General features: G+C 41.9%; 3 protein-coding genes and 1 pseudogene across 3 annotated transcripts in view; all 4 read right to left on the minus strand.

Moving 5' to 3' along the window:
* Positions 1-1,594: 1,594 nt before the first annotated feature.
* On the minus strand, positions 1,595-11,166 carry LOC4345200 (threonine--tRNA ligase, mitochondrial 1). The gene is made up of 20 exons (XM_015795221.2): positions 10,785-11,166; positions 10,007-10,244; positions 9,782-9,841; positions 9,601-9,690; positions 9,316-9,390; positions 8,862-8,990; positions 8,690-8,779; positions 8,102-8,190; positions 7,912-8,008; positions 7,711-7,797; positions 7,523-7,607; positions 6,024-6,118; positions 5,891-5,923; positions 5,479-5,565; positions 4,442-4,534; positions 3,782-3,874; positions 3,482-3,703; positions 2,404-2,475; positions 2,083-2,154; positions 1,595-1,869 (listed from the first exon to the last, which is right to left on the minus strand). Exons 1-20 carry the CDS (start codon positions 11,117-11,119, stop codon positions 1,774-1,776), a joined length of 2,238 nt encoding a protein of 745 aa, XP_015650707.1. The 5' UTR covers positions 11,120-11,166; the 3' UTR covers positions 1,595-1,773.
* Positions 11,167-18,021: 6,855 nt separating this feature from the next.
* Positions 18,022-20,483, minus strand: LOC136351540 (uncharacterized). Its single transcript, XM_066303720.1, has 4 exons — positions 20,082-20,483; positions 19,688-19,992; positions 19,322-19,577; positions 18,022-19,083 (listed from the first exon to the last, which is right to left on the minus strand). Exons 1-4 carry the CDS (start codon positions 20,481-20,483, stop codon positions 18,022-18,024), a joined length of 2,025 nt encoding a protein of 674 aa, XP_066159817.1.
* Positions 20,484-53,709: 33,226 nt separating this feature from the next.
* On the minus strand, positions 53,710-56,612 carry LOC136351376 (uncharacterized; annotated as a pseudogene).
* A 13,747-nt stretch (positions 56,613-70,359) lies between these two features.
* The window catches only part of LOC4345201 (disease resistance protein RGA2), a 9,165-nt gene continuing 7,435 nt past the window's right edge, over positions 70,360-72,089 (minus strand). The window contains exon 3 of the mRNA XM_015795636.2: positions 70,360-70,710. The gene's annotated coding sequence lies outside the window, so the exon portion shown is untranslated. The remainder of the gene's footprint in view (positions 70,711-72,089) is intronic.

Here is a 72,089-nt window from a genome sequence, read left to right on the forward strand (position 1 = left end):
AAAGAAAAGCAAAAAGAGGAGAAAAATATGGTTTTCGTTGTAAATAAAAAAGCAAAAAAAAACATGTTAGAAAAAAAAACTTTAGAATGAAATGCGCCATTTCTGAATGGTTTGAGAAAATCGCGCAAGAAAAAAACATTGTTTATAAAAAAACAAGCTGCTCTTTAAAATACAAACATTGTCATTGAAATGATTATTCATGAAAAATGTATATTATCATTATAATTTTTTCACCCATGGCAACGCGCGGGCATTTTTGCTAGTAAGACAAAAGATCAAAAGTTACAAAAAAAAACCACAAAGCTACAAGTATTCTGGGACGGAGGTAGTACCTTTGTTTTTTTTGGTGTTGAACTTAGTTTATTTTGAGTGATCGAGAACTGTTGCTTTTGTTTAGGACTTCTCTATTGGAGGTCTACCCCTTATTAGCTTGCTTGTGGATTGGATAGCCAAGCTTTGGTGGATCTGATTATATCTGGCTAGTCGGCCTATGTAACTATATCTAGTTATAATATGAAATTTTATTTAAGTTACACCTTTTTTTATTTGTGTAATATTAGTATAGATGAAAGTGCGGGACTAATACTTAGACCCTGTTTGTTTCAGCTTAAGATTATTATAACCTAGATTACTAAATCAGATTACTCTAAGCTAAATTATAATAAGCTAACATAAAATAAGCTGCGAGTTGTTTGTTTCTCTGGATTATTGAAGACATCTGAGAGTAGTGGGTCTTTAGCCACTCAATAATGTGAAAAAAGCTTCTCTAGAGGAGATTATTAGATTATAGTAATCTGGCTTGCAGATTATAATAACCTATTATAATGATCTATTTGTTTGTTTTAGCTTACTCCTTATAATCCAAATTATAATAATCTTAAGCTGAATCAAACGAGGCCTTAGCTTAGGAACTAGTCATACATGAGAATGAGTTTAGCGCATTTAAGATGTTGTATAACTAGCAATTTTTGTTAAGTCTCCTAAGATGTGTAATATACAAAGGCTGCGTTCATTTCACGGGTTGGGAACGCTACTCTCTAGCACGAAAAACGAAACGGTCCATTAGCGCTTGATTAAGTATTATTAATTTTTGTTTTAAAAAATAGATCGATTTTTTAAGCAACTTTCGTATATAAACTTTTTACAAAAATGCACCGTTTATCCGATTGAAAAACACACACGCAGAAAACAAGGAAGAGGGGTTAAGAACCGGCTTGAACAAAGGCAGCCAAAGTAAACTGCTCAACTAGTTCTTAGACTTAACTTATGACGGATGCATCATCTATATCCCCAAACTCATAAAATACACAAAACTTATTAAATTAAATTGTATCGTTTCGTTCCCAAACTACCACGAGCGCACTAGCGCTCTAGGATCCTACATTGCATGCCACCTGGACGCTTATGTGGCATCATTACCAAACCATACACCAATTGACAAGTCATACCCACCTAGATGACACAACTAGACAGGTTGTGTCCTTTACTCCAAAACATAACATTATGAGAAAATAAGATCTGCAAATGGTTTAAGTGGAAATATACGCTAAGTTGGGGTAAATCCAATTAGAGACGCAGTTCATGTTAGCAAGAGTTGATCAAACACCCATCCCTATATATGTCGCTGATGAAGAATAGCACACTTTCGTTATTAAGAAAAGACAATCAGATGTACTTTTGTCAAGAAATAAAATAGCAAGATTACACTGCCCGCTACACCATCAAAATCACAAATTTGGAGTAAATTCTTAGCAAAAGGGTGTGAAATCAAAATCATTTGTAAGCTGCTACTTCCTCCTTAAAACGTGTGATGATGTCATCAATGCTCACTGTGGCTAGTTCAGCTTTGTCCCTTACCCTGACGCTGACCTGCAATAGCGTAAGCCATAATGATAAGGCAACCGTATAAATAATATAGGACTACACATTTCATATGAACCAGTGGGCTGTTTTTTTTAGTTATCTGAGGATGACTACTTCATCTCTTGAATTTAATTGTCTAGTTCACCTGTACATATGGATGGCAGAAAGAAATAATTATTCCACATCTCTAGTGAAAACAGGGGTGCAAAGGGTAAAAACCTGTCCAGTCTCTGCTTCTTGTGCACCAACGACAAGAATGTAGTTGAATTGGGCTAATTGAGCCTCCCGTACCTGCAAAGATGAAAAATGGTCGTGACCAATTCACAGATTACATTGTTGAGAACCGTGTAAACTAAATTACTAAAATAATAGAACTTTCTTGCAGCATGGGCAAAACCAAAATGGAACAGTCCCTGCAACAAAAAATCAGAACAATGCATACCACATATTGTTGCATACCTCCGTTTTGCTATTCAAAGAGTTGAAAGCAAACAATAATAAAGGACAAACATAAATTACACTATGACATGATGGAACTACCTTCTTCTGTATTGTCCTGTCTGTCTCATCGATGGCTACATGAAAACCAGCTTCATGTATCCTAGCACGGACCTGAGTACAGAAGAGAACTGATTAGTTACCAAAATTCTTACTCCACTGTAAGCAAGGTTTCATTTGACCATGCGTGGAATTAGTGGGCGAACTTCAAAATGTATTATGTTTATAAAAAGTACATTACTAATACACCCAAGTGTCATCTGGAATCCATTTAAGATAAATTGAGCCAATTAAAATAATAATGGACTAGACAGACTTCCAATGCTGTGTGATGAAATCCACTCAATACAAAAACGAAGCCTAATTAATAAGGAATAAACATTTCCAGCACTGCATGGATGTTTATATCCATCAAGAAATCGAGGAAGTATATATGATCAAATAAGAAACCAAAGACAATCTTGTACTGTTGTTATCATTTCATCATGAGACTTTTTAAAAGCCATCCTCACCTTGCAAAAAGAAAGCTAATGTTGTCTGGGACTTAAATTAACAATTAGCTGAATAGTTACTCATGCAAACATATCAAAAAACTTATGTCAGACAAATGTGTGAGATCTGATAAATCAAAAAGAAGCCCTTAGCTGTGGATAATCTGTATCAAATTGGACTTGCATTCGAACGACATCAGGCTATAATTTAAAATAAAAACCTGCATCATGCATACTACAGTCTAATGACACGTGTAAATTGTTTGGCATTTAGTTCGGTACATAAGTATTCTATGAAATAAGTTGACACAGTGCATCATGCAGTACAAAAAGTTTAAAAATATTTCACAGCTGGGGGTTGTAGCGATAGGTTCACCAGACAAATTCCACGTCAAAATAATAGTAACATATAAAAAAATTATACATGTTTAAAACCCATCAGGCAACTCAAATTTAACAAGTAGTTTTTATTGAACTAAAAGAAATATAGTTTGGACCACCACGGAAAACTAAGACAAAGCACCACCTATCGAATCAGAAGGTACTAGAAGATTTTCACACTTTGATCAATGGAGAAGAGCTACTAATTAATAGTAATTAGTAAATTCTATGACACAAGGACCTTTTACCTGTTTAGCGTATTCCACTGAATTGGAAGATATGGAGCAAACAATGGCTTGGCGAGGACTCAACCACAAGGGCCATTTACCATTGTAATGCTCCAAAAGAATAGCAAACATCCTTTCAACAGAACCTAGGATTGCCCTGTGAATCATCACAGGCCTCTCAAGTTTGGCTTCATCCTCTGCAGAGTAAGTCAGCTTGAAGCGTAGGGGCAGCTGAAAATCGAGCTGTAACAGGAAATGAAGTTTAGATAAATAACCTTCTATTCTGTCTACAATTAAAAACAAAATGACATTCAATATAACCTGTAGAGTTGCACACTGAAATTTCCTCTTGAGGGCATCAAACACACCAATATCAATTTTTGGACCATAGAAGGCACCATCACCTTCATTGATCTGCATGTAGACATCTAAATAAGTACACCAATAAGGGATAAAAAAACTGCTAGGAAACAACCAGTAATCACAACTTGCGAGCCAGACTTCAAGATTGGGTATTCCGCCAGTATTACATCCAAACTTCAGATTGAGAATATGAAATTATTTGAAATTTAAAAATGACAGGAACCAGCCAATTGAGTCAAAGAAGAATAATCTCTCCTAAGATGTTTACTGAAAACATTACCACTAAATTATATTTCTATCAATATTATCCGGCATAAAGAAATATATTTGTATCAATAGAAATCAGTATTAAAAAAATATATTTCTATCAATAGTAATCAACATACAGTACATGTTGTTACCAAAACGACATTAGAGTTAAGCCAAAACTAAATAAAGCATAATACCTTTTGACAAAGGACTCTAGTGATAATGCTGAGTGCAGGTAAAATTAAAAATAGTGGAAGAAATTAGTGCAAACTCTCGTTAACCATATTGTGAAAATAATGAATGTTGGAAATGCACTTCTAATAGCATAGACTGAAACAAACATTCTGAGGGGAGTGACTGTCATAGTACCTGCCATGGCTTTCCAAACTCATTTAAGGCTTCTGTCAGCTGTTGCTCTGCTTTGTTCCAGGTTTCAATATCACCTAAGTACTTTTCTGGTCTCTGCAAAAAAAAAAAAAAGAGAAAGATATGCAACATTACAACCATGCTGAGGATCAAGCCATAACCATCAGTTATTCACATATTGTTCCGTAGGATGCTGAGAATTTCCCAAACATTAGCAGTTCACAATAGTGATAGGAAAATGGGAAAACAACTACCTCTGTCCACAAATATAAGCATTTCTAGGTTGTTCAGCAGATATTAAGGTTGAGGAGAAAGACTTTGGTGCCCCTCATTAAAGGAGGAATGGAACAATTAGTACTGTGGAATGCCTTATATTTGTGAACAAATATCAAACACATGGAATGCTTATATTTGTGGACAGAGGGAGTACATAGATGCAAAATACAAGTAACATGTTCAACATCTGGCATGCTTATTTTCTCAGCACATGTCCAAAGCCCACATACAATGATAAATTATGATTCGCCTACAACGATTGAAATTAAACAAAAAGTATGAAATGATCTACGATGCCAAAACAGAGACTAGCAGGTTCATAGGCCTTTCATAAACCTCACCAACCTCAGGTTCACAATACACAGTGCAAAAATGGATTGTATCGTACCAACATAGTTATACTTCATAGCCAGTTCGATTTTCCTTCTACGTTGTTCAAGAAATGTGCACAGGAATTCCAGTAGGACCATAGGAGATGAAATGACTTGTTAACCTTTAAAAATTTGTATAGAGATAACCTTTTTTTCTCTTAAATGCAATCATCACAAAGTTACCTGGTATGTTGGGATTTAGGCAGGAGTAGACATGGGAAGCAGAAATGGTAAAAAGATACTTAACCAACTTCATCCAGATTATAACAGCAACCTAACACTTGCTAAGCATCTATTTATGTGACTTCTCGAATACATATTGAAGTTCCAAGAATCCTAGTTCCTGTGAATTTCTAGATGCTATTAATCATACAGCAACAACGAGATGATTACCGTTGATAGCTCCAATTCATATTTAAATCCAAATATCTCGTAAACATAATTGATGAAGTCCAAAACAGCCTTAACTTCGTCCTTGATCTGCAACAAAGAAAGAACTCTTAAGAAAAGTAGGCCCTTATACAATCAGGGGACACTATTTAAAATTATCCGAAGCACAGTGCAGCTGTTAAAAGGAGGTTGTGATTAACACCATCTGAAACATTGTGAAAACAAATGGGAATACAAACTAGCATCCATACAGTATGCAAGTCATGAACATCTAAATATTATGAGCTTCTGGTGCCTAAACTAATTTATGTCACACAGTGTAAATACACTGTTCAGTAGCATGTCATTATGATTGCAATGGCACCCCTTCCCTACTAAAAACAGATATACAGAATGGTGCAGAATTCAAACTTACTTGGCTTTCTCTGCAAAAAATATGGGCATCATCCTACAGGGAAAATGCATCAGAAGTGGTTAAAACAAGGAGATTACTAACTGGATTGAATTAGTATAGAAATTAACAACCCACAAAACAACATTAGCATTACCTGCTGGAATCTTCTAACACGTGTCAAACCTGTAAGTGCACCACTAAGCTCATTCCTGTGAAGGACTCCAAAATCAGCCATCCGGAGAGGCAATTCTGCAGCATTTTAATTAAGTTGTTAGTGTTAAGAAAAAGGTTGTCAAAACACAAAAACACAACACATCATATATAAAATTCCCCTTGCTATAATATTAGAAAAGGGAAGTTCATCATTTATATCAATAGCAAAAGCCAATAGTTCAAAATGTACATGTGGACAACAATTTCAGTACTACATCATTCACCAAAAAACAATTCACTAAGTAATTCTAGAGCCGTTACTTTTGCCGAATTAGGAATTTAATTTAGGGGTGGGCATTCGGTTCAGTTCGTCGGTGTTTTGAAAAGTTCGGTCATCTGAAAATAGAGACCGAAACACATTGGAAAAAAAAATGAATACTGACGAATTCGGTTTCGGCTAGTTCAGTTCGGTCTCCGGTTGTGACCAAACTAACCAAGATATTACAACTGCTGTTTTACACATCCAAAAAGAAATCATAGAATACTCAAATCAGCCACAGAATCAACTCATATAATCCCAAAATCAGCCACAGAATCAACAGAAATCAACACAAATTAGATCTATGCACAATACCCTACATAGATGAAGTTCAAATCAACACAATTTGGAGCAAAGAGCACGAGATGTAGCCAGCGGGCATAGACGTGTCCACCAATCCGCTGCCATCAGGGGACCATGGGCAGGGAACCGCATGTTCACAACGGTGGCGACACCAGTGTTCCCCAGCAACCGCCGCCTTGAGCTCTCCGGCGTGGCAGAGCACCGAGAGCCTCCTTGAGATCTCTGGTGAAGGTGGTCCCCACTGTTGATGGCGTGGAATTGCGGCAACGGAGGCAGAGTGTTGCAGAGACAGCAGCATGCTGTGGGGGCACAGGCGGGAGCCAGGGCGGGGCGGCAACAGCAGCGTTTGCCGTGTGTGGGAGGAGTCGGGGTAGTGGTAGGAGAAGTGGGGACTGGGGAGTTAAGAGTGGGGAGGTGAGGGGAAGTTAGGGTTTTCTCTCTTGGGCTGAACTGGACAAGGCTTATTGATATGTTTCGATTTCTCAATTACCCGAGCCTAATAACCAAAATAACAGGACTAAATTCAGTTATTGAGAGCTGAAGCCCGATATTTTTACTGGATTCCAGTTTGGGTCATTTCGGGTTCAGTTCTTCGTCACGGTTAATTATGCCCACCCCTAGTTTAATTGCCAGACAACTAAGGAACTGTTTTTGCTGCCTACATTTTCAGTTTATGAAAATTTTAATGAGAAAGCACAAGCCACTAGATAATAAATGTGCATGCACAATATCAAAGAAATAGAGGGAGAATTAAATCATAGAAGAAAAACAGTTCATACAGGCAGAAGGTTGAAGCGATTACTTTGACAGCAGGAATTTTCACTTGATAAAAGAGATACATTTTGTGATACAACTATGCCATTATGAAGGAGATTTACCTCTGTATGAACGAACCCTGTGCTCAAACATTAGGCAATGGCCAGGACAATTCATTGGCTTGAGACCAAATTCCTGTTTCTCAATCTGCAAGAATAAGACCAACAAGCACCCAGTAATAAAGATCGTAATTCATCCAAAATGTAATCTATAATATGTACAGAGCAAATCCTCTGCACACTAGACTTACCTCAAAAACAAACATATTCTCCTTGTAGTTTGCAGCATGTCCAGAGGTTTCCCAGAGTTGCATATTGTAAATATTTGGGCTCAAAACCTGAAAATACAGACATCATGAACAGAGAGAAACAGTGGAAATGCATGCCCATGATCTAGTAATCTAATCATAATCTGAACAAAAGATTGACCAGCCAATCAAATTAATGCCCACCTCTTGATATCCTCTATCTCTGTATTGCTGTCGCAAAAAATCCATCAATTTGTTGTATATTATAGCACCATGTGGAAGGAAGAAGCAGCTTCCTGGACTGCACAGTCAAAGTGAATCAAACATCCTGAGGCAGAATAGAAGCCAAGGTAAATTAAGATATGAAAAAGTCAAACCGAAAACCTTGAGTTACCTAAGTTGATGGAAAAAGAAGAGATCCTGGGTCTGTCCTAATAGCCTATGATCACGCTTCTTAGCCTCTTCTAGCAGATGTTTATATTCCTATGGATTATTGAGCAGGAAACATATATGAAAACCATAGTGTACCAGTGATAAAACAAATGGATAAAAAAGAACTTAGGAATTAGTAACTTGTAAAATAGCTGACAAGGGTTGCACTGTCTGAACCTAACCATGTATTAATTGAAGAAATTCGTAATAACTGACTAATAAAAAGAAACCATATACTTCTGTAATGACAATTGTTGTTCAGTTGGGCAAATCAACCCCAACCTCCACCAAAGCACAGAGCCCATAGATACACTTTTGAGATATAGTTGTATATTTTGTGCAATTTACATGCCATGTAGTGCACGCTAAACTTCCTGCCAAATCAACTCCAATCTTATCACAATGAAATATTAATACTCTAGTGTCTAAAATGCAAACATAGAGGGTACATTATTGTGTCCAGTAGCACAGACATGATAGCACAAAAACAGACTCCACATTAATTAATGAACGCCCATATCTGAACAATAGCCAAAATCATATGCTATACCTTGAGACGTTTAGAATCAGGAAAAGAAATTCCATATACTCTCTGCAGGCTCTCTCGATCTGCTTTCCCTCTCCAATACGACGATGATGCCTACATATTTACATGCAAGTACAAATTGGATAGTTCCATAAAAATATTGGCAAGCAAAAGCTTAAGACAACCAAAGAATTACCTTAAGACAAGCAAAAGCTTTAACAAAGGAAGTATTGGGGATGTGTGGCCCACGGCAAAGGTCAACTAGAGGACCACATCTGTATACTGTAATGGTCTTGTCTTCAGGCAACTCATTAATGATTTCAACCTAGAAACACAATTCAAACAAATAAAAAATTTAATAAAATCTCAAATGTGATATAAGCAGAAATAGATATTTAGGGCCTCATTAATTCGCTTATGCTTATGCTTATAAGTCAAGTTTTGAAATTTAGAACTTAATTTAATTTAATTTTTTTCTTGTTTCTTTCATTATAGTTTATTTTACAGCATTTTCTTTTGAGTCGTTTTAGTCACAAATGATTTTTTTTGTTTGTTAATAAGCAATTCGGATAAGCATATGAATAAGCGAAACAATGGGACTGTTAGAGTACAAGAAAAGATCAAGAACAAGCATAAATCAGGAATTTTGCCTTAAATTTATTTTCTGCGAACATTTCAAGGGCCTCTGCCCTGGAGACCTCAATTCGTTCAAATGGTTGTTTTTCCTGCACCATGTTGGGTTAAAAACCAAGAGTTAGCAGATAGATGATTCCAATTACGTTACAAAGAAAACATGGCATAATCATGGAATCCAATAACGATATCACACTTCATGACAGATTAATATCAAATAAGTCAAAGAGTAAAACTGCTAAGTAGCGTCCACAAAAAAGGGTAAACACAAACTTTAAAATGAGTTCAAAATAAGAGCATACCGCAACAGCTTTCTGTGCTTGGGCATCAATGATACCAAAATGTGTCTCATTCAATGTCAGATCATTGTAGTAGGCATCATAATAGAAACCCTTAACAGGTAAAAGTAGAAACATTATGTTAATCACTAAGAGGGCTTATTATCTTTCTTGCACTGAACACGATTTTTGATTAATTCAATACCTCCCCTCTTGTAGTACATGGCCCAATACACAGCTTGCAGCCATATGCCCTCTCAAGAGACTGCAAAAGTGCATCTTCAATTAGAAAATACTGAATTCAAAAGGACTTATAGCAGAGAGACATGCAAAATCACTCGATGTGTAAACAAAAAAGAAAAAGAGACAACCATACAACTTGCTTAAAGAAAAAAACATGATACAAGGAAATTATGAAGCTTTAACTCACTTCTCCAAGAATATGAGCACTTGAGTGCCAGAAGGTGTCACGCCCTTCATTGCTATCAAACTTGAACAACTTCAATTCACAATCACCTTCCAGTGGCCTCGTCATATCCCACAGTGTTCCATTCACTTGAGCTATCAAGCAGCTATTTGCTAATCCACTTGATATCTCCTTAGCAATATCCATAGGGGTTGAGATCCATTTCTTTCCGTCCTTGACTGCACCATCTGGCAAAGTTATCCTGAAGAAAGTTGCAGGGAAAAAAATCACATGAGAAGAATTAATTGCCATTGCCATTGTGCTGCACATTGCAGGTCACAGTGTGCCACATTTGTATTGTAACTAGCAAAGGTACATTGAGAAAAGGAAACCTAAGCACCATATAATCAAGGGTTTTCTATATTAGAATATTTAGGCAGAAGAAATGCTTGCCGTCTCTATTTTCTTATTAAAGACAGATGGATGTTAAAGTTGAATAACATTATGGCATTATTATGCAGTTTGCGCAGCGCCCATTTTGTCGTCGCATCGACATTCAAATATTCCCAACACTCAAAATCCGACTCCAAATTATGCAGCACAAAGCATGGCTATCGAGGATATTCCCTTGGTGTGCTATATGCCTATATCTACATCTCAATGCCTGAGACATCTGCCATCCATGTAGTATCTAACTCCATTTTCATCTATAACGCGCCGCAAGCATTACGGTTTCCGAATCAAAGCCCTCCCAGTTTCTTAACTACATCAAATTCACAACGAATCGCAGAACGGGGCTCACCTGATGGGCTCGCCTCCGATGTTGAGGCGCTCGAGGGCCTGCTTGGCCTGGATCTCCTCGAACTGCCGGATCCGCTTCTGCGTCACCGCCTCAAGGTAGGCCACGTCGGGCTCGACGTTCGGTGCCGAGGCCGAGGCCGAGGTCGTCGCCTTCCCCTTCGCTTCCTTCCCCTTCCCGGCGGCGGCGGCGGAGTTCTCCCCCATCGCCGCGGCGGAGAGGGGGCGGAGGGAGGCGACGCGGGGTGGGCTGCTGCGCGGGCGCGGGAGAGGGGGGAAGGGGCGGGGCGGGCGCTGCCGGAGGAGCGAGAGGCCTCGTCGCCGGAGGCAGACGAGCATAAAGTGGCGGCGGCGGCGGCGGCGGCGGCGGATGGATTAGGGTAGATAGGGGTTTGGGCCGAGCCGAAGAGGGTTTTGATGGTTTTGGGCGTTTGACTCCCCTCGGTGGGATGACGACAGCATGGGCAGGTACGGTAGAATTACCGTGGGTGCCAAGGCTGCAATTGGCTAATCGCCGTGGGTGCCAAGGTTGTTTGCAGTCTAATTTGTTTTTTTAGAAGCTTGGGCGCTTGGCACTGCCGCTGGTCAAGTTTGCGTTTGGCACCTCACTCTGATTTGAAAATTGTATTTGGGATTTTTGTTATGCTTTAATATTTTTCTTACACTCGCAAAGAGATAGGAATATCTATAAGTGTAATTCTTAAAAAAAATGTTTGAATACATGATTATGTGTATGATAATTTTTCAAAGGCACAAATGGATAAATTAACTACTTCCTCCGTTTCATATTATAAGATTTTTTAGCATTACCTACATTCATATAATGTTAATGAATCTATATATATGTGCGTTAAGATTCAATAAAATCTATATGAATGTGAGTAATGCTAGAAAGTCTTATAATATAAAATGGATGGAGTATTACAGAGTTTAAAAATATTGTTTTGAAAAAGTATTGGAAGAAATACTAATGAAGAAAGATTTTTTGCAAAAAAAAAAATCGGAGCACTATGGGCTTTTGGAAAGTGTGCTTACTAGTCCAAATTCCTAAGAATGGAACCTTACGATTCTTTCTCATAATTTTGTATTAACGCTATAGCTTTTTTTCGCTAAGACCTGTAAAAGTTGAATTTTAACTTACGTGTTTAAAGAGTGATATATCACATATTAATATATCTTTCTATTTTTTTAAAAAAATAATATAACTATTTGGGATATCTTCTCGAGAGTTTAGAATCCACTTCTTTATCTTAGATAAATGCATCCCCTTCCTTACTCGGCAATATAGTGCGCGTGTATACTATCTCTCTCTAAAAACATAATCTCTAAGAACTTCTAAAAGAAGGCCTTGTTTAGTTCCTTTTTAAAATTTTTTTAAGTATATGAACACACATTTGAAGTATTAAACATAGACAAATAACAAAATAAATTACAGATTCCGCCTGTAAACTGCGAGACGAATCTATTAAGCCTAATTAATTTGTCATTAGTAAATATTTACCGTAGCACCATATTGTCAAATCATGGCGTAATTAGGCTCAAAAGATTCGTCTCGCAATTTACATGTAAACTGTGCAATTAGTTTTTTTCGTTCACATTTAATGCTTCATACATATGTACAAATATTTGATGTGACGGAATTTTTGAAAGTTTGAAGGGGACTAAACACAACCAAAGATATATTTTCTCTTTGTAAATAATATCCCTATGATATCAGTACGTTGTTTAAAGTATAAACATAATCCCCATCACTATCTAAATAACAAAGGAGCAGTAGCTGCATCAAGTATCTAAAATCACCACTACTATACTGTTTGACTGGGTATATTTTAATCTTCTTTAGTCGCTTCCACCGTCTTGTTCCTCCGCATCAACGCCAAAAATCCGCACAACGATTGATGGAGGCGCCAACACTGTCCCTGCTCCATCTCCATGTTTAGCCACCTCCGTTTCTGTCTCAGCCAGTGGCAATGCCACCGCCGCGGCGATGGCCGCCGAAGCTGGAGCAAGTGTAGGCGGCGCCGCAAGTTGTCCGCGTGGCGCGAGGAGAGGGTAAGGTCAAGGTACTTATTGTAGTGCTCCCTCTTGTGGCCGCCAAGTGCCACTCCTGTCAGTTACTATTTCCCGCACACATTGCACGGGTGCTTGCCCTCCGTCTTGCCGGCACCGGCGCCGCCACTGCCGCCGGCGGCAGCCAGCTTGTCCCTGTTTGATGTGGCCAGCCACGTGGCCACCCATCCCCTGGTGTGTCTTATACTCCATGCCGCAACCCTCGTACTTGCACCTGTACGGTCCACCTGATCGTGATACTCTAGGTAACCGAGCCAGGGGATGAACCCACGCTGCCGCCGCAGGCAGCGGCAGCGGTGGCTCTCCTTTCTCGTTCTCGTTGATGTGAAAATACGAGGCCTGGGAGATCTGCTTAACTCCAGTGCAGGTCAAAAACTTGTCTTTAGGTATGCTAGCGTACCAGTTAATTTGATCCTGCAATCAACAAGAAACAAAGACAAAAAAAAACCGCGGTTAAATCCATAAACGATAGCCGATCGGCTAAGTGCCGATGACATATCATTTATCTTTGAGCCGATGTCATAAATGCATCGATCGACAGTCATTAATAAGAACTAGATCTGCTCAATCGGCTGTAGATATTAACGGTATATAGTCCTTATATCGATATATACTTAAATCAAGTGATTGAGATAGATCGGTCACCGTGCCGAGACAGTATAAATCACTTAGATCGAAATATATATTAATAACAAGACTATATGTGTTTATAGCAAAGCCGATCAGATAGATCTAGCGTATATCGGCTAATACTCCGATACCACTCTATATTAAGATATTAAAGTAAGTAAGATATACCAAACAAAAAGCCTAATATACTTAGATGTAACAAGATCTTAACATAAAGGGCAGATTTAACATGTCAATAAGGCAAATAAGATAAATGTAGTTAAATCAGGTAAGATCGGCTGAAACCTCGATACTACCCTAATCGGCAACCAAAGACAGGCTAGAGATTGAGATTCTAATCACGACTCATAAGATCAAACTCAACTGATGCAGCTATAAGTATGAAAAGAAAGAAAATATCTAGACAATCAAGCCGTTGGAAATTTCATAGAGTGGTGGATATCATATATAATCTAAGTCAACGTCGGTATTTAACCTAATCGGCTACCCTCTTCTGACAGATGTTAGCCGATTGTAGGTTAGATAACGATATCGTCGAAGATTATGTAGGATATATGATAACTCGACGAGTTACATAAACAAGATTAGAGTATCATAAAGATGGAAGCACTAATCCCGAGAACGCAAGCCGCCATAGCAAGTTTTACCTCTTGTTGAAGATCGAAACCGATACAGCTTAACCCGAAAACAAGAACTCGTAGTAAAAAGGGTGGCGATGCGCCGAGATTGTATTGAACGTGTGTTAGTTTGATTACATGGGGCTCAGGGTCTATTTACACCTGAGAATTACAAAATATGTCCATATCGGACATGACTCTTATCTCTAACAAACTCTAAAATACCATAAGTCTTTGCGGCAGACTTTTGCCCAAACATATCTCTAAGGAAATTACATAAAATATCCTAATTAATAGATACAATTGCCTTCTTAGGACTCTATCCATCTGTGGCAATCATCTTGAAGCACGTCAACCTAAACCAACAACATATGTTGCGTCATATTGTCGGATGGCTCAATCGACTAACCCAGTCCGACTCGAACTCTGCCGATTTTAGTTGTAGCCGATTCGGACTTCAGCCGATCCTCACTCTGTTTCCGGGACGATTTCCATCTCGAATTCCATCTCGGTTTCTTCTTCATCTCCGATCCTTGGATTACCAAATTTGGTCGTTAACACATGCCCCCCAAGTTCGGAATATTAGATAATGTTTCGGATTTGCCATACGTCGACTCCGAGAGAAATCCTCTCGTGCCGTTTTCTGACCGTTAGTCAGTGCTTTAAATACTAACCGTTGTCCCCGAGAAATCTCACACCGTTTCCTCCGTTTTCACCACCGAAGCAAGCTCCGTCTTCTCTCTCCCCGGCGATCCCCTCGGTGCACGAAGCGATTTCTAGGCGATCTCATCTCCGGCCAGATCTCCGCCTGCGGCGATGTCATCCTCCGCCAGCCCGCCTGCCGCGCCATCAGCCGAGTACGCTGAGGTAAGTTCTCATCGGCTAGATCTCCTTTTCTCGCAACAGATTGATTTTCCTACTCCTTATCCCGCTTTCCCCTTCTCGGTTCTTTTGGATTTGTAGCATCTCTCCAACCTAGTTGCAATTACAAGCCTATCGCACGGAAATTATTACTTCCTCGGCCCAGTCGGCAACCCTGATCCTACCGAGTTTATCATCGGCGAAACCAATAGGATTCCTTTCAGATTGGCCAACCCAGATCTAGGTCACTAGAAGAACACCTTTAAATCTTGGCCATCCCTCGAGAAAACTTCACCCGAGAAGAGTTGGATTACATGGTTCAAGCGTATGTCGGCTAGCAAGAGGGTTCATTGGGACGAAATCGGAATCGGCCAAGCGCTTGACCTTACCATAGCTAATTCTGACAAGGATGAACCTTTAATGGCTGTCGCCTCCTATTTTTGGTCCAACACCATCAATGCTTTCTTGTTCAACCAAGGGCCGATGACCCCAACTCTAATAGATATCACCATGATTACCGGTCTAGATGTCACCTCATCGGCCAACTCTATGAGTCTGAACATGAAGAATCAGTATGATTTTAGGACCAAGAGCATAGACGGCTGGTCAGGTTATGTGGCAGCATATGTGGGCCAAGGTTCTGTCACTCCTCGAGAGCATGTAGCCTTTCTGTTGATGTGGCTGGAGGAATTTCTCTTCTGTGGATTAAGCTGCGGCCCTACAACCAACTGGCAGTTTGTAGCCGAGGCCTTGGAATCAAAGAGACAATTCCCCTTAGGCAAGATCCTCTTCGGCTATTTGTACCAAATGCTGAATAATGCATCGGCTAAGATAGCCATCGGCTCAGTAGTTGGGGCAGGTGGACCATGGTGGTTATTACAATCCTGGTTGAATCTGATGGTCATGAAATTCGTCAATCGGCCATCTGTGACAGAAGCCGAATTCCCAAGACTGGAGCCGATTGTAGAAGATGATGGAGAGGAACGCACCCATCGTAGATGCACATCTTATGGAGAATATGCCACACCAGCCGATGCAGGAGCAAAGCTATCAGCTGAACTGCTTAAGGACTGGTTCTGCAGTTTTTATGATGGCTTTCAGAAAGACGCTCGGATTTGGTTCTCCTATGAAGACTCGACTCTCCTGGAAAATCCATCGGACTTTAGATTTGAGGACATCAACCATGAAAGATATCAAAAGTCCAGAGAAGTTTTCTCGCCTGCAATCAGTCCATGCATCCTCCTTGTTGGCATTCATCAAGGAAGGAATATTCAAATTTCTTATGAGTTCTATCATCCGATGAGTGCTGTCAGACAACTTGGGATGGGACAACTACCAATCGGTTTGTTCTTTGCCAATAAAATTCAATGCCGAGGGGAAATTTCATCAACCTTGATGATGGATCGACTGCTTAATCTCCAAGGGCCTCCTTTGGGTAGTATTGAGAATATAGAGTTGGCAAGGTTCAGGAGCAGATCATTTGACATATGGTGGGGTGAATGGAAGTTGCATCTGTTCCACCAACCGGCCTCAATGTATATGACAGATCTCTTTCCTGATGTTATACCTCAGGTAAACCTTGATCTTATTAATTTCATTTGAACAATTATCAGCCGATTCATAACTTGACTAATCTTCTCTTCTGTTTTGCAGAGAATGGAATCTTCCCCTCCACATCAAAGCAATAGTGGTAGAGATATCGAATATGCCCTAGGTCTAATTCCAAATGGAGGTGGGCCATCTCCTCCTGTCATCGGCTATAATGCCCCCAAGACTTCAACTCTTCTTCAATGGCTCATCAGAGAACCAGCCGATGCCGGTAAAAACAGAAGAACCAGGTCATCGGCTGTGGATACATCGGCTCCAGCCCCAAAGAAGAAGGCCAAATTAAAGAAGACTAAGCCAACCGATGATCTGCCTGCCCTGGATCCATCTATTGAACAAGCTCTGGATGAAGAAGAGATCGGAGAGGGTATTGATCAAGCCGCAGATGAAGTAAGTGATACTGAAAGAACTCCATCGGCTTCACCTAAACAAACTCCTCCGACTCCCTCTGCTCCAGCTCACTTCTCTAGGATCCATCTTTTATAACTATTTTATCCTCAGCCGATTATTCACTAATCTTGTCTTTGTAGAAAAAAAGAATTGCTGTGAAGAAGAAATCAGAAACAACAACTCTCAAACCGGCTCCTAAGTCACAAAAGTTCCCGGATCGATGGAACGAGGAACTAGAACGTGGAGCGCGGGACGCCATTTTCCAAAAACATGGAACGAAGGGGTATACCTCTTCCAAAAGTACGGAACTATAGGTGGAACGTGTTCCTAGCTTTTTTGGAACGATAATCCGGAACTCTACGGAACTATGGATGGAACGTGTTCCTTGGTTGTTCGGAACGATTATCTGGAACGGTATACCCTACTAGAGGAACATGTTCCTATATTTGTTGGAATGATAGCATGGAACGTGGAACCTTAGTCAAGAATATTGTTTCAATGATTTTTTTAACAAGAAACTTAACTCAAGTTTATAGCAAAGTGTAACAAAAGCTCTTAGAATAAATTATTACAAATTGAGCTTCATATATAGATTATAGATATGGGTGGCTGCTGGCAGCAAGCATCATGAATTCATGAATCACAACAGCACCATGAAGGTCTTTTCTGTAGTAGCAGTGTAGCACTCATATGATCTTTCCATGTTCCTGTAAACACATAACATATGGGGCTGTTTGGTTCCCAGCCACACTTTACCATTACTTGCCAACAAAAGTTGCCACACCTTGCCTAAGGTGAGGTGATCAAATTGTTAGCCACAACTTACTAAGCCTAAGGGAATCTTGCCACACTTTTTTGAGCCATTGACACGTGGGACCCAATTTGTTGGAGGGGAATCTTGCCACAACTGTGGCTACAACCAAACACCTGTCAAATTTGCCTAACCTTAGGCGTGGCAAACTGTGGCAAAGTGTGGCTTGCAACCAAACACACCCTATATATGCACATTATTGCCAAGGTATGAAAAATAAATAAATAAATAATCAGTTAACATATGCTTATTACCACTTAGATGGTGGAGTCTTCGGGATGTGCATCCCACATGGCGTTAGGCCCTGATTTATAGCTTTCAGTAAATCTTGATTGAAGACACAAGTTTGAGTGGATAAACACAAGCTTATCCGCGTTTGCAGCGTTTAGTTTGTTTCTCTTTGCATTATGGATGAACTGATAAGTCCCCCAAATCCTCTCAGCGGATGAACTGCTGATAGGTTGCGAGAGAACCCTTTTGGCAACCTCTGCCAATTCTGGTGTCTCAGATCCATAGCTGCACCACCACTCAATTGGTTCCATCGATGCTGCATCGGCCTGCACATATTCTAGTGCAAAAAATCCCTTCTTCATAATAAAGTCATTGAGTTGCTCGCGAAGGACTTTTTCCTCTTCTTTATTATCTGCTATTCTCTCAAATGCTTTTAGCACACCTGTCATGACCTCAACATCTTGATTCGGTGCTCTCCTTAATGTGCCACCGGGAGCAGGTTTTTGAAGATAATTTTGATCATAAAACCTTGGGCAAACAGCATAAGCCAAACAATGAAGTGGGATACTCATCTTTTCCCAACGTTCAATGACTATGTTCTCTATCTCTGGAAAGGAACTTTTGTATGGATTGTCATCTTTCATCATGATATCCTTTATCTCTCCAACCATACAATCCATTCTCTCATAGATCTCACCCATTTTTGGACCCTCTCCATCACTGAACCTTAATACTTCATATATAGGACCTGTGATAGCAAGAATATTCTCAACATTATTCCAAAAGTCCTCACAATTGATTTCTTGAACAATGGCTCTTGCTTGCTGCCGCAGATCATTGGTGCAACCTTTCATCCAATCTTTCCATTGATTGGTGACTATGGTGGTGGCAAGTGCTTCTTGACATTTAGTGAGCCTCAAAAGCAAAAGGTAGTGAGAAGCAAAACGAGTTTTTTTAATCTTCTGTAGGTCCAACTTTGAATTACTTCTAAACATTGCAAGGCAATGCTGATGATTCTGAAAAAACTTGACAATAGCTTTCCCTTTGCTGTATGTATCACTCATCCAGTCAAATTTTTTTGAGAAATCCTTGAATATAAGGTTCAAGGTGTGAGTGACACATGGCCCCCAGAAAATGTGCTCATGCACGGATGCACCTGTACAATGATGGGGGAAAACTAGAATTAGAGATAAAATGAAATGTTTCATATCTGCATAGAAAAAAAAATTGTACTGTATAGTCTATACTATATAGTCTATAACTCTATACTCTCAACTGTCAAGTTTGAACTTTGAACTTTGAAGTTGGAATTTTGGAAAAACTTACTTTCTCAATTTCTTTGCCTGCTGCTTTGCAGTTAGATGCATTGTCTGTTACTACTTGAAGGACATTTCCTGGTCCAATTTCATCAATAGCCTTCAATAAGAACTCTGCAATAGCTTCCCCTGTTTTTTCAACTCCAGAGAAATCTTCTGCATATAGAAAGCATGAACCTCGGCTATTAGATGCAATCACATTGATAAGTGGTTTGTTCTTTATATCAGTCCATCCATCAGACACAATAGAAACACCTTGTGTGCACCTGCTTGATGCAAAAATAAAGAAGTGATAGTCAATAACTCAATATTCAGTTAAAAGGTTAATAAATTTGCACCTATACAAGGATGAAAAAGGTTAGCAACTGAAAATTACCATGTACTTTTGACTATTGCCAAATCATGTTCTACGCTTCTTTTGCATGCATCTAGCAGAGTTGTCCTTGCCTTCTCAGAGGATGGACCTTTGTATCCACTGGGAGCTTTGTTAATGGCTGTGACCATTTCAGCAAATTGTGGGCTTCTCAATATATTAAACGGAATGCCGTTAGCACATAAAAATTTAACTATTTTCATATCTGCATCATGTCTTTTCCCTTCTCCAAAGCAATCAGCCAACGGATTGCCCTGCCTAGTACCAACTGATTTCGAACCATCTCCATTTTGTTCAGCTTTTTTAACCTACTCAAATGACAAGGATGCCAAAATAAGACACATTTCTACTTGCTAAGAAAGTTGAAGAGTAAAGGGTTAAAGGAATACTTTTGTACCTTATCCCGCAGAGCTTTGCACTTGATAGGATCTTTTAGTAGCGCAACACAGCGTGCTACCTCTGCTTTTTTGCCAGGTGGAGGCCCAAGCAAATGAATACGAATTCTCGTTAAGCTACCCTTCAATTTCTTCTGGCAATGCTTACACTGCCACTGTTTTGTTCCACTGTCGTTCTTTCCTTTTGGTGCCTTAACGACAGTTACTTCATCGTAAAGAGGGTTTACAGTACCACTCTTTTTAGATGATCCTGCATCTTCTTCCTCGGAGCCATCAGCCCCAAGTTCATCGTTCGTGTTACTGTCATCTTCGTGGACGACAACGTCTGCATCAGCTCCTCCTACATCTTCATGTGCTGCGATCTCAGATCGCCTGCGTTTCTTGGAACCAGATCCAAATGCCATTGTATCTACAGATGGTTTGTATGAAGATTGGAGACCTTATATTTTTCTAAACTGAAACACGGTACCTGGGTTGAGTTTGCCGGCGGCCGGCCTGACGTCGTGAGCGCGGCTGAGCGCTTGACAGCTTGAACCCTGGACTGGATCAGCAGCAGCAAACAGGAATGCAGTAATGCTTGATCTCCTTTGAGGTGACTCTTCCTGTGACCAACAAGCTCTCCTATTAATATAGTGCTTAAGGTGACGCCTCGTATTTCAATTATTTCTTGGTTTCAGTCCACAGTCCACACTCATATTAAGAGCAAGGTCAATAGTGTAGCCAGCTACTAGCTCCAATAATATCCATGTCATTTTATAGCCAATATCAAAACTAACTAGTACAATAGGTTGGCTATTATATCAACATGATCTCATTATTCAAACAATAAACTTTACATGTGCATGATCAGAAACGCCCTCAACTCTGTGGCCTATATGGCCATTTGTATTATGCAATAAACATGGGTTATCTACTACTCTACCTGAAAAAATAACGACAACACACTTGATAATTCACATAGTATATCACAATCCACTGCCGTCCAACTGCATAATCTATAATCTATACATGAAAAAAGGAGAAGAACAAAAGGGAAAATAAAAGGAGCTATAGGAAGAGATTAGAACGGACTAGATGCAACAGATGAGACGAAGAATCGGTAGAACAGACATAGACGACAAGCATTCAACAGACCGAGGGAGAAGAAAAGAAAAGAATTAGACCAAGCCAATTCAAATCAAGAAGTTGCTTGTTGCTTTGGGTGCCAGCTGCATGCCCGCACCAAGCGCTTCTCAATCCTCCTCTCGCTTTCTTTGCAGCTGAGAACTGGGATTACTAACTTTTTGGGTGCACTGGAGCTTTCACGGCAGAGTTTCACGTCGCGGGAGAAAATTCCGGCGAGACAGGGGTGAGGGGAGGCGGCGTGAAGCAGAGCAAAATGCGTCGGGCGGATCGGAAGAGGCACATCAGAAACAAAACGATACACGGGATCGGCGGGGTGGCTGCGGGACCCACAAATGCATGTGTATCTGTGTATCGCCCGGCGCTACATCTAGCGCCCGCTCTGTTCCCTCTCTCTAGTTATCTCTCCTCCACGTAAGAATAGTCTGAGTTGGAATATTTTGGAGCCTGCTGATTAGGCTTATTGTACTTGCTCTAATGACCAAGTCTAGGAAACTGAAAATACGAAGAGACACCATCTTGTGATCCTGTCACGTTCTCAACAACATAGAACATTAGCACGTACAGATATTGGATTATTGAACCATATTTACATCATTTTATAGTTTGCATTCTTTGAGTCATACTGTGCGTAGTGGTGCACAATGACGGATCCAGAAAAATCGATTCGTTGGTGTCTATCAGTGTCATAGTGTGCTAATCTGGGGATGCGGGTGGCAATCTGGGCCGTACGATCCGGTGATCCGACGGTTTGGTTTCGCTATAGGTTTTACCGAAAGTCGTTGATGTCACTATATATAGTTTGCATTCTCCGAGTCCTAGTGTGCATAGTGGTGCGTTCGAACGTTGACGTTAGGAATTTATCGATGGTTTTCATCTCTTAGAGTGTGTTATAGATGCCACTACCGCTGATGTATAGATGTGTTACTCAGGTATAGTGGAGCATGATCGGTTAATGTTCACATCGAACATAGCCTATCATGTACTCCCTCCGTCCAATAAAAGGGCAACTTAGAATTGGATGTTGACACATCTTACCATTGTCCAATATTAGATGTGTCAACATCCAATACTATGTTGGTTTTTTATAGGACGGATGGAGTACACAGTGAGGCTAGAGATTTGCCATTGATTGTTGCCAGCTCGAGCGTGTTACAAAACACATTCGCTGATATATGCATGAGTTCGTGAGATTTGGGTGATGGGATATGGTCGCCACATTTTGTATGGTGTTTGGTTCATGGTAAAGGTGGAATATGGCCGCCCACATAAAAATATTCTATAAAGATGTTGGATAAGGCTATCCCATGATTCCTATCCAACCTTATCCTCCAAGTAAATGGGTATATTCACGGATATATACACATGACCTTTTTTTTTTATTCTAAAGCACAATACAAATGTAGTTGACCACAACACTCACACCTTATTTTTATGAGCATCTCCGGAAGATTGGGCTAGTATATATCTTGATATTGAAGAAGTAACAACGGGCGTTTTGCTGTCATACCTTGAGAAAAATTTGCCATAAATACTATTTTTTTATCATTTTCTTTATTAACATAGTTCTTTGTTTACTTAAAAAGTATTATTTTACAACAATATTAAGTAAAACTTGTTATAATATCATAAAAAATAAAAAAACTAAAGGTTTAACCAAAAATTGTTAAAAAATAATTTACACGTTTCTATTTAAGTTATTTAAGTAACATACACATTTCACTCAAGGTGTAGTTGTTAGCACACTGGTCATGGCGCCTCATAGGCGAAGACGACGTCGCGTGGTCGACCCTCTGGTTCTTTTTTTTTTGCCATTCATGTGACAGCAGACCATTTTTTTTTTTTTGCCATTCATGTGACAGCAGATTTTTTTGCCATTCATGTGACAGCAGACCAGCCTAGAAAATTTTTGGGCCATGCGTGCAAACAAGCCCATCAAGAGAACGTAAAAGTGAGCCCTAGCACTTCGTTCGTCCTCAACTCCTCGTCAGTGGTCCCTATCCCCCAGCCACCGCCGCCGTCTCCTGTAGTCCAAGTCTCCAATACCACAAGCTCGATGCAACGACGACGGCTGCGCGATGGCTTCATCAGCCGTGGCGCCATCTGTGGAGAAAAGCGGTTGTGGCGCGCCGCGCCGCCGCTCGCTGGCCGGCCGGCGCCCCTCTATTTCTCCAACGGTCCACTCCAACCTAGCTGCGTGATGGAGGGAGAAACGCGGCTGCGGCAGCGGCGCGCGGCGCGCCGCTTGCCAGCGCCCTTCTATTTCTCCAACGGTCCAACCTCCCATGTTCGACGGCGGCGGCGAGCAGCGAAGGAACAACTGCGCTGCTCGCCCTGTCTCCACCAATGTAGATCCGGGTGAGTCTCCACTCTCCACTAGCTTTTGCTCAACATACCTCGTTCCTCCATCGTACCACCCTTCTCGTTCCTCCATTGACGTACCAAGTGTTGGGTCGACGATCCTTCCGTTTTTGGAACGAAGTTCCGCTTCGTTCCCGTTCCTCGTTTCGAGACGAAATTCCCGGAACGTAGAACGCACCCACGTTCCGCGTTTCCTGTGACTTAGACCGGCTCCACCAGTAAGATGTCCTTAATTTCTCATTAGCCGATCATAGTCGATATTATCTTACACTTATCTTTTTGTAGCCTCTTCCTCCTCCCTCTCCTGTTCAGCAACCACCAAACAATCAAACTCCATCGGCTGCAGGGAGTCACCATGTTGAGGAAGAAGTACAACCAGCTGCTCCTGCTATCCCAGTAAGTCTCTTTTAAACACCAAGTCTTGGATCGGCTATATCTGTTTGACATCTAACTGTCTTCAAATTTCTCTATTGTAGGCCTTAGCCGATCTGTTCTCTTTAGATATTAAAGATTACTTTGATGAGACAGAAGAAGAAACCACGAGCAAGGCTCTAGCCCCCTTGGATGACACTGTCAAGAAAACACTTGAAGACATATCCATTCGGCTAGAATCTTCATTGGATAATCTGGTGGCTGATTGTGGTTTGATCCGGGCACGATTTGCTGAAATCCAAGCCTCAATTCCGGACGATCTGGCAAACACCATTACTCCAGCCGTGTACCTTGAGCAACACCAATTCAAGCTGGAGAAGGCCAAGCAACGGATAGCCGATTGGCGAGAACAGAAGGACATTGAAGCCACTATCCAAGCCAATCGGCAGCTTGTGCATGAAGAGAAGGCTAAGTTAGATCAACTCTCTGTTGGGCCTATTCAGTCGAATATAGATCGGCTTGAAGCTCGCAAGATTGATTTAATAGCTCAACTCGAGGAATGCAACGCCGAGCTGGATCTTGAAAAACAAAAGCTAGCCGATCTTCCAAATGTTGTTGAAGAACAGAAGTCCAGATTGAGATCGGCTATCAAGAACGTGGCTGACATGACTAAGTCTCTCAAGGTCATCCCCGGAACCGACGCCCAAGACATCCAGGCCATCGAAGAAATAGATCAAATCAGGCAATGAGCTTTGTCGGCTATCCAACGCTATCTGTGTAATAGATCTTAGGAATTTTTTGTAATCGGCGAAGAAACTCTGACTCTTTATGTAACTCATCTTAATAACTTTTATGCCGATTCAATATAACTCCATATTTTGCTCAAAAATTTTTGCAACTTTTGCATATATGTGCCCCCCTAATTTTACAATGTCGAAAGCATTTATAAAATTATAATATGAACTAAGGGCGATATAACAATATCGGCTATTGTACATCAGCAAACCACAACCGATTACAATAGAAAGACAACTAAGGGCGATATAACAATATCGGCCATCTCAAAGCGATGTAAACACATCAGCTATCATGTATCGGCAACACCAGCCAATCATGCATTAACCCAAACACTTGGGTAATATTTCTTCAGGTACTTGCCATTTAGCGCTCGTCCATAGACTTCTCCATCGAGTCCTTGCAACATGTAAGCTCCCTTAGACACAACCTTATAGATTTGGAACGGTCCTTCCTAATTCGGCGACCACTTGCCGAATTTGTTATCCCGAGTCCCAATCGGCAAAATCAACTTCCATACAAGTTCACCTTCCGAAAAAGTCTTGGACACCACCTTCTTGTTGTAATGCCGAGCAACTCGTTCTTTATCCTTGGTAACCTTCGCAAGGGCTCTTAATCTAGATTGAACCAAGTCTTCCCTTTCATCGGCCATGAGATGATAATATTCATCGGCTGTCAAATCATTTTGTAACTCCGTTCTCCTTGAGCCAATTCTAACCTCCCATGGTAAAACAGCTTCATGTTCATAAACAAGCTTATAAGGAGGGACTTGGATCGATCCATGACAAGCCATCCGATAAGACCACAATGCTTCGGCCAATCGAGTATGCCACTGCCGAGGATAATCAGAAATCTTTCTCTTAATCAATTTGATCAAACTCTTGTTAGATGCCTCGGCCTGTCCATTAGCTTGTGCATAATATGGTGAAGAAGTCAACAATTTGATACCCATGCTATCGGCAAACTGAACAAACTCATCGGACACGAAGATTGAACCTTGATCGGTTGTAATGGTTTGAGGAATCCCAAATCGATAGATTATATGCTCTTGAACAAATTGTATAGCATCCCCCGAATCAACTTTCTTTAAAGGAATTGCTTCCACCCACTTGGTAAAATAATCGGTCGCTACCAATATAAACTTATGCCCTTTACTCGATGGTGGATTAATCATACTGATCATATCAATTCCCCAACCTCTAAACGGCCATGGTTTAATGATAGGATTCATAGCCGATGCCGGTGCTCTCTGAATTGCTCCAAATTTCTGACAATCTTGGCACCCCTTGTAATGTTTGAAACAATCTTCCAGCATTGTCGGCCAAAAATACCCCGCACGTTGAAGCAACCACTTCATCTTATGAGCCGATTGATGAGTACCACAAATTCCTTCGTGAACCTCCCCGATTGCAACCTTAGCTTGATCGGCACTAAAACACTTAAGCAACACCCCATCAATCATCCGATAATAGAGCTCATCATCCAACAAAGTATACTTCAACGCTTTGTAACGCAATTTTCGAGAAGCCGATTGAGATGGATTATGTAAATATTGATGTACATCATATCTCCAATCATCGGCTGTTAATGCAGCAACCTCAACCTTGACATCTTTGATCATCGGCTTATATCTCGACGCCCCTTGGGCCAAATCATTAGCTTCAATATTTTGCTCTCGAGATACATGCCTCAAAGTAACCAGCCGAAATTCCTTCATTAGCTCTCGGCACTTCTCATTATAAACCATTAATGTATCATTTTTGCACTCATATTCCCCTGCCAATTGACTGATCACTAGCAAAGAATCTCCCATAATTTCAATAGCATCGGCTTCAACTTCCTTGAATAATTGCAACCCTTTGAGAACTGCTTCATACTCAGTCTGATTATTAGTTGCATAAGGTTTAATAGTATAGGCAAACTCAAAACTTGCCCCCCGAGGGGAAATTATAACCAAGCCGATACCACAACCATAAGAGGATATTGACCCATCAAAGAACAAAGTCCATGGGACAACCTCAACCGAGCCGATTGAATCATCATGATGGTCAACAATAAAATCGGCTATAGCTTGCCCTTTGACTGCCTTCGGTGACTCATACCGAAGATCAAACTCCGTTAAGGAAAATATCCACTTTCCAACCCTTCCTTTCAAAATTGGAGCCGATAACATGTACTTGACGACATCGGCTTTGCATATGACAGTGCATTCGTTGGACAATAGATAATGCCTCAACCTTGTACATGACAAATATAAGCACAAGCACAACTTCTCCACAGGGGAATATCTTGTTTCTGCATCCAAGAGCCGATGACTTAGATAGAATACAACCCTCTCTTTTGCTTCCAACTACTAAATTAGGACCGAGCCGATTGACTTCTCACCGGCTGACAGATATAATCTAAAAGGTATCCCTTTCTGTGGAGGAATCAAAACTGGAGGATAGCTAAGATATTCCTTAATACTATCCAAAGCCTTATGTTGCTCTACCCCCCAAGTAAACTTTTGATCGGCCTTCAATCATAACAATGGTGTAAAAGGCTTTAACCTTCCAAACAAATTAGAAATAAACCTTCTAACAAAATTTATCTTGCCGATCATCTCCTGTAACTCTGTCTTGTTCTCTGGAGGCTGAATTTTCTTAATTGCATTAACAATCCTTTGAGTTATCTCAATCCCCCTCTCATGAATAAGAAATCCCAAAAACTGGCCAGCCGATACACCAAAAGCACATTTCGTTAGGTTCATCTTCAAGCCATATTTCCTAGTTCTCTCAAAAACCTTCCTCAAATCGGCTATGTGGTCCTCTATCTCTTTAGACTTAACAACCACATCATCAATATAAACTTCAACCAACCAGCCGATCAGATTATGATATATATAATTCATGGCTCTTTGATATGTAGCTCCAGCACTTTTCAAGCCAAAAGTCATTACAACCCACTTGAACAAGCCGATTGCACCAGGACACCTAAAAGCCGTCTTATGGATATCCTCTTCAGCCATGAAAATCTAATTGTATCCCGTATTTCCATCCATGAAACTCAATATCTTATGCCCTGAAGCAGCATCAACCAGCTGATCGGCTACTGGCATTGGATACTCATCCTTTGGGGTAGCTTTGTTTAAATCCCTGAAGTCAATGCACACCCTCACCTTGCCGTTTTTCTTGATAACAGGAACTATACTAGAAACCCACTCACCATATCGGCAAGGACGAATAAAACCAACATCATATAGACGTTTAATCTTAGCCTTGATAGGTTCGAGCATATCGGCTTTGCATCTTCTCGGAGGTTGTTGATGTGGTCTAACCCCTGGTTTGATAGGTAGCCGATGTTCAACAATCGATCGGCTGAGTCCTGGCATCTCATAATACTCCCAAGCGAAGCAATCTCTGAACTCCTTTAACAGCTCTATCAACTTGGTTCTAAATTCTGAAGATAAATTCTTACTAATAAATGTCGGCCTTGGTCGATCACCTGGACCTATGTCAATTTCTTCCCAATCATCGGCCGACATGAAACCTTGTCCTTGCTTGTCATCGAGATCATCTACTGTGTCCTTGGTGTAGACGTTTGAACCCTCCACGACGCCCACAAAATAATAGCTTGGGCTCTCCATCTTCAATTGGCTGTATATCAGAGTCGGACACTTTTAGAAAATCTCCATCCCAAACTTTTCTAGATAAGCAATCGAGACCATCCATCTCCCAAAGAGCTAAATCGGCACTTGCAACGTTGACTGACCTGTCGGCTGGCACGATTTCAATTTTGTCGCCTTGCCACTGAATCAAGCATTGATGCATGGTTGAAGGAATACAACAATTGGCATGAATCCAATCCCTTCCAAGCAACAAGCTATTGGAACCCTTCCCATCGATCCTTTCCATTGATGACAAAGAATGTTGTAGGGATAGTTTTGCTGCCGACTGTCAGTTCTACATTCAAAACTCCTTTGGTTTCTGATGGATTACCACCAAAATCTTTGAGCACCATGTTTGTCTTGATGAGATCCTCAGCATTCCTTCCCAGCTTCCTAAACGTAGCATAAGGCATCAAATTCACTACAACCCCACCATCGACCATCATCTTGGACATCGGCTTCCCATTGACATAGCTATTTATATACAATGGTTTAAGATACCGATTCTCTATCCCTTCAGGATTCTCAAAGACTGCTTGTTCTGGTGATAGCATCAATTTAGCCGATTCTTCTTCAACTTCATCAACATCGGCTTGCTTGACCCCAAACTCAGCAGGTAACGTGAAAACCATGTTAACCGATGCAGTCACAACACGTTTTCCTTTAGCTAATCTCTTTGCTTCATCGGCTGCGGCTTCATCGGCTACAGGAACTTGATTCTTAACACGCCACTCCTGCCTCGGCTTCGTCTTCTTTAGCCGATGATTGATTTCTTGCTCAACCTCCTGAAAGCGCTCCCTGTTCCTCAACCTTTGAACCCTTCTCTTCTGATTCTTTGTAAAAATATCAGAAGGACACCATTGAGTCTTCCTGTCTTCATTGTCCTTTTGGTCACAGTCTTGGTTCACTGGGCCCAACCTTTGATGAACAGGAACTCTTGCTTGCCTTAGCCGATTGCTTCTATTAAATGATCAGCTTGAAATTTCTGCAACATTGCTGCACTCAGGACAGTCTTCAATAGATGGCAGCCTCATACCTTCATTCCAGCAAAATCTAAAGAACTCACAGCCCCAATGAGGATCAAAACCGCCATCATCTTCTTCATAATGCCTCTCTTACTGTTTGTCATACTTCTTCTGATACTTATTGATAATTTTAGCCGAATTCACCTGAAAACCTCTTGGCTCTTCCTCCATCTGTTGTTCGGCCAACCGTGTGTACCATATTAACAGGAAAAGGATTGCCATCGACCTTCATCGGCCTCTTGGAATCATCAAATTTGATTTTGCCTCCCTCAATAGCCGCCTAGATTTGCTGTCTGAAGACTTTGCAATCATTAGTAGAATGAGATCCAGAATTATGCCACTTACAATACCTTTTCTTGCCCAATTCTTCAGCCGATGGGATTGTATGACCAGCAGGAAGTTGAATCTGTTTCTCCCGAAGTAGCAAATCAGAAATCTTATTAGCCTTGGTGATATCAAAGTCATACCTCTCCTCTTCTCCAGAATTCTTTACCCATTGGCATGGTATAACCTTCTTGCTTCTAACCCATTCGGCTGTTGCTATTTCGGAGTCATCATCATCATCATCATCCGATCCATATATGTAAGGACAGACATGATTAACCTTTTTAAAGTTCTTTCTGGCCTCTGCAAACCTCTGTTCATGCAAGGTTTACCTTTTGCGCAAGGTGAGACAAACTATCAAAGTCTTGGGATGAGAACTTCTCCCTGATCGGAGCTATCATACCCTGAAAAGCCAAATCGGCTAACTGAGCATCAGTCAAGGCCAAGCTGTAGCATTTATTCCTCATCTCTCTGAACCTCTGAATGTATTCCTGCACAGGCTCATCATGCCTTTGCTTAATCGCTGTTAAATCTGATAGTTTCATCTCGTGAATCCCACTATAGAAATAACTATGAAAATGCTTCTCCAAATCGGCCCAACTGTTGATTGACCCACATGGCAAAGAAGAAAACCAAGTGAAAGTCGATCCAGATAAAGACAATGGAAACAACCTAACCCTCAAGGCATCCACAGCCGATGCTTCACCATACTGAGTTAAAAACCGGCTAACGTGTTCATAGGTTGAAACACTATCCTGCCCTGAGAATTTTGAAAAGTCTGGAACTTTGAATCGGTTAGGCAGAGGAACTCTCTCAAACCACTCGGGGTAAGGATGCCGATACAAATTTCCAGCATCTTTCGGCTTAAGCCCAAACTGTTCCCTCATTACATCTGCAATCATATCTGTCCATGGTCGTTGCTGAGGCGCTCCTTGTGCTTGCTGTGGAACAGGCTCGAATTGATTGTACTGAGGAATAAACTGGGGCTGAGCCGGTCCTCCTTGCTGATATTGAGTTTGCGGCGATGGAGGCTGATACTGATAATTCAAATTGGCCCCTGGTAATTTTGAAAGTTTGACTGTATATTGCGCACCAAATGTTCGGGAACAACTTGAGGTATCACCGTTTGGTCTGGTTGGACATTATGAACCAAATGCTCTGGGACAACTTGATTCGCAGCGTGCTGCCTTAGCGTGTTGATGTGAAAACACGAGGCCTGGGAGATCTGCTTAACTCCAGTGCAGGTCCAAAACTTGCCTTTGGGTATGCTAGCGTGCTAGTTGATTGTTAGGTGTTCCAAACCCAGCTGATGCATTTATCAAACCTTGCTGCTAAATCGGCTGAACAACCTGTTGCCTCAGTGGCGTTTGCTGAATCGGCTGCACAACCTGCTGCCTTGGTGGTGTCTGTTGAATCGGATGCACAACCTGCTGCCTTGGTGGTGTCTGTTGAATCGGTTGTTGCTGGATTGTGTCAACAGTAGGTTGAGGTGATAAGAACATAGCCGTAACTTGATCTTAGGTTAGCCGATTCATATTCTGCCCACTATGCTGTGGCTGCTCTCTCACCAACAACCAAGGATTAATTAATTGACCTGGTGCCGATGATGGTGCAGCAGGTGCAGGAGCCGATACTGGTGCTGTCGGTTGAGCCGATGGTACATTGGGAGGAACTGGCTGAACAGTCGGCTGATTGTTAGTGATCAAGGGCCGATAATTTGAAAAAACCCCTCCTGGCAAATAAACCAGTCCTGTAGCCTGATATTCAGCTATCGAGCCATCAACCATCGACTTCACCATGTTTGATAATGTGTTGACTAATACCCCAGATTGATTAATCAAAGCATGTTGCACAACATAATCAATCCGATCCTGGAAGTTGTTAAACTGTAGCTGTGCCGTGTTGCCATCTTGGTTAAGATTTTCACCTTGAAATCCCTGAGAACCGTCACCTTGAATTCCTTGAGAACCAACACCTTGAACCCCTTGAGAGCCATCACCTTGAACCCCTTGAAAACCATCTGCAGCACCTTTATCACTTGATTGAGCTGCACCATCTGCAACTTGTTGTACCTCTCCATCCTTGGAAGAACCTGTTGCGGGAACATCAACAATTACTTTTACTTTATACTTCTGAACCTTGGGTCTCCATGAATGAATTCAAGAATTGGTTTCATGCTTGCTGCATCATTGCCTCAAGATCCTTCTGTTGCTCGGGTTTCAACTTGTCCGGAGTGATGGGCATGATGTTGCTCTCATTAACTTCAGATAGACCAGGCTTCTGGGTCTTAGATTTAGAAGAATCATCTTTACTAGCTGAAGACGGTGATGCCGGCGGTTTCTCAGCCATGAGAAAACGTTGTTGTGATTCTGACTTCTGATCAGTCCCACCAGGCGTGCCAAAAGCGTGTTGATGTGAAAACACGAGGTCCGGGAGATCTGCTTAACTCCAGTGCAGGTCAAAAACTTGCCTTTGGATATGCTAGCGTGCCAGTTGATTTGATCCTACAATCAACAAGAAACAAAGACAAAGAAACCGTGGTTAAATCCATAAACGATAGCCGATCGGCTAAGTGCCGATGACATATCATTTATCTTTGAGCCGATGTCATAAATGCATCGATCGGCAGTCATTAATAAGAACTAGATCTACTCGATCGACTGTAGATATTAACGATATATAGTCCTTATATCGATATATACTTAAATCAAGTGATTGGGATAGATCTATCGCCGTGCCGAGACAGTATAAATCACTTAGATCGAAATATATATTAATAACAAGACTATATGTGTTTACAGTAAAGCCGATCAGATAGATCTAGCGTGTATCGGCTAATACTCCGATACCACTCTATATTAAGATATTAAAGCAAGTAAGATATACCAAACAAAAAGCCTAATATACTTAGATGTAACAAGATCTTAACATAAAGGGTAGATTTAACATGTCAATAAGGCAAATAAGATAAATGTAGTTAAATCAGGTAAGATCGGCTGAAACCCCGATACTACTCTAATCGGCAATAACCAAAGACAGGCTAGAGATTGAGATTCTAATCACGACTCATAAGATCAAACTCAACTGATGCAGCTATAAGTATGAAAAGAAAGACAATATCTAGATAATCAAGCCGTTGAAAATTTCATAGAGTGGTGGATATCATATATAATCTAAGTCAACATCGGTATTTAACCTAATCGGCTGCCCTCTTCTGACAGATGTTAGCCGATTATAGGTTAGATAACGATATCGTCGAAGATTATGTAAGATATATGATAACTCGACGTATTACATAAACAAGATTAGAGTATCATAAAGATGGAAGCACTAATCCCGAGAACGTAAGCCGCCATAGCAAGTTTTATCTCTTGTTGAAGATCGAAACCGATGCAGCTCAACCCAAAAGCAAGAACTCGTCGAATAAAACGAAAGTAAAAAGGGTGGCGATGCGCCGAGATTGTATTGAACGTGTGTTAGTTTGATTACATGGGGCTCGTGGTCTATTTATACCCGAGAATTACAAAATATGTTCATATCGGACATGACTCTTATCTCTAACAAACTCTAAAATACCATAAGTCTTTGCGGCAGACTTTTGCCCAAACATATCTCTAAGGAAATTACATAAAATATCCTAACTAATATATACAATTGCCTTCTCAGGACTCTATCCATGTGTGGCAATCATCTTGAAGCACGTCAACCTAAACCGACAACATATGCTGCGTCATATTTTGTCGGATTCGGCTCAATCGGCTAACCCAGTCCGACTCGAACCCTGCCGATCTTAGTCGTAGCCGATTCGGACTTCAGCCGATACTCACTCTGTTTCTGGGACGATTTCCATCTCGAATTCCATCTCGGTTTCTTCTTCATTTACGATCCTTGGATTACCAAATTTGGTCGTTAACAGTTCTCTACCTGATGGACTCTCTTGTGCCCGTGAACCGCCTTCATGTTGCCGAACTCCCTGCTGCACAAGTGGCACGGGGATGCCTCCAGTCGCAACACGGCGGCAGCGTTGCCGGCACCATGGTCGTTGATCGTCCCCTCAGAACCAGAAGAAGATGGCATGGGCGAAGGCAGCGCGAGGATGTCCTTGAGACGGCACCACTTGCAGGTCACTGGCTGCATGCCCACCTTCTCCTCCTCGTTGTCCTCCTCGGTGCCGGAGCCCAAAACGTAGCACCCATCACCACCACCCGGATTGCAGATCTCCCCCTCCTCGATGTCCTCGGCATGATGGCGACAAAGGCTATCGTTGCTGCTGGACTTATTGCCCTCCATGATCGATCGACTTCCCCTTCTTCTTGCTCCGATCAATATGATGGAGATAAGCAAGTAAGGAGCTAGGATTTGCTCACTGATTAAGCAAGATTTTGCTAGGCTTTTTGCTCCGCTGGAAAAGAGAGGGGGAGATTATGTTGTGGGTGTGGCGGCAGCAGTGAAGTTATATAGGACAGCACACAATGGCTGCGTCCGTAAGGTGCGTGGGCGCTAATTAAGTCGAGTGATCGATCCACGTCACCGTGCGCGCGCATTCGCAACAAAAACGAAACGGAATCGTACTTAATAACATCCGATTTTATATAGGGGAGGTAGTATTTTTTTTTTAAAAAAAATCTTTTTTCATAGGATAAGTTGGTAGTATTTTTTAAAAAACTTGTTTCATAGATAAGTTTTGAGAACTAACTTCATTTAGTTCTTTCAGAGAGAAAACTGGTTTTTGCATCGTTTCGGCCACGCCGCTAGGAGAGGTCACTGGTTTTTCATCATTTCGGCCACGCCTCTCCCTGCGTCGTTTTGGCTGGTTTTTGTGTCGTTTCAGCCACGCCTCTCCCTCGACTGATTTCTGCGTCGTTTCGGCCATGCTCTCCCTGTGTCATTTTGGTTTTTGCGTCGTTTCGGCCACGCCTCTCCCTGCATCGTTTCGGCCACGCCGCCCTGCGTCGTTTCAGCCATGCTGCTGGGAGAGGTCACTGGAAGCCTGACGATTCACGATTACCTAATCTGCGACGCTGCTGGGAGAGGTCACTAGAAGCCTGACGATTACCTAATCTGCGACGTTACGGTGTTTGAAAACACAATTGAGTCGGACCACCCATGTCCTAAATCCTAGATCCGCCACTGGACGATTACCTAATATGTGACGCCACTGGGAGAGATCACTGGAAGCCTAGAGATTATCTAATTTGCGACGTCACCACACGTTGCAGGGAGAGATCCTGGAAGCCTAACGATTACCTAATCTGCGACGGCCACCACACCGGGCCCAAAAACGATATTGGATCCATCTCGTACAGTTGGACCACACCTAGCACTACAACTCACTGTGTTTTTTTTCCTCGCTTTTATGCAAAAATTTCAGAATTGGAGTTACAATCACTGAGCAGCCCTTCTATTTAATGTGCTCGCCATCTCTCCAAACTAGCGGAGGTGGGACTAAACTTTTTTTTTTTTTGGAGATTGGCACTAAACTGCTACAGCTCCTGCCGGTTGCCTTGCATGTGCTCGCTAGCTAGCTGCTGCTACTGCTTTGCTGCTGTTGCTGCTGCTTGGCTGCTAGCTAGCTTTGCTTGCTGGGCTGGGAGCTGGCTGCACCCATGGGCCAAGGCCCAAGGCCTGCTGTTGGGCTGCTTTGCTCTTTTTCTTTTATTCTCTCTTTTCTTTTTCCTCAAACGCGAACACATACTTCACAAGCAATACATTTATCAAATTCAAAGTGGATTCACATTATTGCGGGGCGTTACAATATTCTTCACTTATATATATTGGATAATAATAACTTAAAAAATTCAAACTGTTTTGTATTTCTATGTATCCCTAAAATGTATGGTTGATTCCCACCCGTCAGCAAGATCTAAACCATCAAGGTTCTGGATTTTGTCACCCCTTCTGACAAGAAACTATTTCTCCTAATTATTTTTTGAATCTTTCATTAAAGTTGAATTTAGCAAAATTTATATAGATGTGACCAAATTTTGTTTAACATTTAAATTTAATTCAAACCAAAATTACTGTAATTTCCAAAACTTTGATCTGTCCGGGAGAGGAATAGGCAAACCCATGTACACAAGCATACAACACCGGTGATCTTGTAGCCTAATTTTGTCTTAGCTCCTTGGATGGGGCATAACCAATGAACATAAACGTGTACGTGTGTGTTATCTGTTACTTCCTTCGTTTCATATTATAAGACTTTATAGCATTGTCCACATTTATATATATATATATATATATATATATATATATATATATATATATATATATATTAATGAATATGTATATGTGTCTAGATTCATTAACATCCATATGAATATAGGCAATATTATAAAATTTTATAACCTGAAAGTTAGATAGTACTTTTCACCGCGGTGTGCAATGGGCCCTCCGGTTTTATGGTCAAAGCTTCGATGTGTCAATGCCAACGGTCCATAGACCATATCTATGGCACCACGAAATCTTGCATCCGTAGTGGTAGAGTGCTCCATCAGGCCATTCACAATTCACAGTACAAAAGACACTGCTATGAGAAGTCTCACGGCCTCATTTTTTTCCTTATATTTATACTTATCAACCAAAATTTAAATTTTTAACATTAAATTTAGAGTTTATTTTGAGGTTTTTTCATCGAAATTTATTTTTCAGTTTTTGCTTTTAAATCGCTAAGAACACGTGTATAAAAGGTTTATTCACAAATTACTTTTCGTTTGCAAATATAACGTACAATGGCTCCGTCAGATTATCACATAAGATGAAGACTGCGGACTCAAATCAGTTTCTTCCATAGTGCAAAGTGGCTCTAGGGGTGTTCTAATTTTGCTTGTCAACCCCTATCATTTTCTATTTTTAGTCCTCGTATTTTGTAATTTGTAGAGAAATCCAAAATTTTACTTCAAACACCCTAAAAGCATAAACAAAATAAATTCACCCTCCCTCATACGGTTGCTCTCACTCCCTCCAACCCTTCCCCTCACCACCGCCGCTCCCCCTGCCTCCCACCACCAGGGTCACTCTCCCTCCCCCACCGCCAGCACTGTTCTCCTCCCCCATCGCGAGCTGCAGTTCTTCCTCCCCTCTCCGCTGCTCTCTCTCCCCCCACCGAGTCAGCGATGGCGCCGCTCTTCCTCCCCCTTTGCCAATGCCACCCCCTCAACGGTGGCGGCGACGGCGACAGTTCGACCTTCTCTGCCGACGATTACTCCTCGCCCCCTCCTCGTCAGATCCGTCCTGAGGCTTGCCGGATCTAGTCTTGGGAGGCAACGGTTGCTTGACAGCGGCGGCGGAGATGATCACGCGGCTTGTGGGCCCATCAAAACGCCGCGCGTCAGAGCTTGGGAACAGCGACCGACGACGTGGATCATTCCGGGCAGCGATAAGGAGCAGTCTGTTTGGTTTTTATTTCTCACCTCCATCTGTTTGTTTAGTTGAAGTTACTTGCCTATTTTTGCCAGGTGAAGTCATGATTTTTCCAGAGATTCGATTGTTTAATGGGATTTTAGGATATGTTCGTGTGTGTTTCGTTAGGACATCCATAATGTAGCGGCGTGGATTCTCTAACGTGCCAGAGCAAAGTCAGAGGCTGACTTACCACTCTCCGATGCCGTCCGTGCTCCATCCAAGGGCGTGCCCAGGTTCAGCTATCAGAGCAAGTCTGTTCACATTCGCTTGTTGGCCCAACGCCCAAATAAAGCCCAATTAGACTCCTCTGCCGCCACTAGAGGCCATTTTGGCGCCGGAACAGAGCGCGCAGAATATTTTTGGCGGGGAACGCGTGCGTAGCGCGGCTTGGCGACGAGGAAAGGGCGAAGTTGCGCGCGTCGATCGCATGGCTAGCGGTGTGGCCGGGACGCCGGAGGGTTCGTGGTTGCCGTGCCTGGAAGGGAGGCCATCGCAGGTGGTGGAACCAGATTCCAGTGGAGATTCGATGGCACAAGCAGAACCAAACAAGTAAGTTGGATTTACATTCGAAATTCATGGATTTTGTTTGCATCCGATTGCATCCAGATGCTTATTAGTAATAAGTATTTAATTTTTTTGTTTTGTCTTTGTAGGGTGCCAGTGAGATTGATGATATGTCTGTCCAAGATCTTGTTTAGATCTCTGATTTAGTTTCTGCTCCATGAGGAAGGCTCTTTTGTTCTTTTGGCATGAATGTGTTTAGCACTTATCGAAAATTCAGTGCTTTTGATGGAAATTCAGTGACCATCAAAACTCTAGGGTAATATGTACAAATCCATTTTGGCCATTGGTGGATATTATTTTGGTTATTTGGGACATGAATCTGTACCAAGTTCTAAACTGAAATGCTTGCTTAATTCTTTCTGTACCAAGCGCTGCTTGTTTCTGAACCCTCTGCATCCTCTTTCTCGAGCTGGGCTCATTTGTGTCCCGTACTGGGCCCTTATTTGGGCTAAAACAATGCCTGAGCTAACTGATGCACACTGTAAACGTTGAGGGACTCAGTAGCCCTTGGATGGAGTTCGGACGGCATCGGAGAGGGGGTAAGTCAGCCTCTGACTTTGCTCTCGCCCGTTAGAGAATCCACGCCGATAATGTAGTGCTAGAGTAGGAGTAAGCATTAAATAGGTGCTTATTATCAGGTAATAAACATTGTGAGAGTAGTAAATAGTTGCGAAAATGCTGCCGCTCGGTCGCCCGGGGGAGGGGGAGAAAATCGGACGCTCCCCCCCTCCACAACGTGTCCATGTGCTTCTCCTAGGACCCCACTATGTGTTCATACTAATTGCCACATATCTTCACCATATACTCTATTGCAAAAAAAAATTCACATATTTTAGAAACCCCATATTAAGGGAATTCGGTTTATTCTTTGTTCCACCAAAAATGTTTCACCTAGTGTACTCACAATGTTTCACTATGTATAAATCTAATATTGCAGTGAACTGAAATACTTCATTGTAACAAAAAACCCACATATTTTGGAAACCCTATATTAAGGGAATTCGTTTTATTTTTTGTTCCACCGAAAAATGTTTCACCTAGTGTACTTATAATATATCACTATGTATGGATCAAATGTTACAGTGAACTGAAACATTATTTCGCTATTTGCTGAAACATTGTTTTTATATAAGGTGAAACAACACCCGATTTAAACGAGTGAAACAGTTTCGATCTACTTAGTGAAACAATTCTGATATACCCGGTGGAGCATCGTGCAACATTTAAAAATAATTCAATAATAAGCTAAAATTTTTTTGTCGGAATATATCCATGTGTGGTCTTGTTTTGAAGATTTAATTGCAACGAATTTAATGGTACAATCGGATCATGATTTGAATAAGTAATTTAAGAGAAAAATCACTTGAAAGTAGTTTTTGCACGTAAATCGGGCGCCCGACGCTTAGGGCCTTCCAAATAGTTACTACCAGATTACAAACTTATTGCTGGTAGTAAGGGAATATGATGGGTCCCACCTCACTTTTTTAAGTCACAACAAGGCTTGTGATAGGCTGGTTGGAGGTGGGCCCACACTTACTGCTTGGTTTGGGAATAAACATCGCTGATGCCCTTAGGGATTTTTGGAAGAGTTCGATCAGGGTTAGCGCAAGGAAAGCCCAAGAAAAAAATTTTGGAAAGCCTTACGCGATGTGTTAATCAGTGCAGGGACAGACGACGTCACTCGATCGGACTTGACGGCAGTTTAATAAAAAACAAAGGGAGTAGCTATATTTATGGCGCCATATTTTTCACCAAAAAATAGTCGCTATGTATTTACATTGTAAGTTCCTAAATTACATATGTAATTTTAGTGTATTTACTATGTAAATTCCAAAATTACATATGTAAGTCCTAAAATTACATATGTAATTCTCAAAATTACATGTGTAAGTTGATGTAATTCCCAAAACTATAAATTTGTGATGACACAAATATTTAGCTTTTAAGTTTAATTAGTAATCCTACTTAGCAAATACAAACGTTAAAACAACATAAGAGAACAGAAGAGAACAGAATCGGAGGGATATGCGTACACATGCGCGATTTCTGCATCCGACGGTTGAAACAACCGACTGAAATCTATCGTAATTTGTGGCGACATATTTTTAGCAATACCGAAAACAATTTCTGCAGCTAATCAATCACGTTATAATAAACCTTTTTTTTCTTTAAAAAATACTGAATAAACCGATTCAACTATTTAATTTTCATGTTAAGTAACTACCTTTTCCGTTTGATTTTTTTTGACAATTGAAACATTACTAATTTTTTTAAGTAGTTAGAAGATATAAATTATTATTAGTACCTGAAGAATATATTGTCAAATATATAATAGTACTATATCTACTTATTTCTAATCTCTTCTTTCTATAAAGCTAATGCCCACTAAACACCTAAAGCTCAACATGCAAGCATAACATTTATTAGCATTCCTAAAACCTAACATGCAAGCATGCCACGTCAACCCACTAAACACACAAAGTTATACATGCAAAGCATATAGTAATTATTTTTACAATTTATTTCATTCTAGAACTAAACATACACATGCTAAATCATCATTCTCAAATCATTTTTAAAATATTTCAACCCAAATCATTAACCATTTCACAATACCTTACATATATCCCGCAACAAAGCGCTAGTATCATTTAGTTTACAATTATAAATGATGACGTAGCAACAGTGATGTGTGCCCACAAGAGACGAATCGTTTGGAGAAAAATCAACTGAAAGAAGCTCGAAAAACATTAAAACAAAAAGAAAAGAGAAAACCAAAGCGCCCATAGTCTTTAATCCCTCCCCGTCCGCACTCTCCACCAACCTCAGCCGCCACCAACCCACTACTCCTCGTCCCAATCTCGAATCCTCCGAGCAAGCAGCCTCCGGTTCGTTACCTCCGCCTTTGCCTCCGCCAGTTCGCTACCTCCGCCTTTGCCTCCACCACACCTTTGCCTTCTCCTTTCCTCCTCCTCTCATTCTCCGCCTCGAGCGCCCCTTCTCCTCCTGCCCGTCGTGGTGTCGCTCGACCGCGCCCCGCTCGGCCGCATGTGGCACATCAAGCTCAATGCCAAGACACATCACATCAGCCACCCGCGGTGCATCTCTCCTTATCCCCATCAGCGCTAGGGATATCGCAACAACGACGACAAAGAGGACGAGAAGGCGGTAGCAGTGTCCATGGCGACGGTGGATCTGGCGGAGGGTGCAGCCAGCAAGGCAAAGGCTGGCAATTGGTGGATTGGTGGAGGACAACGAGCAATGCGAAGGCTGGCGACGACCACATCTTCTCTGGATCTGGTTGTAGGTTGCGGCGGAGGAAGGCGCAGGCACAGGCGGCAATGGTGTGACCACGACATCAAGTGGTCCAATGTTGTTCATCTTCAATCCGAGCTAGTTGCCATCGATCTAGTCCTGGGCTTGAAGAAGTAGATCAAGGTCAAGGTGGATATAAGAAGGGATTTTTCAATTGCTTTATACTGCAATGTGTTGACGACCAAATTTGGTAATATCAGTATCGAAGAAGAAGATTAGATCGAAGCGGAATCAAAGACGAAGATTGATTGCAACTAGGTTGGAGAGATGCTACAAATCCAAAAGAACCGAGAGGAGGAAAACCAGATGAGGAGTTGGAAAATCAATCTGTTGCGAGGAAAAGAGATCTAGCCGATGAGAACTTACCTCAGCGTACTCGGCCGACGGTGCGGCAGACGGGCTGGCGGAGGACGACATCGCCGCGGGCGGAGATCTGGCCGGAGATGGAGTCGCTTGGGGATCGCCTTGTGCGTCGGAGAAATCGCCGGAGAGAGAAAGGACAAAGTTGGCTTAGGCGGTAAAAACGGAAGTAACGGAGTGAAGATTTTTTAGGGGGCAACGGTTAGTATTTAAAGCATTGGAATAACGGTCGGAAAACGACAAGGTGCGAATTTCACTCGGAGTTGATATATGGCAAATCCGAAACATTACCAAATATTCCGGACTTGGGGGCATGTGTTGACGACCAAATTTGGTAATATCAGTATCGAAGATGAAAAATAGATCGAAGCGAAATCAAAGAAGAAGATTGATTCGGGAACAAAGTAAGAATCGGCTGGAGTCTAAATTGGCTACGATCAGGATTGGCTGAGTCCGAGTCAGACTGGGTAAGCCGATATAGCCGATTCCGACAATACGACTCGGTATACATCATCGGGTTGAGTTAATGTGCTTCGTGATGATTGCCACACATGGATAGAGTCCTGAGAAGGCAATTGTATCTATTAATTAGGATATTTTATGTGATTTCCTTAGAGATATATTTGGGTAAAAGTCTGCCGCAAAGACTTATGATATCTTAGAGTTTGTTAGAGATAAGAGTCGTGTCCGATATGGACAAGTTTTGTAATTCTCGGGTATAAATAGACCTCGAGCCCCGTGTAATCAAAAAACACACGTTCAATACAATCTCGGCGCATCGCCACTCTTTTAACTTTTGTTTTGTTTCGACGAGTTCTTGCTTTCGGGTTGAGCTGCATCGGTTTCGATCTTCAACAAGAGGTAAAACTTGTTATGGCGGCTTACGTTATCGAGATTAGTGCTTCCATCGTTATGATACTCTAATATTGTTTATGTAATTCATCGAGTTATCATATATCTTATATAATCTCTGACAATATCGACATCTAACCTATAATCGGCTAACATCTGTCAGTAGAAGGCAGCCGATTAGGTTAGATAGCGACGTTGGCTTAGATTATATATGATATCCACCACTCTATGAAACACATCTTGATTGTCTAGATATTGTCCTTTTTTTCATACTTATAGCTGCATCAGTTGAGTTTTATCTTATGAGTCGTGATTAGAATCTCAATCTCTAGCCTGCTTCTTGGTTGCCGATTAGGGTAGTATCGGGGTTTTAGCCGATCTTACTTGATTTAACCATATTTATCTCGTATGCTTCATTGACATGTTAAATCTACCCTTTATATTAAGATCTGGTGGCATTTAAGTATATTAGGCTCTTTGTTTGGTATATTTTACTTGCTTTAATATCTTTACATAGAGTAGTATCGGAGTATTAGCCGATACATGCTAGATCCATCTGATTGGCTATGCTATGAACATATATAGTCTCGTTGTTAATATATATTTCGATCTAAGTGATTTATACTATCTCGGCATGGCGACCGATCTATCCCAATCACTTGATTTAAGTATATATTGACATAAGGATTATATATCGTTAATATCTATAGTCGATCTAGTAGATTTTGTTATTTCTTACTTATTAATGATTGCCGATCGATGCATATATGACATCGGCTCAAAGATAAATGATATGTCATCGGCACTTAGCCGATCGGCTATCGTTTATGGATTCAACCGCAGTTTCTTTGTCTTTGTTCTTGTTGATTGCAGGATCAAATCAACTGGCACGCTAGCACACCCGAAGGTGAGTTTTGGACCTACACTGGAGTTAAGCAGATCTCCCAGGCCTTGTGTTTTCACATCAACACGCTTTTGGCACGCCCGGTGGGACCGATCGGAAGTCAGAATCACAACAGCTGTTTTTCCTCATGGCCTAGAAACCGCCAGCGTCGCCGTCTTTGGCTGGTGAGCCTCGCTCTGTTAAAGCTAAGATCCACAAGCTGGGTCTATCTGAGGTTGATGAAGGCAACATTGTGCTCATCACTCTAGATAAATTGACACCTGAGCAGCAAAAGGATCTTGAGGCAATGATGCAACAAGCACGGAATCAGTTCTTGAGCTCATTCACGGAGACCCGCAAGGGAACACTTGTTCAGAAGTACAAAGTAAAAGTAATTGCTGATGTTTCTGGGACAGGTTCTTCTAAGGATGGAGAAGTGAAACAAGCTCCAGATGGCGTGGCTCAACCGAGTAATAAAGGTGCTGCAGATGGCTTTCAAGGAATTCAAGGTGATGGTGTTCAGGGATTTCAAGGTGGAGGTCTTAACCAAGATGGCAACACAGCACAGTTACAGTTTAACAACTTCCAGGATCAGGTTGACTATGCCGTGCACCATACTTTGATCAATCAATCTGGGATATTAGTCAACACTTTGTCAAACATGGTGAAGACAATGGTTGACGGTTCAATGGCTGAATATCAGGCTACAGGACCGGTTTATTTTCCAGGAGGTGTTTTCCCGAATTATCAGCCCTTAATCACCGATAATTAGCCAGCTGTTCAATCAATTCCTCCTAATGCACCATCGGCTCCGCCGACGGCACCAGTATCGGCTCCTGCACCCGCTGCACCATCGTCGGCACCAGGTCAATTAGTTAATCATCTGTTGTTGGTGAGAGAACAACCACAGCATAGTGGACAGAATGTGAATCGGCTAACGCAAGATCAGGTTGCAGCTATGTTTTTACCACCTCACCTACCGTGGACCCAGTCCAGCAGCAGCTGATTCAGCAAACACCACCAAGGCAGTAGGTTGTGCAGTCGATTCAACAAACGCCATCAAACCAACAAGCCGTGCAGCCGATTTAGCAGACACCACCAAGGCGGCAGGTTTTGCAACCAATTCAGCAGACACCATTAAGGCAACAGGTTATTCAGCCGATTCAACAGCAAGGTTTGATGAATGCATCGGCTGGGTTTGCAACACCTGACAATCAGCCAAGGCAGCATGCTGCGAATCAAGTTGGCCCAGAGCACTTGGTTCATCATGTACAGCCAGATCAAACAGTGATACCTCAAGTTGTTCCTTAGCATTTGGTGTGCAATATTCAGCCAAATTTTCAAAATTACCAGGGGGCAATTTGAATTATCAATATCAGCCTCCTTCACTGCAAGTTCAATATCAGCAGGGAGGACCGGCTCAACCCCAGTTTGTTCCTCAATACAATCAATTCGAGCTCATGCCACAACAACCTCAAGGAGTACCTCAGCAACGACTATGGGCCGATATGATTGTGGATGTGAGGAAGGAGCCGTTTGGGCTCATGCCGAAAGACGTTGGAAATTTGTATCGGCATCCTTACCCTGAGTGGTTTGAGAGAGTCCCTCTACCTAACCGATTCAAAGTTCTAGACTTTTCAAAATTCTTAGGGCAGGATAGTGTGTCAACCTATGAACACGTTAGCCGATTTTTAGCTCAGTGTGGTGAAGCATCGGCTGTGGATGCCTTGAGGTTTAGGTTGTTCCCATTGTCTCTGTCTGGATCAGCTTTCACTTGGTTTTCTTCTTTGCCATGTGGATCAATCAATAGTTGGGCCGATTTGGAGAAGCACTTTCATAGCTATCTCTACAGTGGGATTCACGAGATGAAACTGTTCGATTTAACAGCGATCAAGCAGAGACATGATGAGCCTGTGTATGAGTATATTCAGAGATTTAGAGAGATAAGGAATAAGTGCTACAATTTGAGTTTAACTGATGCCCAGTTAGCCGATTTGGCTTTTAGGGTATGATTGCTCCGATCAGGGAGAAGTTCTCGTCTCAAGACTTTGATAGTTTGTCACATTTTGCACAGAAGGTAACCTTGCATGAACAGAGGTTTGCAGAAGCCAGGAAGAACTTCAAAAAGGTTAATCATGTATGTCCTTACATATATGGATCGGATGATGATGATGATAATGATGATGACTCTGAGATAGCAGCAGCCGAATGGGTGAGAAGCAAAAAGGTTATACCATGCCAATGGGTAAAGAATTCTGGAAAATAGGAGAGGTATGACTTTGATATTACCAAGGCTGACAAGATTTTTGATTTGCTACTCTGAGAGAAGTAGATTCAACTTCCTGTTGGTCATACAATTCCATCGGCTGAAGAATTGGGCAAGAGAAGGTATTGCTAGTGGCATAATTCTGGGTCTCATTCTACCAATGATTTCAAGGTTTTCAGGCTGCAGATCCAAGCAGCCATTGAGGGAGGCAAAATCAAATTTGAAGACTCTAAGAGGCCAATGAAGGTTGATGGCAATCCTTTTCCAGTCAATATGGTGCACACAGCTAGCCGGACAGCCGATGGGGGGTCATGCAAGAGGTTTTCAGGTAAATTCGGCTAAAATTATCAATAAGTATCAGAAGAGGTATGACAAACAACAGGAGAGGCGTTATGAAGAAGGTGATGACGGTTTTGATCCTCATTGGGGCTGCGAGTTCTTTAGATTTTGCTGGAATGAGGGTATGAGGTTGCCATCTATCGAGGACTGTCCTGGGTGCGGTAATGTTGCAGAAAGTTCAAGCTGATCGTATAATAGAGGCAATTGGCTAAAGCAAACAAGGGTTCCTGTTCATCAAAGGTTGGGCCCGGTGAACCAAGATCGTAACCAAGATGACAATGAAGACAGGAAGACTCAATGGTGTCCTTCTGGTATCTTTACAAAAAATCAGAAGAGAAGGGTTTAAAGGTTGAGGAACTGGAAGCGCTTTCAGGAGGTTGAGCAAGAAATCAATCATCGGTTGAAGAAGGCGAAGCCGAGACAGGTGTGGCGTGTTAGAAATCAAGCTCCTGTAGCCGATGAAGCCGCAGCCGATGAAGCGAAGATGTTGGCTAAAGGAAAAAGTGTTGTGACCGCATCGGTTAACATGGTTTTCATATTGCCTGCTGAATTTGGGGTCAAGCAAGCCGATGTCGATGAAGTTGAAGAAGAATCGGCTAAGTTGATTTTATCACCAGAGCAAGCAGTCTTCGAGAAGCCAGAAGGAACAGAGAATCGGCATCTTAAACCATTGTATATAATTGGCTATGTCAATGGGAAGCCGATGTCTAAGATGATGGTTGATGGTGGGGCTGCAGTGAATTTGATGCCTTATGCTACATTTAAGAAGTTAGGTAGAAATGCTGAAGATCTCATCAAGACGAATATGGTGCTCAAAGATTTTGGTGGTAATCCATCGGAAACCAAAGGAGTTTTAAATGTGGAGATGATAGTTGGCAGCAAAACTATCCCTACAACATTCTTTGTCATCGATGGGAAGGGTTCTTACAGTGTCACGCCCGGAATTTCTATCGAAAATTCCAAACGCTTACATGTGTGTAAACCCTCATCCAGGAATCAGCCGAGGCACACAATAACAAATTGATAATAGAGTGCAATTATTACTCTAATTAATAAGCGAATATAAAGTCATTACAGTGGTAGATAGTTCCTCTCAAACAATAAAGTTCTAAGCATCGGAAAATAAGATAAACGGCGCAGACGACTCCATCCCACAAGCAGCTTGACCAGGGCTACACCTAATCCACCACACCTTCGGCATCACTGTAGAATTCCTCCTCTGATGAATGATTGCAAGGTGAGTATATGACATACTCAACAAGCCACGCAGCAAATATGCAAATGCAAGGGATAACAAGGGATGGCATAATATAGTCTCATTTGCATAAATGGCATTTAATAAATACTTCAGAATTTAATAAAACAATAATGTATTTAATTAAGCAATATTAATCCATCGCTATACAACATACCCGTTGCATAGGCCCAACCATTCCGAACAACCAATCCCGGCTGCACAGTTCTATCTCCAAACCAGGAACATACCATTCCAAACCTGGAGCTAAACAAGTTATTACCAAGTACAACATCATTTATTATGGTGAGAGGTGTGAAACTAATCACGAAAGACATTGTTAGACCGGCCCATAACCGCGGGCACGGCTATTCGAATAGTTTTACTCTGGCTAGAGGTGTACCACTGTACCCACAAGACACAATCTCAACGTCATGTCAACCATGCGTCGCGATACTTAACAAGTACCCGAATAGAGATTGTGACAATACCCTCTGCATAACACAATTCAAAGCAATGCACCGTTCCTGGATCATAATCACCCCCTTAAACAAGGCATGGACTCCCCAGCGACCCCCGTGGGCTTATCTCTGCCACTTCACAGTCTGGTGCTCTACAATGAACCATACTATACAGAAAGTAAAGCCGTTGCCCACGCTGGCTTGTGGTTGGCACGGTTAATGTTTCACAACCAAAAATCGTGAACCGGTCCTTAATTGTCATGAGCACGACCATCAAAACCATGTGCTCACAACCCACCATTATCAGTTTTAGTTGGCAAATTAATTAATCATCCTATCATGATTAACCATCATGAGCTATCATTAAGCCATCATTAAATAATAGTGAATCATAAGTTATCCCATTTATATGAGCTAATGTCTCTAAGCATGGCTAAGCATCCTAAGCACTTTAGCTAAAACCATATAATGTTCTAGCTAATCCAAATATTAACCAAACGATAAAGAATAGGTAATCAATAACAAAAAGGCTATAACAAGGCAATGGGTTATTCCCACCCAATGACATTCAAAAATAAATGCAATAGTTGAATAGAAAAAAAAAGCTTTAAACGGGATCAACATGCTCAAAGGGTTGTTTGGAATCTGTGTGACTTGCCTTGCTGGCCTTGAAACTCTTCAAAGTCTTCTCCTGCAAATTCGGACTCTCCGGGAACGTCGGAATCTAAGGATAAAAGAGCAAAATCACCAAAACAGCACATAAACAATCAAGAACAGTACATATGGATATTTTTAACATGTAGCTCTCAATTTTAGAAAAATTTAGAGACTTGACCAACTAAATCCGAGCTAAGATGAATTAGTTATGAATTTTTAAAGATTAAATCAGATTAAATCATTTATATAGATTTTAATTGAATTATGACGCAATAAAGAATTATTTTTGAGAAGGAAAAAGGATTTATTGCGTCAGCGGGCTCGGATTTATGGTGGACCGGGTGCACGGAGACGGTCTACGGAACGGACGGCCGAGATTGAATCTAATCCAAAACGAACGGCCAAGATTGAATCAGTCTACCGCGGGTCTACGGGTGACGCGGCGCTGACATCGGCGATGACGTCATCACCGGCGGCGGCTCACGCTCGCCGGCGAACGACGGCGCGGCGGCGCAAATGGAGGGCACCTACGCGTAGAGGGCGATGCGGCGAACTCACCGAAGGCTCAGACAACGGCGGACGGCAACGAACGGTGACGGCTGCGAGGTCGAAGTGGCGGCGGCGTTTGCGTCGACGACGACGGCGGTGCTCCGGCGATCTTCGGCGGAAATGGAGGGCGGGACGAGGACGACGACTTGGCGATCCCAACGGCGGCCTTCCCGAGCGATGACGACGACCGTAGCGGCGGCGGCCCACGGCTGAACTCCCCTCGACGGCGGCGGCGCACGGGCTCTAGTGGCTAGGGTGCTACGGGCGATGGCGAGCTAAAGCGAGGGTGGTGGCGGATAGAGGAGGTCCCGGGAGTCCTTTTATAGGGGCTAGGGGGCGGCGATGAAGGCCCACGGTGGCCGGCGGCGAGATGGAAAGTTTAGGGTTAGAGGAGAGAAAACGAATCCGAATCGAACTCGAATCCACCGATTTCCAAACAAAATTAGCAAGAGATTCCAAAAGAGAAAAGGAAGAGGGGATCGGGGAAGGCGTGATCGAATTTTGGAAGGAGGCGGCGGCGGCTTGCGCGGCTAGGGCACGGCTGCGGCGGCGCGAGGTAGACGACGGCCCTGACAGGTGGGCCCCACCTGTCAGCGGGAGAGAGGAGGGAGAGCGGCGGCTCGGCTCGGCGAGCTGACTTGGGCCGGGCGCGCTTGCAGGCCGAAGAGAGAGAGAGAGGGGTTTTGGGCCGACTTTCGGCCCAAAGCCAAAAGAGGGATTTTAAAACCTTTTTCTATTTAAATTATTCATGAAATGCAATTCCATTTATTAAAAATACTTCCTTGGCTCAAATAAATCCCAGAAAAATCTAGGAACTATAGAATCAAATGAAGTATTTAATAAAATTTTATCTAGCCCATTTTTGTATTGGAATTTATTATTTAAAATTAGATCTTTTCTTCTAGGCTTTTAAAATCATTTCTAATAATTCCAATTAAACAAAAATTTATACATTTAGGGATTTTTAGGGTGTGACATACAGCTTGTTGCTTGGAAGGGATTAGATTCATGCCAATTGTTGTATTCCTTCAACCATGCATCAATGCTTGATTCAGTGGCAAGGCGACAAGATTGAAATTGTGCCAGCTGACAGGTCAGTTAATGTTGCCAGTGACGATTTAGCTCTTTGGGAGATGGATGGTCTTGATTGCTTATCTGGAAAAGTTTGGGATGGACATTTTTTTAATCAATTTTTTTGAGGGTGTCGTGGAGGGTTCAAACGTCTACACCAAGGACACAGTAGATGATCTCGATGACAAACAAGGACAGGGTTTCATGTCGGCCGATGATTTGGAGGAAATTGATATAGGTCCAGGCGATCGACCAGGGCCGACATTTATCAGTAAAAACTTATCTCCAGAATTTAGAACCAAGTTGATAGAGCTTTTAAAAGATTCAAAGATTGCTTTGCTTTTGTATATTGTGAGATGCCAGGACTCAGCCAATCAATTGTTGAACATCGGCTACCTATCAAACCAGGGGTTAGACCGCACCAGCAGCCTCCGAGAAGATGCAAAGCCGATATGCTCGAACCTGTCAAGGCTGAGATTAAACGTTTATATGATGCTTGTTTTATTCGTCCTTGCCGATATGCTGAGTGGGTTTCTAGTATAGTTCCTGTTATTAAGAAAAACGACAAGGTCCGGGTGTGCATTGATTTCAGGGATTTGAATAAAGCTACCCCAAAAGATGAGTATCCAATGCCAGTAGCCGATCAGTTAGTTGATGCTGCCTCAGGACACAAGGTTTTAAGTTTTATGGATGGTAATGCAGGGTACAATCAGATCTTTATGGCCAAAGAAGATATTCATAAGACAACTTTTAGGTGTCCTGGTGCAATCGGCTTATTTGAGTGGGTTGTAATGACTTTTGGTTTGAAAAGTGCTGGGGCTACATATCAAAGAGCCATGAATTATATATATCATGATCTGATCGGCTGGTTGGTTGAAGTCTATATTGATGATGTGGTTGTTAAATCTAAAGAAATAGAGGACCACATAGCCGATTTGAGGAAGGTTTTTGAGAGAACCAGGAAATATGGCTTGAAAATGAACCCAACAAAGTGTGCTTTCGGTGTATCGTCTGGCCAGTTTTTGGGATTTCTTGTTCATGAGAGGGGGATTGAGATAACTCAAAGAAGTGTTAATGCAATCAAAAAGATTCAGCCTCCATAGAACAAGACGGAGTTGCAGGAGATGATCGACAAGATAAATTTTGTTAAAGGTTTATTTCTAATTTGTTCGAAAGGTTAGAGCCTTTTACACCATTATTAAGATTGAAAGACGATCAAAAGTTTACTTGGGGGGTAGAGCAACAGAAAGCATTGGATAATATTAAGGAATATCTTAGCTCTCCCCCAGTGTTGATTCCTCCACAGAAAGGGGTACCTTTCAGATTATATCTATCGGCTGGTGAGAAGTCGATCGGCTCGGTCCTGATTCAGGAGTTGGAAGGAAAGGAAAGGGTTGTATTTTACTTAAGTTCTCGACTCTTGGATGCAGAAACCAGATATTCCCCTTTGGAGAAGTTGTGCTTGTGCCTGTATTTTTCCTGTACAAGGTTAAGGCATTATCTATTGTCCAACGAATGCACTATCATATACAAAGCCGGTGTTGTTAAGTACATGTTATCGCCTCCAATTTTGAAAGGAAGGGTTGGAAAGTGGATATTTTCCTTAACAGAATTCGATCTTCGGTATGAGTCACTAAAGGCAGTCAAGGGGCAAGCTATAGCCGATTTTATTGTCGATCATCGTGATGATTCAATTGGCTCAGTTGAGATTGTGCCATGGACTTTATTCTTTGACGGATCAGTATGTACTCATGGTTGTGGTATCGGCTTAGTGATAATTTCCCCTCGGGGGGCATGTTTTGAGTTTGCTTACACAATTAAACCTTATGCGACCAATAATCAAGCTGAATATGAGGCAGTTCTCAAAGGGTTGCAGTTACTCAAGGAAGTTGAAGCCGATGCTATCGAAATTATGGGGGGATTCTTTGCTAGTAATCAGTCAATTGGCGGGAGAATATGAGTGCAAGAATGATACATTAATGGTTTATAATGAGAAGTGCCAAGAACTAATCAAGGAATTTCGGCTGGTTACTTTGAAGCATGTATCTCGAGAGCAAAATATTGAAGCTAATGATTTAGCCCAAGGGGCATTAGGGTATAAGCCGATGATCAAAGATGTTAAGGTTGAAGTTGCTGCAATAACAGCCGATGATTGGAGATATGATGTACATCAATATTTACAGAATCCATCTCAATCGGCTTCTCGGAAATTGAGATATAAGGCGTTGAAGTATACTTTATTGGATGATGAACTCTATTACCGGACGTATGATGGGGTGTTGCTTAAATGTTTGAATACCGATCAGGCTAAGGTTGCAATCGGCGAGGTTCATGAAGGGATTTGCGGCACTCATCAATCGGCTCATAAGATGAAGTGGTTGCTTCGACGTGCGGGATATTTTTGGCTAACAATGCTGGAGGATTGTTTCAAATATTACAAGGGGTGTCAAGATTGTCAGAAGTTTGGGGCGTTTCAGAGAGCACCGGCGTCGGCTATGAGTCCTATCATTAAGCCATGGCCATTTAGAGGTTGGGGAATTGATATGATCGGCATGATTAATCCACCATCGAGTAAAGGGCATAAGTTTATATTGGTGGCGACCGATTATTTTACCAAGTGGGTAGAGGCGATTCCTTTGAAGAAGGTTGATTCTAGGGATGCTATACAGTTTGTTCAAGAGCATATAATCTATCGATTTGGTATTCCTCAAACCATTACAGCCGATCAAGATTCAATTTTTGTATCTGATGAGTTTGTTCAGTTTGCCGATAGCATGGGTATCAAATTGTTGAATTCTTCACCATATTATGCACAAGCTAATGGGCAGGCCGAGGCATCTAACAAGAGTTTGATCAAATTGATTAAAAGAAAGATTTCTGATTATCCTCGGCAATGACATGCTCGTTTAGCCGAAGCGTTATGGTCTTATCGGATGGCTTGTCATGGATCGATTCAAGTCCCTCCTTATAAGCTTGTTTATGGGCATGAGGCTGTTTTACCATAGGAAGTTAGAATCGGCTTGAGAAGAACGGAATTGCAAGATGATTTGACAGCCAATGAGTATTATAACCTTATGGCCGATGAGAGGGAAGACCTGGTTCAATCGCGGTTGCGAGCCCTTGCAAAGGTAACAAGGATAAGGAACGAGTTGCTCGGCATTACAATAATTCGGAGGGTGAGCTTGTATGGAAGTTGATTTTGCCAATTGGGACTCGGGATAATAAATTCGGTAAGTGGTCACCGAATTGGGAAGGACCGTTCCAAATCTATAAGGTTGTGTCTAAGGGAGCATACATGCTACAAGGACTCGATGGAGAAGTCTATGGACGAGCACTAAATGGCAAGTACTTGAAGAAATATTACCCAAGTGTTTGGGTTAACGCATGATTGGCTGATGTTGCCGATACATGATAGCCGATGTGTTTGCATCGCCTTGAGATGGCCAATATTGTTATATCGCCCTTAATTGTTTTCATATTGTAATCGGTTGTCGTTTGCCGATGTACAATGGTCGATATTGTTATGTCGCCCTTAGTTCAAGCTATAATTTTATCAATGCTTTTGACATTGTAAAATTAGGGGGGCACATATATGAAAAATTGCAAATTTTTGAGCAAAATATGGAGTTATGTTGAATCGGCATGAAAGTTATTAAGATAATTTCAATGAAGAGTCAAAGTTTTGTTAGCCGATTACAAAAATTCCTAAGACCTATTATACAAGATATCACTGAGACAAATATTGCTGGATAGCCGAAATAGCTCTTTGCCTGATTTGTTGTACTTCTTCAATGGCTTGGGTATCTTGAGCATCGGTTCTAAGGATGACTTTTAAAGACTTGGTCAGATCAACAACATTCTTGATAGCCGATTTTAGTCTTGCCTTCTGCTCTTCGACAAACTTTGGGAGATTGGCTAGCTTTTTATGTTCCATGTCCAACTCGGCGTTGCATTCTTGAAGTTGTGCCAAAAGCTCAATCTTGCGAGCTTCGAGCCGATCAATATTAGATTTGATCAGGCCCTCAGATAGCTAATCAAGCTTGGCCTTCTCTTCATGAACAAGCTGCCGATTGGCTTGGATTGTGGCCTCGATATCTTTGCGCTCCCAACATTCAGCTAGTCTCAGCTTGGCTTTCTCCAGCTTGAATTGATGCTGCTCAAGATAGACGGCAGGAGTAAGGACATCGGCTAGTTCATCTGGGATCAGAGCTTGAACCTCATGTAGCCGAGTCCTAATTGATCCGCAATCAACCACTAAGCTATCTAACGATGATGCCTCTAGCCGATGAGAGATATCTTTGAGAATTTTCCTCACATCATCGGATAAGGGGGCTAAAGCTTTGCTTGTGGTATCTTCTTCTGTCTCATCAAGATAATCTCTAATGTCAAAAGAGAAAAGATTAGCTAAGACCTGCAATAATGATTTAAAGAGAGTTAGAGCTAAATAGACATAGCCGATCTAAATTCTTGTATCAAAAGGAAACTTACTGGGATAGCAGGAGCAGTTGGTTGTTCTTCTTCCTCAACATGATGGCTCCCTATAGCCGATGGAGTTTGGTCACTCGACGATGGTTGTGCAGGAGAAGAGGGAGGAGGAGGAGGAGGTTGTAAAAGAGACAAATGTTAGACAAAATTGGCTGAGATCAACTAGTGAAAGCATTAAAGATATCTTACTGGTGGAGCCAGTTTTAGAGTTGTTGATGCCGATTTCTTCTTCACAGCAATTCTCTTTTTCTGCAAGGATGAGATTAGTGAGCAATCGGCTGAGGATAAATAGTTATAAAAGAGAATCAAGGAAAGATATTCACCCTAGAGAAGTGAGCTGGAGCAGAGGGGGTCGGAGGAGTTTGCTTAGGTGAAGCCGATGGAGTTCTTTCAGTATCGCTTATTTCATCTGCGGCTTGATCAACATCCTCGCCGATTTCTTCTTCATCCAGAGCTTGTTCAATGGATGGATCTAGGGCAGGCAGATCATCGGTTGGTTTAGGCTTCTTTAATTTGGCCTTCTTCTTTGGAGTAGGAGACGATGTATCCATAGCCGATGACCTGGTTCTTCTCTTTTTACTGGCATCGGCTGGTTCTCTGATGAGCCCTTGGAGAAGAGTTGAAGTCTGGGGGGCATGATAGCCGATGACAGGAGGAGATGGCCCACCTCCATTTGGAATAAGGCCTGGTGCATACTCTATGTCCCTGCCACTATTGGTCTGGTGAGGAGGGGAGAACTCTGTGGTCTGCAAGTCAGAAAAGAAAATTAATTAAGTTATGAATCGGCTAAGCAATTATTTAAACGGAGTTAATTAAATGAAGACATACCTGAGGGATAACATCTGGAAAGAGATCTGTCATGTACATAGAAGCCGATTGATGGAATAGATGCAATTTCCATTCACCCCACCATCTGTCAAAGTTTTTGCTCCTGAACTTTGCCATCTCTATATTTTCAATGATGCCCAGAGGAGGTCCTTGGAGATTGAGCAGCCGATCCGTCATCAAGGTTGATGAAATTTCCCCTCAGCACTGGATCTTGTCAGCAAAGAATAAGCCGATTGGGAGTTGGCCCATTCCAAGTTGTCTGGCTAAGCTCATCGGGTGATAGAATTCATAAGAAACTTGGATGTTTCTTCCCTGATGGATGCCAACAGGAAGGATGCATGGGCTGATTGCAGCTGAGAAAACTTCCCTGGACTTTTGGTATCTTTCATGATTGATGTCTTCAAATCTAAAGTCCGATGGGAGCTCAAGGTTTGCTGAATCTTCATAAGGAAACCAAACTCAAGCATCTTTTTGAAAGCCCTCATAGAAACTGCAGAACCGGTCCTTGAGCAGTTCAACCAATAATTTTGCTCCAGCATCGGCTGGTGTGGATGCATATTCTCTATATGACATGCATCTGCGATGAGTGCGCTCTTCTCCATCATCTTCTACAATCGGCTCTAGTCTTGGGAATTCGGCTTCTGTTACAGATGGCCGATTGACAACTTTCATGACCATCAGATTTAGCCAAGTCTGCAGCAGACACCATGGTCCACCTGCTCCAACTACTGAGCCGACAGCTATCTTGGCCGATGCATTATTCAACATTTGGTATAGATAGCCGAGGAGGATTTTGCCTAGAGGAAATTGTTTCTTTGATTCTAGGGCTTCGGCTACAAATTGCCAATTGGTTGTAGGACCACAACTGGATCCACAGAAGAGGAACTTTTCTAGCCACATTAGCAAGAAAGCTACATGTTCCCGAGAATTGACAGGCCCTTTGCCCATATATGCCGCTACATAGCTAGACCAACCTCCTATGCTTTTGGTCTTGAAATCAAATTGATTCTTGGTGTTCATGCTCATAGGGTTAGCCAATGAGGTTACATCTAATCCAATGATCATGGTGATGTCAATCAGTGTTGGAGTCATCGGCCCTTGGTTGAACAAAAAGGCATTGATGATGTTGGACCAAAAATAAGTGGCGGCGGCCATCAGAGGTTCATCTTTAGCTGAATTGGCTATGGTAAGGGCAAGTGCTTGGCCGATTCCAATCTCGTCCCAGTGAACTTTCTAGCTAGCCGATACGCGCTTGTACCATGTAATCCAACTTTTCTCGGGTGGAGTTTTCTCGAGAGATGGCCAAGATTTGAAGGTATTTTTCCAGTGACCTAGATCTGGGTTGGCCAATCTGAAGGGAATCCTATTGGTTTCGCCAATGATGAACTCGGTAGGGTCAGGGTTGCCGACTGGGCCAAGGAAGTAGTAATTTTCGTGCGACAGGCTGGGAATTGCAACTAGGTTGGAGAGATGCTACAAATCCAAAAGAACCGAGAGGAGGAAAACCAGATGAGGAGTTGGAAAATCAATCTGTTGCGAGGAAAAGAGATCTAGCCGATGAGAACTTACCTCAGCGTACTCGGCCGACGGCGCGGCAGACGGGCTGGCGGAGGACGACATCGCCGCGGGCGGAGATCTGGCCGGAGATGGAGTCGCTTGGGGATCGCCTTGTGCGTCGGAGAAATCGCCGGAGAGAGAAAGGACAAAGTTGGCTTAGGCGGTAAAAACGGAAGTAACGGAGTGAAGATTTTTTAGGGGGCAACGGTTAGTATTTAAAGCATTGGAATAACGGTCGGAAAACGACAAGGTGTGAATTTCACTCGGAGTTGATATATGGCAAATCCGAAACATTACCAAATATTCCGGACTTGGGGGCATGTGTTGACGACCAAATTTAGTAATATCAGTATCGAAGATGAAAAATAGATCGAAGCGAAATCAAAGAAGAAGATTGATTCGGGAACAAAGTAAGAATCGGCTGGAGTCTAAATTGGCTACGATCAGGATTGGCTGAGTCCGAGTCAGACTGGGTAAGCCGATATAGCCGATTCCGACAATACGACTCGGTATACATCATCGGGTTGAGTTAATGTGCTTCGTGATGATTGCCACACATGGATAGAGTCCTGAGAAGGCAATTGTATCTATTAATTAGGATATTTTATGTGATTTCCTTAGAGATATATTTGGGCAAAAGTCTGCCGCAAAGACTTATGATATCTTACAGTTTGTTAGAGATAAGAGTCGTGTCCGATATGGACAAGTTTTGTAATTCTCGGGTATAAATAGACCTCGAGCCCTGTGTAATCAAAAAACACACGTTCAATACAATCTCGGCGCATCGCCACTCTTTTAACTTTTGTTTTGTTTCGACGAGTTCTTGCTTTCGGGTTGAGCTGCATCGGTTTCGATCTTCAACAAGAGGTAAAACTTGTTATGGCGGCTTACGTTATCGAGATTAGTGCTTCCATCGTTATGATACTCTAATATTGTTTATGTAATTCGTCGAGTTATCATATATCTTATATAATCTCTGACAATATCGACATCTAACCTATAATCGGCTAACATCTGTCAGTAGAAGGCAGTCGATTAGGTTAGATAGCAACGTTGGCTTAGATTATATATGATATCCACCACTCTATGAAACACATCTTGATTGTCTAGATATTGTCCTTTTTTTCATACTTATAGCTGCATCAGTTGAGTTTGATCTTATGAGTCGTGATTAGAATCTCAATCTCTAGCCTGCTTCTTGGTTGCCGATTAGGGTAGTATCGGGGTTTTAGCCGATCTTACTTGATTTAACCATATTTATCTCGTATGCTTCATTGACATGTTAAATCTACCCTTTATATTAAGATCTGGTGGCATTTAAGTATATTAGGCTCTTTGTTTGGTATATTTTACTTGCTTTAATATCTTTACATAGAGTAGTATCGGAGTATTAGCCGATACATGCTAGATCCATCTGATCGGCTATGCTATGAACATATATAGTCTCGTTGTTAATATATATTTCGATCTAAGTGATTTATACTGTCTCGGCATGGCAACCGATCTATCCTAATCACTTGATTTAAGTATATATCGACATAAGGATTATATATCGTTAATATCTATAGCCGATCTAGTAGATTTAGTTATTTCTTACTTTTTAATGATTGCCGATCGATGCATATATGACATCGGCTCAAAGATAAAATGATATGTCATCAGCACTTAGCCGATAGGCTATCGTTTATGGATTTAACCGCGGTTTCTTTGTCTTTGCTCTTGTTGATTGCATGATCAAATCAACTGGCATGCTAGCACACCTGAAGGCGAGTTTTGGACCTGCACTAAAGTTAAGCAGATCTCTCAGGCCTCGTGTTTTCACATCAACACAACGCTAATTTTATTGGAGTGGATTGGAGTTCTCCCATGGATCCTTCACCGATTTTATGTGGGTGAAATTTGGCTCTTGTTTCTGCCTTATGGGTTGTATGGAACTATCAAAGTCTAAGTTTGGTAGGTGCTTCATGAGATTAGATTATTGTCAGGATTATCTTGTTATGAGATTAGATTATTACCCGGGACAATTTTGGTAAGTGTTTTTTTTGTCTCCGATTGGAAAAATCGGACATTGACGACACAAATGCACGTACAAAACGGATTGACAAACGAAAAATTTTGGTGGCCAACAAAAGTTAGTAGTTATTAAGATTAGCTCTGATTATATTTACTTTTAACACTTTTTATTGGCCATAACAATTTAATTTTTATTGGACATAATAATTTTACCTTCGGTATGATCATTTAGCTTGCTAGTGTTAAGGACGTCTATAGAAATAATCAACAAGGTTGAGTGGGAGTGAATTATTAATTGTAGGGACAAAATGGAATTTTTTGTATTAAATATGTGTGGTGACAAATGTTTACAATTTTTTTTAAAAAAGTAACAAATAAATGAGAATTAAGAGATACGATATGTTATAAAGAGTACACAATAAACTGAATTTAGGCAACATTTTGGAAGCGCATTACCACGTCAAATGATATGGTGGTTCTCAACTTTTAGTTAATACCCATGTTTTCATGGTCAACTACATTTGATTAGACACACAAAACACAAAATTAGGCAATTTAACATTTGAAACAAGTACGACATGTGTCATGCGAACAACTCGGACGATAGATACTTTCAGGAGAAAATTCTTTGTGTCCTCTAGAGTACGGGCCTATCCTTTCCATACTCAGTTTTCGCCTCATCTTGCTACATTGCTATCATTTAGGTCCCAATTGAGTTTTTGTGATTAATGATAACATGGTGTATAAGCATTATGGTTCTGATGACAAGATGTTCTACAATTTTGTTTCGTCCTAATTGAGAGATAGCATGGTGAGATTAAAGGCTATATGGCACTATATGAGTTTCTCGCATTCAAGGAGTTCGAAGGAATACGGATTAGCCTAGGTTCCTTTTTTCATTTTTAAAGGAAAAAGTACGAATTACCCCTCTAAACTATTGTGGTTGTATGATTTACCCTCCTGAACTGTAATACCGGACATTCGACACCTCAAACTCCTAAAACCGAATGAATTACCCTCCCCCTCCGCAGCACTATTTTGGGCAGTTTTGGGTAGGTTGGCTGACGTAGCATTTCCAACGTAGCAAAAAATATTTTAAAAATAATGGGTCTACTTGTTAGTGCTTCATATATTCTCACCTCTTCTCTTCTACCTCTTTTCACCTCGATCTCTGTCTCTACCCTTGAACCGAGTAGGGAGGAGGAGGAGGAGGAGGCAGCGACAGCGGAGACTAGTCCCCCGTGACGCTTGAGGCGGAACGTAGTCGGCCAGAAAAGCCTAGGGTGATGACGGTGCATGGTCAGCGGAAGAATAATCCTAAAGCGGCGGCGGCGGTGGTCTCAAATCCAAGACAAGGGCATTGGCGCGCCGTCCTTGCCAGTGCACAACTCCGTGACGGCCTTCCCATGCCGCAACAACCTCTCTAACTTGGCCAGGTCAAGCATTGGCCGCCCGTGTTGACGACGACCAACAACACCCCGAGGAGAGGCGAGGACGTTGCCAGCATAGGAGGAGGCCGAGCCGCACGCTGACATGGGAGGAACGCCGAGAGATGCAAAGAAGGGGGAGAGAGAAAAAGCAGCGCTCACAAGTGGGCCCCACTGGTTTTTATTTGTTTTTGCTGACTGTATCGCCATGTTGACGAAAAATCCGCGCTCGCCGATGGTGCCGGATTTGTGTTGGCTCGAACTAAGTTGACGAACATAACAAGTTGGGAGATCTGCTTAGCTCTAGTGCAGGTCCAAAATATTGTTGAGATGCGGGTGTGCTAGTCATTTTGATTCTGCAACTGACAAGATATGTAAACAACAGATCAAATAGCCAATCGACTGACAAGCCGATGGAATGGTTCCAGCCGATATCGATAGGGTTTGAGCAATCGGCTTATATATCCAATGTATATTCTGATACCTGAGTAAATAATAATATAAAGACAATCGGCTGTTGATGATAAATAACAATAATATAATCCAGTAGAAACCAATCGACCAATAATGATATAATAGAACAAATGATGATCTGGAGGTTAAAGCATACATCGCCTGGAGGACCAATATCGTAAAATCCAAACGATTAGGTAAATAGTGAAACCTTTGTTGAGATCGGCTAAATCCAACTTGTATGTAATCTTTATAAGTCGATGCAACATTGAGATAACTCATCGGCTGAATCCTCGATAAAATCCTTACTGGCAATCATGAAGCAGGCTAGAGATTATGATTCTAAGCACGACTTAGTAGATCAAACTTAACTGATGTAACACTAAGTATGAAAAGAAATATAATATCTAGACAATCAAGTTTTTGACTAATTTTCAGGGTGGTGAATACCTTGGCTAATATAGAACAATGAATCAATTTAACTAATACCAATGAAACCCTAGAAAAGATATGGCCGATATAGGTAAATTGAAACATCGATTTAGATTAACTATAAGATGTATGATAAATAGGTGTTTACATCAACAATATTAGAGTGTCATGGCCCTAAGGTGCTAGGTTAGGCCAGCAACCCTGATAAATCCGCTGATGATATTAGAATCAGGACCCTTGAGCAGATATAAGCTTTCCCATGAATGACACTGGACAACTGCATAAAGGAAAAATAACGCTTTCATGCCGATGTAACAACTCTGAACAAACAAAAATATTCGTGCTCAGAAATAAATTTGTCATTGTACCAGAAGATCCAGATGCAACAACACCAAAAGAGTCAAAGAGATGAATTTTTTACATCTGAAGAGATAATCTCACCTATAAATGTCATAATTATACAAATAGCACGTCCATGGCAATATGACATTGGTTGGGCAGTTCACGCAGATGGTTCTGCTGTAAAATGATAATACAAAAGTTTAGTTACAAGCAAAGCAAGGATAAAGTGATTTTGAGCAGTTTGCAAACAGTACCACTTTCAATCTTCTAGGCTTCTAGCAAAGCAAGGAAAAATTTTCAGAACCACTCAATCACTTTCACACGTTCATAATCTAGAGTTGGTGATTTCGAGCACCTTGCAGACAACAGCCCTTTCAATCTTGGCATTCTTACATCTCTAAAAATATCGAGAAGCAAATACAAATTAGTTGGAGTGATCAGTGATAGAGGGAGATCAAGAGCAAAAGACATGGAGCTAGTGGCATGGCAGCAAAAGCTATAAGAGACATAGCAGCAAAATCATTATTGTTATTTAGATTGAAATATCTTGAAGAGCTTGTCCTACTTGGTCAGAGATATGATTGCAAAAATTAAATTTGAAATATTGTCGATGGAAAAAAGGTTATCGCAAAATTTAAGTTCTGTACAAAAACAACCATCTGCAGTCTCTTGAGCATCATGGAGAAAATTTTAAGCGTCTTTTGATCATTAGCTTCATCAAAAATTACAATTCAAAACAATTGTTGAGCATAGCATCTGTTACTGGATTTACAATACCTTGATGATGCCCCACAATACTTTCATTGTAAAAACATATACACTCCTCATTGGCAGGAGAGGAACTGAAGTGATTTGTGTTGTCAGATAAATAATCCAAGGATAACGAATACAACTAATTAGGCAGTGTAAATCCAAAACTGCAATGCCGTCATACACTCATACATGAATAAGTAGTAATGCCAAAAAAGTCATAAAAGCCCCCAGTATCTTGGAAACTACTTTGCAATTTTCTTCAAACTGAGTGGCGATGGATTCATGTCAGTCACCAATAATGGCGTAGCATCAAACTTGGAGGACTGGATACTTTTGCGTTCTAGCCTCTTGTAACACTGCAGCATTCAAAAATTCGATTTAGTTGAAATATGCCAACAGACCCCATATGAACACGGTGCTTGCCTTTCACTCTAGTGTAGTGCAGAACTTTCCACTGATGATATTGATCTTTGATGGAGGCTAGTCATTAGTACATTGAGTAAATTTCGACCTAAGTTGAATGAACAACTTATGTTTCAGGGGAAATTACACGCAAACATCTCTTAATTCAGCTTTTTTTTCCCTCCTAAAAGATAGGGAAACAAATGAAACTAACTTAAACTGATTTTTTTACATTTTGGTTCTTTTTGAAAACTTATTTTACAAATGGACCCCTGGAAAAACTTAAACCGGAAATGGTCTTTTTTAGGACGCCAGAATGGCTGGCGCCGTCCCCCAACATGGCGGCGCCAGCAACACTGTTGCTGGTGCCGCGCTCGTGCCACCGTGGCAATAGGGCGTACGTGGATGGTGTGACGTGGTAAAGGAGGGCGCCAGCCACACTGGCGCCGCCCCTTCTATCACGGCGCCAGCCAGGCTGGCGCACTCGTCCTGTGTGGGCCTCACCCATAAAGCCGCGCGAGCCCCACTCCCTTTCTCCTCTCCCACTCAGTTTCGCCCCTCTCCCAGCCCGAGCAGCAGCAGCAGTTCTCTCCCTCTCTCTCCCCCTCACCTCTCCATCTCTAATCCACTCAATTTGAAGCTGTTTTTCGCGGGAATTTTTTGTGGAAATCGAAGAGAAAGGTAGACTCCTCCATCCCCCTATTTTTTTCGTTTTTATTGGTTGAATTTGTAGATCGGAGGGTAACCCTAGAACCCCTTTTTTGCCCAAATTTGTGATTTTTAGAATTTGTTCTTGGGATTGGCTTGTTGTAGTGCTACATGTTTGCAATGTACTCATTGGTGTCATGAATTTTTGAACCATATATGTGGTAATGTTAATTTTTGGATGGTTTAGTTGGATGGATGGATGAAAAATTATGGTTGAGGCATGAAAGTAATTTTAATTTGATGGACTTGATGCTATAGCCTATAGGTTAAACTTTTAACCATTAATTATATGAAGGGGAGAAAATTTTGGTTGCATTATAGAAATTTTGGTTGGGTTGTTTGACGGAGTATTTGTAATATTTTGATGTGTAATGCACTAGTAAACTTGTTGATAGTTGTAGGTGGATTAAATATTTTTTTGGAGTAGTAGCTTTGGGACAATTTAAGTTATGCATTGGTTATAATATGTCGGTTTGGACTACGTTTAGGAAGAAAGATTTAATTTTTGTTGCAAAGTTACATTTGATTTTTTGGTGTAGATGGATAGACTTGTTCGTGTTTACTACGGTGGTAGAGTGGTGGAACCTTATGTTGGTGCACATGTTGAGTTTGAGGATATGTCATTGAAGACCATTTTGTTTCCTACCCACCCAACTCTAGATGAACTAAGGTCACGAGTGAAAGAAGTTCTTGGATGGACCGAGGATAATGTGGAGATTCGTTTTTATGGGAGATACGATGTTGGTCAAGGGCATAAGTATATATTAAATGTGATAGGTCAGTTGGAATGGGAAGTTTACTTTGATTTGGTAAAAGAGTCTCAGTTTAGATCTCTAGAGGTGTTTACATCAAAGTTGGTACGTACCGTAGAAAATTTGGATCTAAACAAATCTCCTTCTTATCATTACGTTGAGAAGAATTTTGTGACATATTCTTCTCGTCGTGAAAGGGGTGCAAGTAAGACTGAGTTGGTACGAGAAGACTTGGAGGAGGAAGGAGAGAAGAAGAGACCTTTGTTTGGAAATGAATTAGGGGAGGCAGGACCATCAAAGAGACATTGCGGTAGTGATGATATGGATGCAGCGAGAAAGATGAAAAGGGAGTTAGTACAAGAGGGGCTTGATCTAAGTGAACATTTGTCGGAGAGTGTGCATTGGTCGTTGTACGGAGGCAACCCTGAATACCCGACGCAAGTAGCAGGCCAATATGTGAATCCAGATGATTACTTTGATGTCGAATTGAGTGGTGGTGCAAATTTAGTTGTTAACAGGTGGTCACGATTCTGTCTCAGTAGAAGTCAATAGAGAGGAGGTTGACGAGGAGGCAAGTGTTGAGCAATATGATGTTGAATTTGCTAAAGACTCTGATGATGACCGTCCATTCCCTCCACTAACTAACAATGACAAGTTAGCATTAGAGAAATGTCGTGCGTTTGAGAAGGTGTTTGGGAGGAAGCCGGACATTCCTGAGTTTAGGGACCTAACACATGCCCATGGTGCAATACTAGATGGCGGCATCAACCTAGATCAATTGCCAGAACCATTCCAGATGGATGGTCTCAGAAAGGGTTTAGAGTTCCCATCCATGGTCGCATTGAAGCTATGACTCCAGGAGTACGCCATCGTGCACCATCGTCCATACCGAGTTGTCAATTCTGCCGCAAATAGGAGGTACACTGTTAAATGTGAAAACCCACGGTGCAAATGGAAGGTCCATGCAACTAAGAGGTCTAGTGGAACGTGGAGGATATCACAGGTTGGTAAGGCACATAGTTGTGCTACTGCCAAAGGTTCAGGGAGCCACCGGCAGCTGACATCCAAGTTCATAGCAAATAGGTTATGCAATGCCATAAAACTACAACCTACACTCTCTGCTTCTACGTTAGCTTTGTATATATTTGAAGTTTTCCAGTATAGGGTTAAGTATGGCAAGGCTTGGAGGGCACGAGAGGAGGCTATGAAGCTCATTTACGGTGAATGGGGTGAAGTGTACGTCCGTTTGCCCACTTTGCTACAAGCCATTAAGCAGAGAAATCCCAGTATGGTCTACCACATCGATACTCATCCTGATAGGATTGTCAACATTGATGGAGTGACCAAGAAAATTTTTATGCGTGCATTCTGGTGCTTTGGTCCTTCCATTGAGGCTTTTAAGCATTGCAGGCCAGTACTAGCTATAGATGCAACCTTCCTAGCTGGGAAATACGGTGGTGCCTTGATGACTGCATTATCAGCTGATGCGGAGGACCAACTTGTACCTTTAGCTTTTGCCTTGGTAGAGAAAGAGAATTCATGAGACTGGTGCTGGTTTATCGATCTTGTCCGACGGGTTGTAGTTGGGCCGCACAGGGAGGTTTGTATTATCTCAGATCGACATGTTGGTATAATGAATACCATGAGGACTCCTGTTCCAGGATTGCCACCGGTTTACCACCGATAGTGCATGAGGCACTTCAGTGCTAATTTCCACAAGGCCGGTGCGGACAAGCATCAGACAAAAGAGCTCCTAAGGATATGTCAGATTGACAAGAAGTGGATATTTGAGAGGGATGTTGAGGCACTAAGACAGCGTATTCCCGAAGGTCCTCGTAAATGGCTTGAAGATGAGTTGTTGGATAAAGATAAGTGGTCTCGTGCATACGATAGAAATGGCCGACGGTGGGGTTACATGACAACCAACATGGCCGAACAATTCAATAGCGTGCTAGTTGGTGTTCGTAAGCTTCCAATGACGGCCATAGTATCATTTACCTTCATGAAGTGCAATGATTACTTTGTGAACAGACATGATGAAGCAGTGAAGCAAGTCCAGTTAAGGGAGCGTTGGTCCACCAAGGTCACTAGTAAGATGAAGATGCAAAAAAGTAAGGCGAACAAACACACTTCAAGGTGTTTCGATAAGCAGAAAAAGACATACGAGGTCACAGAGAGGGGTGGTATAACGCGTGGTGGTGTTAGAATCGGCGCAAGAGTCTTCAAAGTTGAAGGTGAGGGGAACTCATGTTCTTGCCAAAGGCCATTGCTCTACCATATGCCTTGCTCACATCTCATCCACGTGTATCTGATTCATGCAATTGATGAGGAATCTCCCAACCGAATGCCGTATTAGTTCTCTTCAAGAGCCGTTGTGAACACATGGGCAAGTCGCTTTGAGCCATACCTCGACCCCACACAGTGGCCACCGTACAATGGTGAAGAATTTATTGCTGACCCAAATTTGAAGATTAAAACAAGAGGGAAGAGGAGATCGAAGCGATTCAAGAACGAAATGGACTCGGGTCTTGGTGGTTCTAGAAGAAAACCACCTTCATGTGTTCAACTTGATGCTGCGCTGGTGCAAAATAGATGCTCGTTGTGTGACCAGGAGGGTCACAAGAAACCTAAGTGTCCTAAGCGTCCAAAAAAGAAGAAGTCCAAAAAAAATAGAAGTGTTAGGGAGGTAAATATTTTGTTTTCCTACTTAAGTCAATGCATGTTTTATTCTTGTCTATTTAATGTCTATTTATTTATTTTGGATTCTCGCATTCATTTTCTTTCATGTTATGTCATGTTGGTAACTAACGGTGAATTTATTACTTTTTCATGTAAGATGGCCGAGGAGGGACAACCGCCGACTTACCCAGCCTTGGAGGAGTACTACGAGACCCGTCATCGTGGGGCTGCGATCGAGGCAGGGAGGGTATGAATCGGCATTGATTCACTTGTACCTAAGTATCGGTAGCGTGTGTTTGACATTATATTAACTAATTGATTTACAATTGCTAATGCAGGTACTTTAACCGCTCCGAGTTAGAGCTCATGCCCCCCCTAGTGTTCGACGATAGGTACATCCCGTACCTAAAGGCGGCCGGGTTGCTCAGGGTGGCCTTGGTCGTGAGCAGAGGAATGCCAGTGTTCAACGCTCCTGCGTTGACAGCACTTGTGGACAGATGGAGGCCTGAGACACACAGCTTCCACCTCCCCAGTGGTGAGATGACCATCACTCTACAAGATGTGGCTATGATCTTGGCCCTCCCATTACAAGGGCATGCGGTGACGGGTAGGACAGAGAATCCTGGATGGCGTGCACAAGTGGAGCAGCTGTTTGGCATTCCACTCAACATTGAGCAGGGGCATGGGGGCAAGAAGAAGCGGAATGGAATACCCCTGTCTTGGCTGAGCCAGAACTTCTCACATCTTGACGACGACGCTGAGCCATGGCGTGTTGAGTGCTATGCCCGTGCATACATCTTGCACTTGTTGGGAGGGGTTCTGTTTCCTGATGTTGGGGGTGACATTGCTTCGGCCATATAGATTCCTTTGGTCACCAACCTAACTGATCTGGGCCGTTTCAGTTGGGGCTTAGCAGTGTTGGCGTGGACATATAGACAGCTCTGTGAGGCCTGTTGTCGTCAGGCACCATCATCCAACATGAGTGGTTGTGTGCTATTGATTCAGCTGTGGATGTGGTTAAAACTACCGGTTGGAAGGCCTAAGTGGAGGCAAAGCTTCACTCCTTGGCTCTACAATGAGCCAGACATGGAGAAGATAGTGGCCTACTTGTTTGAGAGTACTGCCACTGCACATGCTCACCGGGATGTGGCATACAAGCATTATGTCAATGAGATGGACTGCTTACAGCCTCAACATGTAAGTACTTCCAATATCACTTCTAGTTTGACATTTACTTCTTTAATTGAGATACTAACCAACGACATCTCTTCAACTTTTGCAGATTGAGTGGTTACCATACCACACAAATGAGGCTTCAAGCCTGACCCTGAACTCAATGTGCAATCGAGACTCTGACTACTTCATGTACCAGTGCCCATTGATTTGTTTCTGGGCAGTTGAGTACCACCTTCCGCACCGTGTCATGCGACAGTTCGGGAAGAAACAAGACTGGCCGGTTGAGGACATCTCAACTGGAGTTGAATTACACCAGTAAATATTTCTTATCTTTGTTTGCTTTCATTGTCAATGTTCAACTTTGTACCATTTAACCCTTGTCGATGCTCACTATTCTTTCATCACCTTCCACTTGTCTATGTACGACAGGGTGAGAACAAAGAAGGTGAAAGACTGGGGGCTAGAGTATAACAGATACATTGATGAATGGAGGACAGCCGGAAGGAACGACAGGTACATCGAGACAATACACCAAAATCATGTTTTCTCAGAGTACCTTCGTTGGCTGCATAGGACATATAGACTGTTCCTCCGCCTTACTTGGACGGAAGCCGACATAGAGGATGACCGCGACTCCGATGAGGGGCGGAATCCCTATGATGTCCGGACTAGAGTTGGATATCAAATGGAGCACGCCCCACTTAGAGACATAGTCGTAAGTTTTCTTGCATTTGTCAAAGTTATTTCCATTTGCATCCCAGACCCTAATATATATCTTCTCACGCTTTCAATCGAGAGAGCTCCTCAGGAGTGTGAATGAAATGGGGCATACCCTCCAAGCTCCGAGGGGTGGTAAGGACACGGAGAACACACTCCGCAATGTTTTAGAGGTAAAATTTATTTAGCACTTTGCATTACTTGAGTTATGCCTAACAAACTTCTTTTTTAAGTGAAATGCAGAAAGTTCGTCAAAGGTGCCGAAAACTTGCAGCAAGATTAGGTTGCAGGTCGGTTGCATTGGACGACGTGTACCAACCGCGGAGACTACCACCACCACTACCTCAATCCGCGCGTCCAAGTACCGCTCGACACTCCATCAGGATAGAAGAGCATGAAGAAGTTGGTGGCTCGTCGTCGTCACGCATTCCGCAAGGGAGGGGAAAGGGGAAGGCGTTGGCTCCACCTAGCGACGACGATGATGACGAGGAGGAGGATGAGGACTATGTCGCACCAAACGCTGAGGAGATAGACATGTCGCAGCTTCCCGACGCGCCTCAGAGGACGCAACCCACCCAATACAACTTGCGATCCACTCGGGCAGCGAAAAAGAGGTAAAATGAGCTTACCATTCTCAAATGTTATTTGATTTCCCTCATTTTGTTTTTTAAATGTTTTAAACATTGGATTTTTAAATGTAGGTACACTCCGGGCTCGCAAGCTATTTGGCGCCAACGGAAGAAGTGATTTGTATGAAGTTAATCTATTTGTTGGTAGTATGACATATGTGATGCACTATGTGATATAAAATGTGATGGACTATGTGAGGACTATGTGATGGATTTTTGGCATTGTTTGATGTGTGGAATATGTGATGGACTTTTGGCATTGTTTGATGTGTGGAATATGTGATGCACTATGTGATGGACTTTTGGAGTTGTGATTTGTGCAATTGGAACTTGTTTTAGTCTGTATGAAACTGTGAATTGTAATTTGAATTGCAAACTGTGAATTGGTACATTTGTGCAATATGGATCTTCAATTTGCAGGGAGGCAAAGGGCGGCGCCAGCCACCCTGGCGCCACGGTTGAGGAGCGCGGCGCCAGCCAGTGCCGTGAAGCAGAAGGGTTTCCGGGGGGGAGGAGGAGGGCGGCGCTAGCCACCCTGGCGCCGTGGTCCGTGAGGACGGCGCCAGCCGCGGCCCGGAGGCAAAAGGTCCTCGGGTGGGGGAGGGTGGCGGCGCTAGGATGGCTGGGGGGGGCGCCAGCCGTTGCCCGGAGGCAGAAGAGACTTGGCGAAAATTTGGGGGGGGAGAAAGTTGGTGGGGCCCGCAGAGGAGGGGCGCGCCTGCCATGCTGGCGCCGTGGTATGAGGGGCGGCGCCAGTGTGGCTGGCGCCCCGCTCTGCCGAGTCAGCAAGCCCATGTAGGCCCTGGTGCCACGGTGGCACGGCCGCGGCGCCATTGTGGCTGGCGCCGCCATGTTGGAGGACGGCGCAGCTACTCTGGGCCCTAAAAAAGGACCATTTCCGGTTTAAGTTTTTCCAGGGGTCCATTTGTAAAATAAGTTTTCAAAAAGGACCAAAATATAAAAATTTCAGCTAACTTAAAAGGGATACAACTCTAAATTTGTTAATTGGGAGAGAGAGTTCATTTCAGTTTATCCTGTTTGCCGCTTGCACATCTTATGCCATAGCACTTCGGTTTGTCTGCTTTAATGCTTATTACGCATCTGAAACTACTAACCATGACTTCACCCACAGGGGCACCATGAGTCAGTGGGTACTGGGTAAGGCCAATTGTGTGAGTCGTGCTAACCCATGGTTTGCAGTTTACTGTCGTGGTCAATGACAACAAGTATAGATTTGGTCAATTTGGTTTCAATCCACTTATTTAAATTATGTTTTGCAAAAACATGAGGAAACTATAAATAGTTTTTTTACTCTTTGGTCAGAATATATAGCACAAATCTTCATTGCGGCCTTACAATTATAATCACAAAATAACAATGTATTTATCTGGGTAACATAGAAGGGCAGATGTGTTCCCATGGTATTTAAGACCATTTAATGTTTTAGCCGGTGTGCCTACCGAAATATTACACATCAGGCACAACATTTCCATATATGGTAGTGTGAATAAAATGACAATAAAGTATACGAAAATAATAGTGAATACAACAGCAAAAACCACAACGATACAGCACGAACTAGTAAGCGTCCAAGCTGCCTCCACTGACAGAAGTTAAAACATGCCTTTTTCAGCAGAAACAAGGTCGTCCACATCCCGGTTCCCTCCTCTTCTTTGGTCTGAAATCATATCTTAATATGAATAACAAATGAAATAGTGTCTTGAAATAATGATTTTTTTAGGACAGAGTGAACTTGGAGGAAGTTGTATTTGATGGACGAAAAAACTGTATGATATAAGTTTGGAGTAAATGGAACGCGGAAAACATTAAACAGAGCAGGGGATGAAATGTACTATCTTGTATCAATCATCAGTTACATCAAATGGTTTATAGTATACCTATAAATAAAGGCTCATAGTATAACCAAATACAGAACAAAGATACACCTACTTGCCAAAATCAGCACATAAATTCAAATTTACGTTAATCAAATTATTCATCGGATTATTGCTGTGGATTATTTACTTGATTGTAGGGACAAATTCAATATTTGAAAAATCAACTTAACACAAATGGTTAGAGCAATTGGTCTAGTCAAAGGAGTAGAAGAATTTTTTTTTTGATAAAATGTATTTTTAAATGCGTGAAGCAAATAATCTGTGTCAGTAATATGATGAAGTAGCTAAAAAGGTATTGAGCCAACACTACTTAGATATGTGCTTGGCTAATCCTTGGATTACAATCTGAATCAGATTTTAAAAGTGACGAATAAGACTATTTGATTACTTCTGTTGGCAAGCACTCTTTTTGTGATACTAAGAATTCTTAAAAGCAACTTAAAATTTCAAAGTCACTTCGTATTATAGTGCAAATTTGAGACAAGTGGGGACAAACTGCTTGTTTTAGACTGCACAAAACAACAAATGTAAACAACATAAATGAAGGAAATTAATCAAGGTTGTTTTATTCACTACAGTTTATTAATACAGTAACATATTATTTTAGTTTGTGGTTTCTTCAAAAAAACATATTATTTTAGTTGAGTACCTATTTCACACAAATGCTAAGATGTTTCTTACTGATTTGCTGCAACAACATAAGGTTTTGAAATTAAATATAACTGAAGAACAATTCTCTTCATGGAGAATGACTTGAAAGAGGCCAGATACTTAAAAATGATACTATGTGCCTATGAGAAGTTATCCGGCTTAAAGATTAATTTCCATAAGAGCGAAATGTTTTGTTATGGCAAGGCTAAAGAAAGGGAAGACATATATGAAAGCTTGTTTGGATGCAAAATGGGATCTTATCCATTTAGATATTTGGGCCTCCCAATGCATTACAGAAGATTGGCCAATTAAGATTGGAAGGAACTAGAGGATAGAATCCAAAAGAAACTCAGTAGTTGGAAAGGGAAGTTGCTATCGACCGGAGGAAGATTAATTCTTATTAACTCCGTGTTGAGTAGTTTAGCAATGTATATGCTTTCATTCTTTGAGATCCCTAAAGGTATCCTTAAAAAACTGGACTATTATAGGTCCAGATTCTTTTAGCAAT

The sequence above is a fragment of the Oryza sativa genome, chromosome 8 (assembly GCF_034140825.1).
Source record: "Oryza sativa Japonica Group chromosome 8, ASM3414082v1".
Lineage (NCBI taxonomy): Eukaryota > Viridiplantae > Streptophyta > Magnoliopsida > Poales > Poaceae > Oryza > Oryza sativa.

Bases quoted from the DNA above. Each gene is read 5' to 3' on its own strand.
- LOC4345200 (XM_015795221.2), bottom strand. From the start codon at position 11,119: ATGCTCGTCTGCCTCCGGCGACGAGGCCTCTCGCTCCTCCGGCAGCGC. The intron at 7,798-7,911 runs GTGGGCATTAAT...CTGTATTTTCAG, and splicing joins GAGATAGAGGATATCAAGAG to GTTTTGAGCCCAAATATTTA. The intron at 7,608-7,710 runs GTAAGTCTAGTG...TTATTCTTGCAG, and splicing joins AGAATATGTTTGTTTTTGAG to ATTGAGAAACAGGAATTTGG.
- LOC136351540 (XM_066303720.1), bottom strand. From the start codon at position 20,483: ATGGCATTTGGATCTGGTTCCAAGAAACGCAGGCGATCTGAGATCGCA. The intron at 19,993-20,081 runs GTACAAAAGTAT...TCATTTGAGTAG, and splicing joins GCAAAGCTCTGCGGGATAAG to GTTAAAAAAGCTGAACAAAA. The intron at 19,084-19,321 runs GTAAGTTTTTCC...CTTATATTCAAG, and splicing joins CAGGCAAAGAAATTGAGAAA to GATTTCTCAAAAAAATTTGA.